At 34.5% G+C, this 71,463-nt stretch overlaps 6 protein-coding genes and 1 long non-coding RNA gene across 14 annotated transcripts; 4 read left to right on the top strand and 3 right to left on the bottom strand.

The window, feature by feature from the left end:
• Nucleotides 1-15,256: 15,256 nt before the first annotated feature.
• Nucleotides 15,257-18,017, top strand: LOC132069502 (NAC domain-containing protein 43-like). Its single transcript, XM_059462840.1, has 3 exons — nt 15,257-16,241; nt 16,332-16,615; nt 17,056-18,017. The coding sequence occupies exons 1-3, from the start codon at nt 16,058-16,060 to the stop codon at nt 17,821-17,823; spliced, it is 1,236 nt and encodes a 411-aa protein (XP_059318823.1). The 5' UTR covers nt 15,257-16,057; the 3' UTR covers nt 17,824-18,017.
• A 6,490-nt stretch (nt 18,018-24,507) lies between these two features.
• On the bottom strand, nt 24,508-27,264 carry LOC132030727 (uncharacterized protein At5g39865-like). Its single transcript, XM_059420462.1, has 2 exons — nt 26,151-27,264; nt 24,508-24,859 (listed from the first exon to the last, which is right to left on the bottom strand). Exon 1 carries the CDS (start codon nt 27,129-27,131, stop codon nt 26,187-26,189), a length of 945 nt encoding a protein of 314 aa, XP_059276445.1. The 5' UTR covers nt 27,132-27,264; the 3' UTR covers nt 24,508-24,859; nt 26,151-26,186.
• Nucleotides 27,265-28,743: 1,479 nt separating this feature from the next.
• LOC132030725 (uncharacterized) lies at nt 28,744-32,011 on the bottom strand. 4 transcript variants are annotated; one of them, XR_009408084.1, is made up of 4 exons: nt 31,853-32,011; nt 30,250-31,383; nt 29,265-30,140; nt 28,744-29,124 (listed from the first exon to the last, which is right to left on the bottom strand). It is a non-coding gene; the product is annotated as an uncharacterized LOC132030725 (long non-coding RNA). The 4 variants fall into 4 exon arrangements; XR_009408083.1 differs by having other exon boundaries at nt 28,744-29,574; nt 29,746-30,140; XR_009408085.1 differs by having other exon boundaries at nt 28,744-29,332; nt 29,746-30,140.
• A 5,993-nt stretch (nt 32,012-38,004) lies between these two features.
• Nucleotides 38,005-38,843, top strand: LOC132031899 (uncharacterized). Its single transcript, XM_059421770.1, has one exon. It carries the CDS (start codon nt 38,133-38,135, stop codon nt 38,841-38,843), a length of 711 nt encoding a protein of 236 aa, XP_059277753.1. The 5' UTR covers nt 38,005-38,132.
• Nucleotides 38,844-46,384: 7,541 nt separating this feature from the next.
• On the top strand, nt 46,385-53,363 carry LOC132030724 (uncharacterized). Of its 4 annotated transcripts, none has more exons than XR_009408081.1 (8): nt 46,385-46,762; nt 47,470-47,653; nt 47,736-47,986; nt 50,922-51,036; nt 51,515-51,607; nt 51,878-51,977; nt 52,486-52,653; nt 52,951-53,363. XR_009408081.1 is itself a non-coding variant. In XM_059420461.1 (7 exons), the coding sequence occupies exons 1-7, from the start codon at nt 46,416-46,418 to the stop codon at nt 52,527-52,529; spliced, it is 1,134 nt and encodes a 377-aa protein (XP_059276444.1). In that variant the 5' UTR covers nt 46,385-46,415; the 3' UTR covers nt 52,530-53,363. The 4 variants fall into 4 exon arrangements, 2 of the variants coding, with proteins under 2 accessions (XP_059276444.1, XP_059276443.1); XR_009408080.1 differs by having other exon boundaries at nt 51,878-52,021; XM_059420461.1 differs by having other exon boundaries at nt 52,486-53,363.
• LOC132030723 (probable inactive purple acid phosphatase 27) lies at nt 53,283-59,528 on the bottom strand. Of its 2 annotated transcripts, none has more exons than XM_059420458.1 (12): nt 59,352-59,528; nt 58,711-58,802; nt 58,462-58,531; nt 58,249-58,371; nt 57,805-57,897; nt 57,562-57,691; nt 57,111-57,192; nt 56,889-57,021; nt 55,820-56,025; nt 55,605-55,730; nt 54,549-54,858; nt 53,283-53,700 (listed from the first exon to the last, which is right to left on the bottom strand). In XM_059420458.1, exons 1-12 carry the CDS (start codon nt 59,511-59,513, stop codon nt 53,395-53,397), a joined length of 1,833 nt encoding a protein of 610 aa, XP_059276441.1. In that variant the 5' UTR covers nt 59,514-59,528; the 3' UTR covers nt 53,283-53,394. The 2 variants fall into 2 exon arrangements, with proteins under 2 accessions (XP_059276441.1, XP_059276442.1); XM_059420459.1 differs by having other exon boundaries at nt 58,462-58,547; nt 59,352-59,491.
• Nucleotides 59,529-67,148: 7,620 nt separating this feature from the next.
• LOC132030722 (protein IQ-DOMAIN 18-like) lies at nt 67,149-70,501 on the top strand. The gene is made up of 5 exons (XM_059420457.1): nt 67,149-67,530; nt 67,743-67,994; nt 68,662-68,907; nt 69,171-69,308; nt 69,412-70,501. The coding sequence occupies exons 1-5, from the start codon at nt 67,402-67,404 to the stop codon at nt 70,177-70,179; spliced, it is 1,533 nt and encodes a 510-aa protein (XP_059276440.1). The 5' UTR covers nt 67,149-67,401; the 3' UTR covers nt 70,180-70,501.
• The last annotated feature ends 962 nt before the right edge of the window (nt 70,502-71,463 follow it).

Raw genomic sequence — 71,463 nt, 5'->3', positions numbered from 1 at the left:
TTAGGGGCAATTAAGAAGAAAGCAATCTAATCAAACAGTAATAAAGATGTGGAAAGCTACGCAAAAGGAACAAAAACAATTTACATGAGATTACAAGTGACATGTAAAAAGCATGTTCTATTTACAATTAGTACAATTTTTAGAGCTGTCTTTTAAAAAGGCTTATAACCTGAAGTAATACGTTCTTTGTTGGACTGGGAAGGAAATTATTGTCTAGATGCGAGAAATTCAGGATACTTATCAATTTAACTACTAACTATTTTTTTCAAATCATTTTGGAGTAAATATCAGCACTGATGTAAGAAAAGAACATAAAGTAGGTCAATTTCATGTTTCATATCGAGGAATTGTGATTCTACACACACACACACACAAAACATGTTATCCAAGATAAAAGCCGACAAATATTCACTTCTTGATGGTTCCCCTTGCTTTATTTTAGATACCACATGTTTTGTGCATTTCTGTGTTGGGACTTTTGGAAGAATTTGAGTATTCAAGATCCTTTTAAACCATTTTGAAACTTTCTACATATGATTTGTATAAAAAATGATGTGGAATATGTGTCATGATTATATTTGTATAAAAAATTTTGTGGAATAATTGTCTCCTTATAATGATATGATTTTGGGTAATATTCACCTCATGACCTGTCTTTTAGAGTTGAATTAGGCTAAAGTTCATTTCTTATTACAAGCCATGCCACAAATTCCAAACTTTAATACGCGGTCGTTTGGTCCGTTAAATTATTGATGGGAATTTTCTCCAAAGAAAAAATAAAAGCTAATCAGCATTGTAAAGGAAAGAAAGAGGGATAAACTAACTCTAGAGAAAAAATAAGCAAAATATTTGATAAAGAGAAGAAGAAACCATTTAAATCTATAGCGTGAAATAGATATTGTGCGTCCGTCCAAAGTAAGTACTGTACGAGAAACATTTAAAATCAGGTATATTGGTGTTTGTCCGGTAGCAATTTCCTAACTCGTGTTTGGCTAAGAAAAATGAAAATAAGTTGCCAAATAGTGGGGAGTAGTTGTTCTCCAGAAGTTGGTTGGCAATTCTTGATATTAATATATTATGTTGCTTGTCATGCAAACCTCAAAAAAAAAAAAAAAAAAAAAAAAATTAATTTCCTCATGGGCGTCTTTTTTCTGTACCTGAAGGTGTTGTCATGACACGTAATGTGATAAAAACTTTAAATCCACGAATTAAGTACGTCATCAAGTTGTAAGTTAATCTTTTTAAAATACTAATCATCCAATTAGCTAGCATGGGTATGGGTGAATAGTAAAAACTAAATGCCGAAGTCTAACAACTAACCAACTACAACTATCACTACTGTTGGTCTAGTTATCAATTAACGGTGTTAGATTCTTTTTTAAAAAAAAAAAAAATTAAGAGGTAATGAGTAATAAAAGAAGGGAGGTGGTTGCGTCGTCAATTTGTTAAGGGGTCCAAATGAGAATGATTAAAGGAAGGAATAGAGAATAATGAGCATCATTAGAACTAAGACTGAGTACTTTCCTCCTAACGGAATTTTATGTTAGTGCTGTTATTATCTTCTGGTTAGACCATCGGTTGTGTTGCCTTACGAATGATCATGTTCAAGACAAATACTGTGCACTATAATCATCAATTCTATCTCCTACTTTAATATCTCATTCCCCTGCTTGTCCAAAAAAAAGTGTTTGGTGCCATTTTATATTGTACTTTCTTTAATGAAGATACATATATATGACACATTGAATTTTCTTCCTCAAATAGGAGTTATTAAGAGAATCAAAACGTGATGAGGGAGCGAGCTACTGTATTATTTCCATGCATACATTTAATTTGTGCGATTGATGAGCTTATGGGTGTGAGGGGAGGGTTAAACTGAATTTGGACATGGATTGAGTTAATAAATAAGCAAGTCATTAATCAGTTCAAAGATTACTTGGGCTAATATTCTGATAAGGTTCTCATGGGTCAATTAGGCTACATACCAGTCAAATTTTTGGATGAGCTAAACTGAGCAAGTTAAAATGAGCTAAGTTAATAAATGAGTGAATTATTAACTCGCCCAATTACACATGTCACGTTTTCATAGGCTAATTTTATCACCTCGCTCTTTGGAAGCTAATACTTGGTACTTGGATAAAAGGAACAAAACAAGGTGAAAAAGTGTGGGAGGAAATTAAAAGTTACGTAGTAGAAAAAATGGATTCTTGATGGGATATTATGTGTTATGACAAAAGTGAATTAGAAAGTCAAAACAGAAGAGAAAGATGAGGTAAAACATCAATTCAAATGACAACAACCTCAAACCAGCATTGCCCTGGAAAATTAACCTGTTTTAACGCCATGGTAGTTGTAATGAATATTACTGATCGCATAGTCCTTTTTTCTCCCTCCGTTTCAGTTACGTGTTTGACTTGGGATCTCATTTCTTCCTTCTATTTGGCAAAAATCTCATTTTTTCCTTCCGTTCTGTTTTAGTTTGTTTTGAAAAAAGTATTGCAACATTTCTACTACTGAATTTTCAATTTCAACATTCTCATGTACATTTAATGACACTCCTTATCAAAATGAAGTGACATGCATAAAATTAAAACGAGATAATAATAAAAAACACACTTGAAATATCACTTTTTTGCGAGTTTCCTACCTGAACTATCACCAACTATTTATCAAGACATACCTTGAAGCTGACTAGAACAAGTGTTTGAAAACAATCGCCAAAGCGCATGACAACTTAATTTGCCCATAAAATTTCGTACACATAGCAGCTGACTCATTAATTTCAAGGCATGTTTGATCAATATTTGTTGATATTTTAGGTAGGATACGCAAACATTTGATAGTTTAGGTAGGAAACTCGCAAGAAAAATGATACTTCAGGTGTTTTTTACCATTATCTTTTAATTTTTCAATTAATTCCTTTAATTATACACATGGAGTGCCATTTGACACCATTTTTAAACAGAAAAAGAGAGTGTACACCGTCACCATCAGATACTAATTGAGATGTATTTTGATAAATAGTTGGTGAAAGTTCAGGTAGGAAATGCAAACACTTGATACTTCAGGTAAGAAACTCGCCAAAAAGTGACACTTCAAGCGTGCTTTTAACCATTATCCCTTATTTTTAGTAAATTATCTTTGTATGTAAATATTCCATCTCTGCAGCATGACTATCGATCTTCTTCTTCTTCATCCCATATTGGCCGGTTAAATTTTTGTATACATTCCTGTACAACCTATTGTGACGGTAACTCATGCGTTTTTTATTAATTGTATTTACCAAAGTATTAGTTAATTGTGTACTGCATATGCTGGAGTTTTAGAGCATGCGAAATTCTTTCTTTAACGTGTTGTGATTGAAAACTGGAACTTCATCTGGGTAGAATGCGTATATAAAGGACAAAAAACTTTAGTATAACTTTCAGAGTCTTAAGATAATAATCAGTAAATCTGATTCATCTTGAGATATAAGATAACCTCTATACAAATGAGTTAGGTCTCTATTTATGTATAGGATTGTGATGCGTTTCGACGACCATAATTGGAAACTGACTTTAGCTATTTAAAAATTCACATTTGTTGTTAAGTTTTCAGTGAAAATAATTTAAAGAAAGGCATTGCGTCCACTTCATCGAATATGATATGTTTAGTTGAATGTGAGCTAATTAGGAGAAAGATAGACTTTTGCGCCTGTTATCTATCTTAACTGGTTTGGAGGGTCCATAGGCTTCTCGTGTTTCCTCATTATACTGACAGGACTTAAAGAGAATTTGCATGATGCCTAATTTATTCTAAACGACAATCATCATTTGGTACGATAATTTCGACTACATTTGCTTTTATGAATACATGTTTCCAGTTTATATTGGATTATTTAATTAGAAACCAAAACTCATGCATTTTGTTTTCTTTTACAAATCGATATTATTCGAATTTGGGCGCATGTGTAACAATCGCATCCTTGTCTGAGAGTACTCGTTTGCTCTTGCTTGATGGACATAATAACTCCAGAGTAATATTACAGCGCGAAGAGAACGAAGACGAATCAAATGATTACATCTTCATGAAAATGACAAATGAAAAATAATACATATGATTCTAGAATAATGAACTTGTTGCAATTCTGAGAATTGAAAAGACTAACAACCTTAAATCTTAATTTGTATGTAGCAATATATTAAAGAAAGCATTCCCTTTGCTTACGTCGCTAATAGAGTCTACGCTATTCGTACTGTCTGCCTCATCAAGTCAATGAGAAATTATCACTTCAATAAATAAATAGTTTGATTTATGGGAAAAGGGTCAAAAATACCCCTCTACTTTGGAAAAAGGGCTAAAAATATCCTCTAAACTTATTTTGGGTCAAAAATACCCCTCCCATCCTTAAAGTTTTCAAATATCACCCCCGTTGACGGAATTATCTCAAAATAACCTAAATATTTTGAAAGCCATCAAGTATTCGACCCAACTACATAATAACCCATAAAAATCCCCTTATTCCCCAATACGTAAGTTTGAAGTTTGAGGAATAGGATCTTATGGGTTATTATTTAGTTGGGTCGGGCTTAAATGATGGAACGGGATTTCGCTATTTTTGATAATGGCCAAGACAGTGATATTTGAAAACTTTAAAATTTTTGACCCAAAATAGGATATTTTTAACCCTTTTTCCAAAGTAGAGGGGTATTTTTGACCCTTTCCCTTGATTTATTATACGGGAATAGAAAAGAGCAAAAATATTGCCCCTTAACTACGAAAAATAAGAGAACTTCGCCCTTCATTTGAATTTGTTTTGAAATATGTTTTTATCATTGATCGGCTCAAATTTGCCCCTCAACTACGGAAAAGTAGAATAAATATGCCCCTCCGTTTAAATTTAGTCCAAATATGCCTTTATTAAGCGAGGATATTATATTGGGAAAAGGTCAAAATACACTCTCTTTTGGAAAAATGGTCTCCTCCGTCTTATTTTGGGTCAAAAATACCCCTCTCGTCGCTAAAGTTTTCAAATATAAATTGTATCTTGCCTTTGTTTAAATCCATTTTAAACGAACTGACTAAATAATAACACATAAGATCCCTTTATTCTCCCATTTCAAACTTCAAACCTACGTATTGGGAATAAGGGATTTTACGTTATTATTTAAAGGGCGGGTTTAAATGATGGAGTCGGGTTTCAAAAATGATTTCGATTTTATAATTTCCCACAAGACGTATATTTGAAAACTTTATGATTTTGAGGGATTTTTGACCCAAAATAAAAGCTTTTCGATGATATTTTAGCCCTTTTTCCAAAGTAGAGGGGTATTTTTGACCCTTTTCCCTATTATATTTTATACCTCTCGGAACGGAAGTGGACAAAAAGAATATAATTCCTGAATAAAAGGTACTACATATTTAGAAGCAACAGTGCAACACTACGTACAAGGACTACTAAACTAAGCATCATTCGTATGTATAATCGGATAAAATTAGCTCGCTTATTTTTTTTATTATACATGGGTGAAGGAGATTAATTATAAAATGGGAACCAAATCCTCTCACCAGCAAGATAAAAGTTCACATATTCCTAGCCTGCCTATTAAGATATATTATACTACTACTTTCTAAATCGGTTGGACACAAGGGATCATATTATATCACATCCCCTGCTTCTTGTCGTCCATATTCTGGAGGTTTCGCAAAATGAGCCTGGACAAGAATGACGCACATATTGAGTACAGTACTATATTCCTCTATGTAAAGAAATGAAATGATTTTTATGTAGCTTGCAGTTCATCCATTCAGGGGTCATTTGTACTTTTGTCCCTATTTTGTGTTGGCCTTTAATTTTTGGCCCTCATAAACAAACAATGTTTAGCGGGACATTAGTTTATATTTTAAGGGCAAACAATGCAATTTCTTCTCCATTCAGTGAGGCCAGTTAGAATGATTTCCGGGCATAACCCAACCCATCAAGGGTCCATTTTACTAGCCTCAGAACCCCGTCGGAACTTATGAAGTGGGCTAGATATGTTACGTATGCGAGCAAAATCCCACATGATAGCTAAAAAGAAAAAAAGATACATGTAAGGTGGCATAATAATATTCTTAAAAATAGTAGCTTTTTGGTAAAAACCATGTGAGCTGAGCTCAAAATGAACAATATTACACCATAATAAAAGTATTTTTGGGTTTTTTTAACCAAACAATATATATATATATGACCTATTGTATGGAGAATATATGGTCGTAGATGAAATGATTCAGTGTTTTTTTTTTTTTTGTGTGTGGTACGCCAATGATGGAAAATGCAAACAGTTAAAGAAAGTAAAAGAGTGTATGCATTATCCCTCTCTATAACTCTTGCATCATGGCTAATTTCTTCGACATGAAAGCGCAATGCCTCCGAACCCATCTATTATCCCCTCAACTCTCTCGCCGTCTTGTCGTTAGTGTTAGTTGCACGAGTAAAATGAGTGATGGAGAGTGAGATATTCTTGGGATAGTGGTTGTTTCGAGGGAGCTTTTCTTCAGATTTTAAGGTCGAAGGTCATTGTTTCTTGATGCAGGGACCCCACTCAGAGAATTTGGAAGCCCCCTTGCCCCATTCTAAACAACTAGGACCCTCAAATATAATTCTATTGGTGTTATAACATAATAAAACTAGAAGAAGAATATTGTAGAGAAAGAGAGAAGAGAGGAAAATTAGCATTATTTCTCCGAGGGGACAAAAATACGATGAAGAGAGAATCGCTCTATTTATAAGGGAAAAGTAGTCATTTGTCCCAGCCCACAAACCCTAACTTTTCTTCTAAAGATAGACATCCACAATAATAAATAAATAATATTTATATTACTTTTTAGATATATGTTTGATAGATAATGTGCCTACTGGGTCCTTACTTGTAAAAAACTGGCTTTAAAAAAGCTACGTGAAGGAAAAAAAGAATACACATTTCTAATAATACGCATTTTGACCGCCTCATTAAAAACCTTGTAAGGAAAACCCTGTGGGACACAACCTTTTCCTTGCCAAAGGAAAAAGAGTACAACGTGTATTATCTCCCCCCGATGAGAACATCAATCTAAAACTTGAATCTTCACAATCCAATCTTGCGGAGATCGTGTGTGAAGAAATCAACCATATTATCACTTGAACGAATTTGTTTTGACGTTGATATCATCATCCTTTTGGAGATCGTGTGTGAAGAACAACTTTGGTGAAATATGCTTTGTTCTATCTCCTTTTATGAATCCTCCCTTTAGTTGGGCTTATGTATCTTTGCATCTTGATCATGATAGAGTTGCGTCGGCGTATAATATTGTTGAAATCACTCCAAGTGCATTCCTGATTTGCTTTATAGACATATGTTATCTTTATATGATTTGACTATCATGTAGAACAACATCGTATGAATGTATCAATTGCATAAAGATATGGAACTTCAGGACCAAAGAGGCAAGTTTCTCATTTCAACTTCTTCTACAGAGCAATCCTCACTTTTGAAACTTCTTCAAGACTTAGATAATATTCAAGTAATCAATGTATCATCGACGTAATGATAATGGATCTCGTGTGTACCCTCAAGTCAAAAGAATACTCATTATGATAAACTCGCATTCACCTTGCTTGATTTAATCCATATAAGAATAAAGAACAAATTTTTAGAACTTGTATATGCTTCAGGCATTTAAAATTCTATAAAAAAAAATTCAGTATAATTTTTGTCAAGTGACAATATCCATTAAAATTTAAATGTGTGACATTTTATGTTGTCTAGACTGCAGGTTCAATAAGCTTTACGCTTACCAAGAAGTGTTATTTCACTTGGTATTTATCTATGTCAACACGTTTTAACATACGTAAAATTCAGATACTCATAATCTTTACAATATTGCGCGCTATATTGTATCAAAGATGTCATCGACGATATATCATTTGTATCAGTTCACAATGCGACATAACTTATTGAGATCTCATCACTTTCATTATTTTTGCGTACCTAAACCTCTCATGAGGTTTTGTGAAGTGTTATGTCGTAAGCTCTTTAAGAGCATAGTGCCTCCTTATTATGACCATTTTGATCATTTGCTTCTCTCCCTTTTCAAGGATTATTGTGTTTGGAACCGATTGGTCTACAACAACCAAGTATGTTGTACACTCTGTCCTTCAGGGACATTAATTTTAGTAGGAGCATTTTGCAGTTGAAATATGATATTAGTTTTGGGTCAGCAAATGTTTCTAGCATTTGACTTGAATTATCTTTAAATGAGGATCATACTAATGATAATTTACGAACATATTTCATAGTAGGTTATTCTCCCCCTTATGTTAGAAAAAATAACACATATCCCATCTTTTTTGGGGGAATCCATCTTGTGCATCATGGTAGATTAATTAATCATATACCACATAAAAATTGTTAGATGGAAATATCTGGTTCCTGACCCTGAACCAATTGTGAGGGGATAATTTATCATAATTTATTGGTCTGAAGTATATAAGTGTTGTTGTATGTAATATATCATATTTCAAATCAACACATGAAGCTTTGTTCTCATAAGCAATGGTTTAGCTATTTATCGGAGGCATTCAGCACCAAACCAGCTTGGATATAAACCAGCATTAACAAGATGAATAATCTCGATTGCATAATCTGAAAATTGTGCTCTCAACTCAATTATTTTGAGCAAGTAACTTTGCCTATGTCAACCTGTGGGTTGATAGTAAACACACATGTGATCATCTTGCTCCAGTACGTCTATTTAAGACATCACATAATTAAAGAGCTGACCCTATATTCATCTTTTATATTTTTTCAGAATTTAGGGAATTCAATCCCAATATTAGCCAGTATAATCAACTTATCATGAGAATAAGCAATAAAAATAAATTCTTGATGAATCTTCTAGTTTTTCAATATATGTCAAATACTCAATTTGCACATCATATTTGAATCGAGATGACCAAATCGTTCATGCTGACTAATAAAATTAATTCTACTAGTAAACTTCTGGTTTACTATGACATGAATTGTTTTTGTACCAATAAACTTTTAGTTTATTGTGACATGTGATTTCATCATGTTTATATTTGTGTAGTACAATTTGGAGAATAAAGAGGGTAACCATTCACATACATATTTCTTACCCACTATGATTTTGAAGATATTTAATCCTAAATCATTTATAGCTTGAAAGATGATAGCCATTTATTTTAGTAAACTCTAAAGTTTACTACACCCGTGTTTCGATCATATGAACTTCGTATATTACAATCTAGAATGAATTACATAATAGCATATAAGCCCTTTAGGCACTTTCTCATCTGTCACTTTCTCTCTCTCTCTCTCTCTCTAAGAAAACCCAATCATTCCCTCTTTCCATCCCCCACCCCCCCGTCCACCCCCACCTCCCCAACTCCGCCAAAGTAGCCCTCCCGTGGGCCTCTCTAGGTAAGTTCTCTCTCTTCTAGGGTTTGTGACAGCCCTACCCCCCAATCTTCTTATCCTATCTTCTCTCCTTTCTTTTTTCTTCTTTCTTGTGTTCCCTGCTCCTTTTCCCGCCTCTTGGGGCCCGCGATTCCAGTTCAGGAAGATTCGAGTTTACGCGTGAACAGTGATTCCGACGTGAACAGTGATTTCGAGGTGAACAGTCCGACAGATTTGAGTTTACGGCGCGAATAGTGATTCTGGCGTGAACAGTGACTCCGACGTGAACAGTGAAACGGTGTGAGCAGGTTCTGTCTAACTGGAGTTGGTACCTCCGATTGCATCTCTTAATTCTCTGTTTTTTTTATCCTTGTAGCTAATTTACATTCTTGCATTACTTATATCGTTCTTGTCGTAGTATTTAGACTTTCATCTAGAGTATTGCTAACTTGTGTTTTAGTATTGATTCTTGCCTATTTGAGTAGTTTTTATTTGCTTTACTGGCTTTGGTAGACGATGGTAGACTAGGATCATGTGCTCGGACGGGGGTGAGGGTTGGAGGGGATAGGTGGGTTAAGGGAGTTTCTAGTCTGCGAGCAGGGTCTTGGAATATTGGGACTTTATCGGGAAAGTCCATCGAACTAGTTAAGATTCTTAAGAAGAGCAAGATTAACATAGCTTGTGTCCAGGACACTAAATGGGTAGGATCTAGGACTAAAGATGTGGACGAGTATAAGCTATGGTTCTCAGATAGGTCGAGGGATAGGAATTGGGTAGGCATTTTAGTAGATAGTGCCTTAAGAGACCAGGTGGTAGGGGTTAAGAGGGTCAATGATAGGATGATGACGATTAAGCTAGTCGTTCGAGGATTTATTTTGCATATTATTAGTGCTTACGCGCCTTAAGGGGGCTTGGGAGAGGAGGAGAAAAGACGTTTTTGGGAGGATTTAGACGAGATGGTGGGAGGTATACCGCCCACTGAGAAGCTATTCATATGAGGAGATTTCAATGGACACATCGGGTCAATTTTGGGGGGATATGACGATATGCATGGAGGTTATGGTTTCGGGGACAGGAACGGAGGAGGAGTTGCACTGTTGGATTTCGCAAAAGCCTTTGGGCTGGTGGTAGCCAATTCGAGTTTCCCGAAGAAGGAGGAGCACTTGGTAACCTTTCGTAGTTCGGTGGCTAAGACGCAAATAGACTTTTTACTCCTTAGGAAGGGCGATAGAGGTCTCTGTAAAGACTGCAAGGTGATTCCGAGTGAGAGCCTAACGACCCAGCATAAACTCTTGGTGATGGACTTAGAGATCATGATGAGGAAGAGAAAGAAGGTCGTGGATGGCAGGCCTAGGATCAATTGGGGGAGTTTGACTATCACAGGTGCCCTGGAGATGGGGAAGAAGTTGAGGGCTATGGGAGCTTGGGAGAGCAGTGGAGAGGCGACCAACATGTGGGATAGGATGGCCAGTTGTATTAGGAAAGCAGCTAGAGAGGTGCTGGGGGTCTCGATGGGTAGCCGTTGCCTGCACCGAGGGGACTGGTGGTGGAATGGAGAAGTTCAAGAGAAGGTGGAAGAAAAGAAAGTAGCGTATGCGAAGTTGGTAGACAGCAAGAATGATGAGGAGAAGCGGACGAACAGGGAATTGTATAAGAGGGCGAGGAAGGAGGCAAAGTTGGCATTTACAGTGGCAAAAACAGCAGCTTTTGAACGTCTGTATGCAGAACTAGAGGACAAAGGCGGGGATAAGAAATTATATCGACTAGCCAAGGAGAGGGAGAGAAGGGCGCGTGACTTGGATCAGGTGAAGTGCATCAAGAACGAGGATGGCAGGGTATTGGTGGAGGACACTCACATTAGACAGAGATAGCAGTCATACTTCTATCAACTCTTGAACGACGAAGGGGACAGAGACATTGTGTTGGGAGATTTAGAGTACTCAGAGAGGTGTCGTGATTTTGGATATTGTAGGAGTATAAAAATTGAGGAAGTTAAGGGTGTTGCTCGTAGGATGAGTAAGGGAAGAGCGATAGGGCCTGACGAGATTCCTGGGGAATTTTGGAAGACTGCAGGCAAGACAGGTTTGGAGTGGTTGACTCGGTTATTTAATGTCATATTTAAGACGGCTAAGATGCTCGAAGAATGGTGATGCAGTACAATGATTCCATTGTACAAGAATAAGGGCGACATTCAAAGTTGCAACAACTATAGAGAGATCAAGCTGCTAAGCCACACTATGAAAGTATGGAAAAGGGTGGTGGAGATGAGGGTGCGGAGAGACGTGTCTATTTCGACGAGAACCGATCCGTATACTACCAAAAGCTATTCATCTTGTACGGGCGGTGGAGCGGTATAGGGAGAGGAAGAGGGACTTGCACATGGCGTTCATCGACTGTAGAAAAGGCATACGACAAAGGAAATCTTAGAGAGATTCTATGGAGATGCTTGGAGAGCTAGGTGTCCTGTGGTGTACGTTAAGGCGATTAAGGACATGTATGATGGGGCCAAGACCGAGCGTAAGAACTATGGGAGGAGACTCGGGCAACTTTCGAGTTATGATGGGGTTGCGCTGAGAGATCGACTCTTGCTTGAATTTTTATTTTCCTTGGTGTTGGATGGATTGTCGCGGCAAATTCGAGGTGAGGTGCCATGGTGTATATTTATTCGCGGATGACATAGTCTACGATTGACGAGACTCGCGGTGAGTTAACGTTAAGCTGGAGGTTTGGAGATAAACCCTAGATTCTAAAGGGTTCAAGTTAAGTAGGACCAAGACGGAGGAATTGGAGTGCAAGTTCAGTGATGTAGTGCATGAGGCTGACATGGAAGTGAAGCTTGGCACCCAGGTCATACAGAAGATAGATAGTTTCAAGTATCTTGGGTCTATTATATAAGAAAATGGGGAGATTGATGATGACGTCACACGTCGTATTGGTGCAGGGTGGATGAAATATGGAGGCTTGCCTCTAGAGTGTTGTGCGATAAGAAGGTGCCACCAAAACTTAAAGGCAAGTTCTACCAGGTGGTGGTTAGACCGACTATGTTATATGGGGCGAAGTGTTGGCCAGTCAAGAAGTCTCACGTTCAGAAGATGAAAGTGATGGAAATGAGAATGCTGCGATGGATATGTGGGAACACTAGGAACGATAGGATTAGGAATGAAGTTATCGGAGACAAAGTAGGAGTAGCCTCGATGGAGGACAAGATGCGAAAGCGAGGCTGAGATGGTTTGGGCATGTGATGCGGAGAGACGCCAAATGCCCCGGCGGAGGGGGTGCGAGAGGGCGGCTATGGACGGTTTGTGAAGAGGTAGAGATAGGGTCGACGAAGTATTGGGGAGAGGAGATTAGACGAGGACATGGGCGCGTCTCCTACCCAGCTCGAGGACATGACCTTAGATAGAAGGGCATGGAGGACTCGATCGGGGTAGAAGGCTAGTAGGGTAGTCGCGTTTATCCTTTCTTGCGAGTAGTTGCATTGATCTTTAGTTTCTTGTCCCTTGATTTATGCAAGTATCTATTTGCGCGAATGGTTTACCATGGCTTATTCACTTTCATTGTTTTCATTTTCATAATTTCTTTGAATTATTTACTGAGTATCTAACCTTTCCTATGCCTTTTCTTGGTAGAAGGTTCTTAGGAAGCTTATTTTGCTCCCTACCCAAGGTAGGGGTAAGGTCTGCGTACACTCTACCCTCCCAGACCCCACATTGTGGGATTCATTGGGTATGTTGTTGTTGTTGTTGTTGTTGTTATATAAGCTCTTTAGGAGCCTTTGATTTATTCTCCATAATCACATATTGTTTAGACACTACTAGTGTCATGATCTTCTAGATACATAGTTAGCTCTCCTGAAGCCCTTAATTGATTTTGTACTATCAAATATTACCCCGACATTGCTGGTGTCATGACAAAAAATATTACAACCAAATGAATATTATAAAGACATTATTAAATTCATAAATGACAAAAAGTAAACATTAAGTTATATAGATACTTCTATCATCAACTTGTATGGTAAATATCTCCTTCAGGAAGGATATCATTAACATCCGAATATTTTGTATCAAAGCGGCAACCACGTAATTGTTTCACCCACAAAAATGATATGTATATCTCCCGTTATCTCTCCACGAGATTGGTTGTGGTATTTCTTCATTCACTTCAAGGAATGAAATCTACTTATTTAAATGTGCTTAATATACGACGTTCATTAAAAGATTATGATTTTTCTCAAGCACAAAAAGACATAGCTTCCGAATATATCTCAGATACTTTATAGATTCTTTCTGCTTTAGGAGAAAATTTCAAAGGTTTACTACTTCGGGAATAAATGTTATAGTCTTACTACTTCAGGAGTAAATTTTAAAGTTTACTACTTCAGGGGTAAATTACAAAGTTTTACTACGGGAGTAAAACATAGAATACTTCTTCTCAATTGTTCTACCTCTTCTGGAGGTGAATCTTCATATCTCCATAACCAAGTACACGTCTGTATTTATAAGTTTTATTAGATATTCTCACATCCACTTTAGGAACGACGGATCTGTATTTATATTTATCAAAAGTTTTCATTCTTTAGGAGTGGAAGATAATCATCTGAACGTGTCTTAAGTATATCAAATTATAATAGCTTAGAATCCCTTTTAAGATATTGCTACTTCAGAAGCAAATTGAGACATATATATAATGTCAGAGAATTTCTATCATATTCTCCATTATAGTCATAATAAGTACGGTGTACGTATATTTAAACGATATAAATGGATTAATAGAGAATCCAATCAAATTGTCCAGAAGGGCTTAGTTAGCCTATTAGTTTGAGGCACCACTTACAAGCGCCTTCATATGTGACATACGAGTAAGAAGTTAACAATAAATTTTTCATGTGTTTATGTGTTAATGAAACAACTAAACACTTGTGTGAATTATTACCGCAAAATATAACATACAAAGCACATACCTCGTGAAGAGAGAAGAATTGTAAACATGCTTGATTACATTCACTGTGAATCGTTCACTGCAGCCACCATAAAAAACAAAATTGCTTCTACATAAATATATCACTATCAAAAGTGGGTAATACCTTTATTTTCAGTTAAGAGTGGGTGGCACCGTCAAGCTCTCAAACACAGTAATATTAATGTGTTGATTAAACTCCAATAAAAATTAGAGACGCGTGCTAATAATGTGTTAAAGAATAATAAAACTAGAAAAAGAATATTGTAGTGAAAGAGAGAAGAATTCTCTTATTTCTCTCGAGGGATGAAAATGTAATGAACAGAACCCCTCTATTTATAAGGGAAAAGCAATTTTGTCCCAAAGTCACAAACCCTAACTTTTCTCCTAAAGATAGACATCCATAATAATAAATAAATTATATTTATTACAAATAATTTTTTTAATTTAATTTTTCACTCGGTGTTCGATATTCATATTTGGGCCTGATTAAATCCGAATTCGCGTGAGGAAGTTCTACACTGGGTGGGGGGGGGGGTCGGGTGGGAAGGGGTGTAAAGCGCTCTCTAACAAATGTGACTCCATACCCAAAGTTTGAACCTGAAACGTCTGGTTAAAAATGAAGGAGTACTTACTACTCCACCACAACCTTTGTCGGTATAACTACCGGTTTAAGTTATATATATGCACAAACGATATAAAAAATAAGGCAGCTCAGTGCACAAAATATCTCGCGTTAGCAGAGTCCATACAATATAAAAAATAATTAAATATGAAACTTTATTTATAAATATTATACTTAGGTAACCTGGTTAAAAAGTATCACTCCTTTTGTACCAATCTATGTGGCACAGTTCGAATTTCGAGAGTTGATCGTGAATTCGGGCATGGAAACTACATAAAAGGTGCTATAAGTCATAATAATTGATAATTCAAAATATTTAAAAGATATATGAAAAAAAAAAAACTTATTCGAATCTCGAAATCTGAAAGGTGAATGCCATATAAATTGGGACGAAGAGAGTAATTAACTGTAATTGGTGTATATAACCTAAATCTTGATTCTACTGATCGTAAGTCAGTCTTCACTCTTCAGTCTCTCTAGTTTTTGTGACCTTCACCTTTTTTAATTCCTCCACCTTATTTTATGTGAAATTTTTATTATTTGGTAAGTCAAACAATTTATTTATTACGATTTTATACTTCTTTTGGTTTATTAACGATATTGATTTATGTTATGGTCTCTGTACTTCGAATCCCTTCACGTCAATTAGGACAGAAGAAAGTATTTATTTTCTCTATATTTCTGATAATAATGGAAGTGGTGGTTGATTTTTTTTATTTTTATTTTTTCACTCTCAGAAGCAGAAGACCCCACTGTAAAAGTACAATAACAGGCATGATACAAACCTTTTCATGCATCTACAGACCCATTTGTGTCCCTAACCACACATATAAATGATCATGTTTCCTCCCTTCCCTTTTTAACTCCCACACGCTACAATCCTCTCTTCTTCTTTTATTTCTCAATCTTTTTATCACCCTTTCCCTTCCTAGCTTCTCTTTTATAGGAAATCAAAGTAAGGTGACTCCACATCTTTCTTTTCCAGCTCTCTTCATTTACAAGTACGACTTTGCTATCTTACTTATTTTGATTCCACTACCATTAGACATAATTAACAATGTCGAAAGACATGAATCTGTCAGTAAATGGGCAATCTCAAGTGCCTCCCGGATTCCGTTTTCATCCAACTGAGGAAGAACTTCTTCACTATTACTTGAGGAAAAAGGTTGCCTATGAGAAAATTGATCTTGACGTTATTCGCGACGTTGATCTCAACAAGCTCGAACCCTGGGATATTCAAGGTACCAATTATGATAATGACATCTAATTAGATAGTGTATACCTTTGACATGTCATAAATAATTGAATTAAACCCTCATTTATACATGCAGAGAAGTGTAGAATAGGATCGGCCCCGCAAACCGATTGGTACTTTTTCAGTCACAAAGACAAGAAGTATCCGACAGGAACTAGAACAAATCGTGCAACTGCTGCCGGATTCTGGAAGGCTACAGGTCGTGATAAAGTCATACACAGCAATTGTAAGAGAATAGGGATGAGAAAGACCTTAGTCTTTTATAAAGGACGTGCTCCTCATGGACTGAAATCAGATTGGATCATGCATGAGTATCGCCTTGACGACAACATCAATCCCCAAGAAACTGTAAACATTAATGTAAGTACCACTAGTCTTAATTCCTTTTTATACAGTATAAGAGAACATAGTTTGATTTGAAAGGAGTTTATGGAAAAATTAGACTTATGAAACTATTAATTGTGGTCTTAAACATGCTACAATATTGATGTGCGATCGACTATGACACTTTTGAAAGTTGTAATCTTAAACATATTGTGCGACTGTAGAAGTTTTTCACTAAGAGTAAAATGAGAAATTTTAATTAGATGTTTACAAATAAAATTTATACCGAATATATCTAGACTCATGAAGGAGCTAGATGTTTAACTAAGAAAAAAAAGATATTTAAAAATTTAGAAATATGCTATATTCTTTTTTGTTTGTCAAAAACTTATGTAATGTATATAGTATAAAAGATAATACTGCTTATTAAATCTTGAAAATATTTAGCAAAATTTCTGATTATTCAATTAATCCAGGCAACCGAGTCAAGTAACCAGGAAGAAGGGTGGGTGGTGTGCCGTGTGTTTAAGAAGAAGAATTACCATAAGGCACTTGAGACTCCTCATCAGAGCTCATCATCAGCACTCTCCATGAACTCTAGAAGCAGTACACTTGTTCAAAAACCAAACAATGACGGCGTTCTTGATCAAATACTCATGTACATGGGAAGGTCATGCAAGCAACAAGACATGGAAAACAAACACAGCAACAACCTCGTCAACAACGTCAACAGTATTCACTTGAACGACCATATTGTGCAAATAAACAACAACTCCTTCATCAACAACAACAACAACAACAATAGATTCATCCACCTTCCAGCACTAGAGAATCATCATTCTCCAACCAATAACATGGATGACGTGTCATCTCTACAACTAATCCAACAAGATTGCTGTAGCTTTGATGAGATGCTAACAGAGACAGAACCAAAAAATAGCGCTGCTGCTGGGCCTGGGCCAGGCCCGAGTGATTGGGTTTCTCTAGATCGTCTGGTGGCTTCTCAACTTAATGGCCATGATCATGTGGAAATTACATCAAACGGTGAGAACAACAACATATATTTTCCTCTTCATCATGGGTTACAGCTAGGTCACTTGCGTACAAGCGGGGGAACAAATGATGATGAGGAAGCGTTCTCACAATCTCAAGCACATGACGACGACGTTGACGTTGAATTTTGGAGCTATGCTCGATCTTCATCATCATCACCCTCAGATCCATTATGCCACTTGTCTGTCTAATTCTCCGTATATCATAATCATATATTATGTAGAGCAATACGTATATATACATAGTTCAAGCAGAGACGTCACTATATATATGGTACGTTAATTAGTTTGATTGATACGATGATAGTACTACGTACTGCCTAATTTCCTTTTTTTTTTTCTTTTTCTTTTGCTAATAATACTATTACGAAAGTCTTTTGGAATAATGGAGTATATTGAAGGAAAACGTGATTGTCAACTGGGATATCTTTTCTTAATAATCAACGTTGTCTCATATTTCATCATTATGTTGTCTATGACCATGTGAAGATACTATACAATGCAACGTGCTCTTTTAATTTCCGATGATCGCGTAAGATAGATATATTGTAATTCCCATATAATTTATTTGCTTAGTGAGGACCGTAATGATTTCTGTAGTGAGATTTCATTACATCTTGCTATATCTTGAAAATATAATTTGTGATTATTACCTTGCACCTACAAAAAGTTCGAGCATTGACCGGGGATGAAGGCAAAAGTCAAGATATGGATTTGATTGAACCCAATGACTTTTGCTCAAGCCGTATATTTGTATTGATAAATTCATATTTATTAAATATGTATACATATCAAATTTCGAACCAATTATTAGTAGTTAAAGTCTTTATTCTAAAATTCAGAACTCATAAAATTAAAATTCTGACTCCGCCTCCTAACGTAATGTATATAAAAAACCATTTGTCTTGGAATAAGGAAAATAATAAGCAAGATGATATTCCAACAAGTGGAGTTTTATGTAGGGTTCTAAGGCAAAGCTTGAAAAAGTTTTGCACATGCTAAAACGATGGCAATAGATTAATTAAGTGGCACTAAGAATAGTTGTTGAATATATGAGATCACTTTTTTCCGCTTAGGGTCCTCTGCTTGAGATGTTATTTAGACTAGTTTCTGGACACGTAACGTTGCACTTGTATTTCATGTCAATATGTTCAAATTTTTTAAAATCGGAAAAATATTTTTTAAACTATGTGTGTGATGTATAATGTAAAGTTTGAAGGTAAAGAAAAAAATCTCAAAGATAAATAGTAAGCTTATTCGATTGATCATGACAATTTCAAGCTGATTAGATAATCTTAACTTGCAAAACACACTAATATTTTGGACACGTACGATGTACATGTATTTGGTGACAATTATTATAAAATGTATGTGTCAATTATTACAGACTTTAATTAGAAAATTGTAGCGCATACATATTTTAGAAATATTGCTATAAAAAAATTTCAAAAGCCAAAAAAATTGGAAAATCAAACCCCTAGTTAAAGCGGAGCATGCAAATTTAATGATAGAAACGCATTATTTGAGAATTTGGAGATTTTAAAATAAGCTGAACAAAAAGATGAAATAATGACCAGAATTATCTACCAGCAAATAGCTCACATACCTGAAAATTTTATCTACTCATGCTTCAAATCGGAACAGCTTTAAGGTGTCTGCCAATTAAAAAAAAACAAAAATAATAATAATAATTAAGGAAAAATGAAGAAGAAAGATTATTCTAAATGAAAACAGCAATTACCAGGGTTCAGGAGTTACAATTAAAAGGAAGAAACCCGTTTGTCACTGCTTATTAAAACACCCATACATATTATATTCACACATCTCCCGCACAAATCACAATTAACAAAGTTTGGAAGTCCAGAAATGATGAAGAGACGAGTTTATAAAATTTACTTTTTGGAAATGAGGGTCTTGAAAACTGATATCTTTTCATCTTTCATTTTCTTTAATGTCTTTGTCATTTAATTTGGGTCATTTAGTCAGGTAATGTATTTAAACATTATGACAATAATTAAAACAATGCAGCTCAAATTATTCATTTGAGAAATGTTTTGGGAAGTTACTGAAGGAGAGAATGAATGGCCTCAACCTTCATTAATTGGATTCATTGAATTAGTGTCTGAACTTCCAATTCACCTGGTACACATAAACACACGTTCCACAACATATATTTAATCTCATTTATTATGCAAAATATTTATATCTAATGTCATAGCATGAATTATTGGATATATAATTACATTTTGATTTAGTGTAAGGGTAAAATAGTAATCTAACTTTGAAGATATGAGTTTCTCACTTTTAATATAACATGATTAGTATTTTTTATTTTTTTTTATTTTGAATTTGCTTTTTGAGATTTTGCTGACGTTTACTTAATTCTGTTATGGATTTTGGTAGGTATCCACCAGATTGACGTATAGAAAAATTAAAAATAAATATGCCTAGGACAGATGCAACGTTATTAAAGGTTGAATAAACAATCAATTAACTATGCTTCAATCTCAATCAATTTGAGTAAGCGCTCAACTACATGCATTCCTAATTTTAGGGTCATCTACTTCTAATACTAAAGTTAATTATCTTTTATGGTAAATAATGACCTAGCTCGTTGAAAAGTAAATTAAAGTTGAGCAAGAAGTCGTAGTTGTTACAGGTTCTGCAGTTTGTTAGCTTGAAGAGAACTATATGTAATCCCTCACTACAGGAAAAATGCTTCTTAGCAGAGGTTGTTTCCTTCATTTCACGGCGGTTTGAACTGCCGCAGTATAGAAACAGCGACGGTTTGAAGCTGTCACCTAATGAGCTGTTGTAAAACCCTTTTGCAGCGATTTGATAGAATCAAGCGAATAACCGCTGCAAATTTCTATACAGCGGCGGTTTATATTAATTTCACGGCGATTTGGAACTGAATTAAAGTTTCATAAAGCCCGGCAGTTTAATTCAATTAGCAACGCTTTTACCTGCATCTATCAGCACTTGTTTAGCGGCGGTTTAGATCATTTACGGCGGTTTAACCCATAAAATTAAGAAATCACTGCGGCGGTTTGTCATTCAATTTTGCGATGGAAGATCAATATCTAGCGGTAGTTTGGAGAAACTGTCCCAAAAAAACCGCAACTAAGACCTTTTTTTTTTTTTTTTTTTTTTTTTTTTTTTTTTTTGGTAGTGCATATACTTGGATGGTTGTCTCATACGATGATGCAACACTGTATTTGGAACTAATTGGATTATTTCTAATCTATCATATCTCATTTTATTTTGGGTTTAATCTCTGTACCGACAATATACACAAATTTACCTTGTCATATAGTTTAATCTTAATGTAACATCATATTATTTTATGTTTGAGACTAGTCATAAACTGTAAATATAAGTTAAATGGAAGTGATATAACAATAAATTATATCTTTAGAAAGGCAATAGTATTATTTTTTAAAGTATCTCAAATAAGACAGGCTACCAATTTCTTAAAGTAATAACGTTGTCCCAGAACCTAAATTGTCCTGATTAACCAATATATTCCTTATCAAGAATCGTACACGTCTTCCTTGTAAAGAAAGTTTTTCCACGTTGTGAGTACACAAAAGATTTTACAACCTTGTTTTAGTTTTGTCAATATAAACAACTCAAGCTTTCACATCTTAGCTCATGAATAATCATATGTAGCTAACAATATAAGTTACTTGTAGTTTGAGGTCGAGTCAAAATTTAAAGCTTATGGGTTCTGAACAACTTACTTCCGGATCTATTACTCGTTTTAGTTATTGAGCTTGTAATTAAATGTTTATACATGTCTTATGAATTTTTAATACGAATACATGGTGTTAACAAAAGTTACTCAATTCGTTCGAACCGTACCGAAAATTGTACTCTGCCTCTCTGCTTGCAGTTATATTAATTCATAATTTCACATCGAAATATTCCTACCAATATCTAGATTATCTTAGGTCCTCTCTAAATAAGGTAGCACACAGAGTCTACTGAAGGGCTTCACCGATAGACCCCACAAGAGGATATGAAGTAATTTAGGTTAATTATAACATACAGAAACAACATCACCAGACTTAGTAAGTTTATTGTCACGAGTCATCATTTCCCTGCATCAGTTCAAACTATTGATGGATAGACTTGATGCTTGATGGTGTTGGTGGTGGTTGTTCTGCTAATTATAACATTAGATTAAGAGGCACTGAATCAAATGAATTTATGTTCGTTTCATCACCAACTTCCTTTTTCCTCCAATTAATCATAACACTGTCGACAAATGAGTCCCATTGTTTCACTAAAGTTATCTTCTGAAACGTTGATAGTGCACCTTTTATGTTTTGTTCTTTTTCTTTTTTAATTGTGTTTGTTTGCACGTTCTAATCTTATGACAGCATATGCCTAACTCAACTATTTTAAGATAACAAACTAAGAGCCAACAAACACTTTAATGCTTTGTACAACCGTACTCTCGCCGTCTCATATAAGACGTGTTTTATTCAACACAAGGTTTAAAGACATAATTTGAGTTACGTATTATCCTAGTAATAGTGGATGGAATAGAACAATATTAAATGATGCTTAAAAGGTATTCCGATAAACAAAATGTCACGTCAAAATTTAATTTGAATAGTTTTATTAACTGAATTCATAAAAGTAGTGAAAATGAAATAAAAATAATATCATTGGTGGGATTGTGCCAAAAAAAAAATTAAATCATTTCAACACGAAAAGTATTCATCAAGGAGGAAATAAATGAATAAATAGTTCTCGTCCCATGTAGGAGTACTCGATTTCATCTAAAATATGAAGCAAGTTGATAAGTTTGGCTTAGCGAATGATGAAATGAACGAGAATCATGAGGTTTTAAGTTCAAATTTTAACGGGAGCAAAAATGTTTGGTGATTTTTTCTCATCTGTTCGAGTGTTAGCGAATAACCTGACACCTGTATTGATGGGAGCAGGTAGCCCGTACTCATGGACAGTATGATTATGGTAAAAGAAAATTCTGATTCCTTATAACAGTCAATTTTGTTGAAAGGAGAGGTGACTTGTGGATAGATTTGAAATCACACTCATGCATAAGCATCGGGCTCTCGGAATCTTTGATTACCCTACTAGTGAACGCAGCCGTGGCCCATTATCGAATATTGTTTTGCTTTCCTAATCCAGGTAAAAACATAGTACTATTTCTAAACAAATCAGAAAATAATGCCAAGCAACAAAATATACAGTTCATATCCCTATGACCCGATGATTGGAAGGAACTCTTCCAGGACTAGTTAGGCTAATGAATTCGAAAGCCCATTTCTTGGCCGGGCCTAACCAACGTCTGGATCAGTTGCATACTTCCTACCGGGCCTTTAGTTCTCTTGCCGTGTTGGAAAAATAACCTAATAATACTACTTAAAGACACTATATTACAAAACATAAGAATACTTTTTCTTATTGACAAAATATAACGACTTAATTACAAAACATATCAAATCTGGAAAAATTAAAAGCCCACCCTTCCTTTCCCTTTTCCCAGCCGCACACCCTTCCCTTGCCCTTTTCTCAGCCGCCACCCTTCCCTTCCCTTTTTCCTAGTTTTATTTCATGTTTTTACAAAACAGTAGTTGTAGATCTGTGTTTATGGTGAGATTTTCATATTATATCTCTCCTTTTCAACACCTGGCGTCATTCATGGATCTGTGGAAAGCTTTTCCCAATTGGTTCCTTATGTTTTATATATAAGAATGGATATATGAGTTGTATTCTCCATTTGTTTTGATTGAGAAGTTTAGAATTTGAATGAAGCAGAGCTTTCTTGAAAAATCAAAACAATTGAAGATTGGATTTCCTCCTGATGACGGTGTACTGCAACGATGATGACAATGACAAAGTCTCTCCCTTTTGGCCTGATTTTAATTTTCTGTTTTACCCCATGGATAACAAAAGAAAATTTATTTTTTCTGCTTTTGTTAGAAAATGAAGAGATATGTATTAGTATTATATGAAAGTTGTATACAATGTTATTGTAGTTGTATTAAATTTCATTAGAATTTCAAAGCGAGATTCAAAATTGCATTAAATTTGTATGAATACTATATGAAAATTGTATACAATATTGTTGTAGTGATATTAAATTTTCAAAAACCTAACATGAACTTTTTACAAATTTTATACAGTTATATACAAATTTCATACCGTTTCTATACAATTTTTATACAGGAAAAATATGAGAATTCTAAGCCTTGAGTGAGATATATATATTTCATATAATTTTCATACACAAAATAGTGAGCGAAATTTGTAAGCCTTGAGCGAGATATACATATTTTATACAGTTTTCATACATAAATTTTTTAGTGAAATTTTTAAGCCTTGAGCGAGATATGCACATTTCATATAGTTTTCATATACAAAATTTTGAGAGAAAATTTTAAGCCTTGACCGAAAATTCATATATATTTTGTAAAAAATCTATGGTATGTTTTGTAGACTGAAAAGTATGGTCATATTTTGTAAATATACCCTATTCTTATGTGTATATATGTGTCATTCTTCTTTACAGGTTTTAATGTGGTAGAAAAAGCACCACACCAAATACTTTTTGATTCTGTTTTGAAAAATAGCCATTGTCTTAGAGTTTCAAATTCCACAAGTGAAACTGCTAGAGCTAATAGTGGCTATTTCTAAAAGTTCACTTGTAGAATTTGAAACTTCAAAGCTGAAAAGTGACTATTATTTTTGAATTCTACTCTTTAATGCGTATGATAATCTTATAGCCCAAGAGATCAACAACCGTGTTGATAGACTCGAACATCCATCCTACAAATAAGTACTAAGAAAGATGCTCTAACACTAAAGCATAGGTGAAAACAGGAAAATTTACCGCACAGAAGAACACAATCCATTCTGGAAATGTTAAATTTGAAATGTCATTAGATTCAAATATCATGTTACTTAGCATTGATATATTATTGAATGTTGTTGGTACGTTATAATTCACATTGCATCTCATGATACATGTAGATAACACCTATAGGCCAGTTGTTTCATTCAGAATCTAAGAAACTACCACTTAGTGCTGAATCTTCACTTGTTTCACCGAATGTGCCCAAACTTCAGCCTAATCTTTCAGAAGATGCCCTTGAGAGCTCGATGTAAAATATTGCAGCTTTATCTGTTAAGTATCCTCTTGCATTTTGGTGTGTACAAAATCGATTTACTGCGTTACAAATAGTAGTGGACCCTGACCAAAATTTAAGAGGCAAATTTTGCAGTCAATATATTGCTTGATGAGATTAATGATATCAGTTAATATATCTTAGTTAGCTTCTGTTGTCAATAATACAAATCTAGTAAAGGCTAGTTAATTTTTTATTTATTTTTTGTTTAGAAGGTAACAGTAGGCTAGTTAATATTTACTACATGTTCCTTGCCCTCCTCCAACCCAAAGAAATCTTGCTGTTGCATTCTTGTTTGATAATTTGTTCACTAATAAAGCAGATATGTATAGGCCAAAAGATGTATAAGCTGGACAAAAGAATCAATCCAGCAATTGTTTAAGCTGGTCTAGGAGAAGCAAGAACCTGTATGCGTCAGTAGGGAAATCAAGAATGCTTTAACAAAGGCAAGTGACTGCTGTGGTGCTGCCTATTAGCAATGGCTGAAACAGCCCTCAAGTTATTTCAGATACTCCCTCCCTTTCAATTTATTAAACTTGTTTGGTTAGACATTGAGTTTAACAAAGAAATAAAGACCTTTAGATCATTTGGTATCTAACATGCCATGAAATTTGTGGCTATAAAAGCATGTCACTAAGAGTATTTCAGAAGTTGAAAGCAAACTTGTTTCAAATATAGACACGCGTCATTCTTTTTGGAATAGATTAAAAAGTAAATAGTGTCACATAAAATGGAATAGAGGGAGTACCAGTACCACTTTTCTCCGTACAGAAATCAGTATAGGGGTTCTAACAGAGATGTCAATGTTTGGTTCCAATGGCCTATAAAGAAAGTTGGGTCGTTTAATAAAGACAGTAATTATTGCCTGTTTGCAATGGCTAAAGTGGCCCTCAAATTCTTTCCTCAGTTCAGATATCAGCATTATAATAGAAACATCCAGGTTTTATAGACTATAAACAGAGTTAATGTCACTTCTATCTGGTACAATCTAATATGTTCTTGACACTTCTTGGACCAATTAACTTTTCAATCAACCCCTGAGCCCGGAGCTGGCACTTCAATGTAATCACAAAAGTACCATAATATTTAAAAAATTTAACAGCCTAACACTGCTACTGGTAAAGCGGTACTAAATGTTATAGAATGCTTTTTCCTTATGGCTTATGACAGTTATTTTATGCAAGACTGCTCTAACCCAGTGACTAACTGAGTACTTCCAAATTTTGAACACCAAACACATCAATAGCCCAATAAACACATACAGTCTATCACAAGTCATTGGTCTACTCAATCTTTAATCAAATTAATTTTGAACAGCTATATATGCAAATAAAAGAGAATGCTTTAGAGACTAACCGAGCTAGGTCCTTACAGTCACAGCTCCTGCATCAATTAGCAACAAATGGGGCAAAGCACCAATCCATTTTCATTACACTCGGTACACCTTATCACCACAGTTTTGCCTTCATTCTGTTCCGCGTCTTCCTTCACCATCTTGCAGCTCCCATTACACGTAAAACAAGGCATGAACCTAACACCCCCACAACCCTCACAAACACAACCAGCTTTCACCTTAGGTAACCCTTGTAGCAAATCCCCAAAATTACCCTCCTCCACAATACTCATTACCTCTTCAGCCCCACCAATATACCTCCCTTTAAAAAACACCCTTGGAGGTATTAACTCACTACTCTCTTTACCCTTCACCAGCTCCTTCAATTCTTCCCTAAAACCCCTATCCATTGAGATATCCCTCTCAGAATACAAAACCCCAAGCCCCTCAATGGCTGATCTCACAGCATTACAAGCCTCAAAGGTCTTCCTCACACCCCTCAACGTCGTCGTATAGATCACTATTTTATCCTCACCGTTTGGCGGACAAAGCTTTTCAAACCCATCAAGCTCAGAACCACAAGACAACTTAAAAATGTCAGCTTTATCAACCCCATCAGCAACATTGGGGCTTGAATTCTCTTTGTTGAAGAATGATGATTTGCGTAAAGATGGAAACCGAAAGCTGTCAGTGATGGGGGTGGAATCAAGACCAGCCATAAGTTCCCAAGAATTGATAATGTCAGAAGTGTGTGACTTGAGGATTCTTGGTTCAGACAAGGGGCTTGGGAAAAGTGAACCAAGAGTGTGTCGAGGGGGTGGGGTAGGGGTAGGAGGCGTAGTGGTGGTGGTGGGGGGTGGGGGAGAGGAAGGTGGGTCGAGGGTTATGAGACCATAAGTGGTGGAAGTGAGAGAGACAATGTGATGGCTGAAGCCGGCAGCAGAGCCACCCATTTGGGTGAATTCATGGTCCTGGTTTAGCAGAGTGGATGAAACGCAACCCATGGGAAAAGAGAGTCAAAGTGAAGAATGTGGAGAGGACAAAGGGGATCAGAGAAGACGTGAGATTTGAGTAATACTGTAGTTTAATGGGGGAGTTCGAGGAGTGTTTGTAGTACATTCAATTTTTGAAAAATGGACGTGTGGGATTGTGGAAGCAAGGCAGGTGTCTTTTTACCGCTCAAATGTTTCATTTTCAAATGCAACCCCTAAAGTTACTGTTTGTGTCGCAAAGACTAAAAAGGGAGAGCCTCCCCATTCACTTTTGTCCCTTTTTTCTTATTTCTTTCTCTTTCTTTTCTGTTTTCTTGTTTTTTTGTTTTTTGGGGGTTGGGTTGGTCCGTGATAGTATGTAAAGAAAGATAAAGGAAAATTGGAATTTGGATATTTTGGAAGTAATATATTTTGAATTTTGAATATACTCATTTATTTTGAACTATAAAAAAAGTGTCTAAAATTCACTTATATTGAAATGGAGGGAGAATAAATTTATTACTGCCTATGTCTCAATATAGATGATATTTTTCGCTTCCCGATATTCAAACTGCATAAATTTTAACCAACATTTTAAGATGTATTTTTTCACCAAATTGATATGAAAAGTTGTAACTTATACTTCCTCCGTCCCATAATAAGTGTCATCTTAGCAAAAAAAACACGCATATTAAGAAATAAAGTAATAAATCTTTTGACATTGGGAATCCCAACAATACCAAGTTACTACGTGGCTTCTTCAATCATCATTTAGATGTTACTTTAACTTATCACTTTTTGTCTAAGGGTAGAATTGGAAAAAAACTAGTCAATTTGTGTCTTGATTTCCTAAGGTGACACTTATTATGAGACAATTTTTTTGGCTAAGGTGACACTTATGCAACGAAGGGAGTAGTACTTTCCACGTAGTTTTCAAATACATAAATTATAATCTTGAATTATTATGTTCAAATACATAAATTATAATCTTAAAATATCAAATTAATCTAATCCAATTTAGCTTTAATGTTTAGTCAATTGACTCTTGAAAAGCGAAAAGTATCACATAAATTGAGACAGAGAGAGTAGTGTCTTGAGCAAGAAGCCTTTCTTTGTTCCGAAAAAACATAGAGTAAGTATAAGGCATTGGTGAACGAATCTTAATCTCTAAGCTAGCGTTTGGCCATAGATTCCAATTATTTTTTGAAAAACTTGATTTGATCAATTAACCGAGGAACTAGCCATTACTATCACATACTTAACTACAATTGGAATTAAGAAACATTTGTTTGGTAAATTTGATCAGTATCTGCTGAATATAGAGAAAAGAAACTATTACACTGAAGATAGAGCTAGGCACAATCATTGCATGTCAAAAGGAAATTCACGTCCATCGTCTGGCTCAATTAGCAATAGCAGCTAGTCTTTTCAGAATGCAAGGTGTCTGGTACTTGTAAATATAATGAGCTACGAAAAACCAATGGCTTGTGTTCATCATATACAGATTAGCATAAAACATCTCTGTAGTGATTAGTTCGAAACCGCCCTTGCTCATTATTTAATTACAAGTTCCAATCAAAAAAATTATAATATTACTATAAAACCTGAATGTTATGTGTGCAAACGATGTGAGTCTGTTGATTCGTCAGAGGGCCTACAATTGCATTATGTAGAATTGAACAACCAACATGAGCATCAACTGCACTGAGGATATCATCAAGAAGGTAAATTTCGGCGTCATGATAGATACCTCTGCCAGATAGAGAGAGTTTTCAAAAGATAAGATAATTCAATACTCACATTACCTTTTGCGTTCTGAAAAGAGAAGAAGATCGTGTCACCTAGCAAGTGCAAGACGAGCTCTCTGTCCACCCGATAAGTTAAATCCTTTTTTTTCCAACAGAGGTTAGATCACCTCCCATCATTCTGGAAATATGCAAGTCCACAAGCTTGTAATACTTTTTAGAATTTGCTCCCCATCAAAATCCAAGAAGAGCTTCTGTTAAGTAGTGACTCCTTAATAAACCTTCAGAATATTAGCTTAATGAACATTGAAGTTAACTTTAGAATTGGGAATTTGGAAATGCAGAGAAACTGAAAACTGAATGCAACTGAAACTGTCCAAACAAGTTCGTATTGACTTGTCAAAAGGTGAAGGAAATACACCTCCATGGGTAATACTCGCTCCCGAACAAAATGTTATCACGTATGGTTCCTGAGAGAATCCAAGCAACCTAAAAAGACAGATAAAATACGAGATCAGAGTGCTGCATAATACATCAAATATTAACAGCAGTTTGTTCACCTGTGGTACATATGCTACAGAACCATCCCGATTCACAGATCCGTCGATTAGCCTCAGTTCCCCCAAAATCAAATTCAACAAGGATGATTTACCTGACCCAACCTACCCGGAGAAATGTTATATCATCAAGTTTGTATTGTTTACATCCACTTATGAAATGTCACCCCGAACCTAAAAGTTTTAAAATGGGAAAAAAGGGAACCTTAAATTTCAGAACATAAACCAAGCTTTAGATACTCTAAATTTTACGTTAAATGAGGCCTGGTCCAGCTTTTCTCACATTTCTAATAAGTTCAAAGCTACTAAATAAATAATTTATAAAAGTATAAAGCAGAGTTTCACCTCTCCAACCAATGCAACCAGTATACCTTTCGGATTAAGAAGATTAACACGATCCAAAACCAAATCTATTTCCTTATGGTCACTGCTAGACCACGTGGAAGATGCATTACGGATGACAACAGACACATCTGTCTTCTTATTAGAGCAAGAGAAATCCGAACAATGGATAGGTTGTTCCATGTCTATCTCTTGTTCAAAACAGGATAGATAATTGCATAACCTCCTAGAAGATATTGCTGCCGGCAAAACAAATTAATTAGTGAACAAATATTATAAAATAGGGGAGGATAAAATCGGAAACCAACAGAATTTTCACAACTTGCATCGATTAACCCATTGATGACCCAAGGGAGTGGAGAAATCAAGTTATTAAATAGTGCGACACAAGTGAAAACCTGCAATATTAACCAAACAATTAGGGAACATATGATTTTAAGAAATCCCCTCCCCCCTCCCCCCCCCCCCCCAAAAAAAAAGCACTTTAGAAGGAATCTGTGATTGTACCGTTGCTGCATCAGATTGATGGCCCATCAAAGTATAGAGAACAAACTTGAACAACGAGAAAATTGTTGGTGTTGTTGCCCAAAATAAAACGACACTGTGCCACAAATAGTATTTTAGAACCACCCCAAGGTATCTGAAAGAGAGTTGCCCAATAGGAAAGACCAAGATGCCAAGAATCTACAGGTAACCCGAGAAAATGTGGGTACAGTTTTTGAATATGCTTTCTGATTGCATACTCCACCCTAGCATTGTTATATCGTCTGTCACTACCAATGGCAACAGAAAGAAGAAATAATCAGTCAATTTCTCTTGCTCCATACATGCTCAAATAGTCAAATTTAGTCGTTTAAAAAAAGATATAGGAGCACAACAAACAAAAAATTCCCATCGTCAAAGAATACAACTATATCTTCCAACTAGACAAGATCAAATTTCTTCCAGATTATGAAAAGATACGACTACATACAACCAGACCAAAGAACCAAAGAAGCTTCAATTCAAAGTACATTTATTGAAATGAAATCTTGGACTCAAAGCATTGTGGGGAAACGTCGATATCTGTTGTCATGAATTTCATAGAACAACTATGAAATAGTGAAATAGGAATTAATATTCTGATAATTTTGGAATCCAGTACAAGATTAAGATAGTAGTACAAGATAATGATATACTTGCTGAAGAAAGACAGGAAATAAAGGGAAGATAAAGCCACAGACAGAGAAAGATAAATATCTTAACCAACTTTTCCGACTACTACCCTGCTTGCACTATTCTATTTAAACTAGTTCTAATACTGGTCTCCTTATTGCATATTGTTCCTCGCCGACGTCTTGAGACAACACCGCAGATATAATCAACCAGTTTCTGATTTGGAAGCCGCTCCCTTTTGCTTCTTCTTGGCAGATTACCGAGCCCACTTAATGGGTCATCCTGTAGCCCATTTTCACAGCTTGGCCCAACAACCTCATTAATTATGAGGTCCGGATTTGCGAAAAAATGGTTTCTCAACTCCTTTTGCTCCATACATGAAAAGTTTTGCATTTTGACTTGCTTTAAATTATACCTCCAACATTTGCAACTTAAAGATGTGCAACAAGGCTTCTCATCTTCATCTGATGCATCTTCATAAATAAACTGTAAAGCCCAGAAAATCAGCATGAACTGACTATGCACAACAAGAGCAAAGATAAAAAAAACTATCTTCATGAAGAATCAATGAGTGAAAAGGTTTTAAATGTACCGGTTTTACCTTTTGACCACTCGAAATTAATAATCTCTTTTTTAGTAGGAGCAACGTTTTGTTAAAGGGTTAAAGACTCTTGGTTTTATCCAATGGGCCACATTTTGTCTTAGTGTTGACAGACTTATAAGCGTGAATCAATAACAATTAACCAGTAAAGAAGTCATATCATATTATGGGGTGAAAAAATTTATATAAACAAATTTTAAGGGCTAAGAAGAATTTCACAACCTCAGTTATCCTTATACAGGCTTAAATTTACTACTAGTTAGCAGGTAATTGCAATTTTTGGTCACGAAACCAATTCCAACAGCATTGTGCTAAAGACGGAATAAAAAAACTTGTAAAAAAGAAAAAGTTTACCTTCAGGGTCTTTAATTCAGCTTGGTGAAAAGATAAGGTGTCCAGTTGAGGAGAAATCCAAAGCAAACTATCAACAATATCCACAACTGAATACTTCAATTCATTTTGAATGTTTACGTACAGACGATCAGTGCCATAAAGTGGAGGAACCAAGTTTCCTCTCATGTCATTTGGTATAATTATAACCTGTATCAGCAAAAAAAGAAACAACCTATGAGAAATCCTAGCAGCTAGCTTATGTAGCTAAAGACTTTGTGGGGCACACTACCTCATCATTTTCGCATGATAATTCAACAGCCCTGGAATGGTTGAAGTTAGCAAGAAAAATTAAGAGCTTAGAGTACCAATCACCGTCAGGGGTTTCTGAGTCGAAGGAGATTTTGGGTTCCAACGAAACTGAAGCTTTCAGCTTCAATGTTGGAAATGAATGACAACGATATGAGAGGTGTATTAAATTAGGAGTATCTAAATCAAGGGTAATGATATTACAGTCATATACTAACAGGCGATCGAGCCTGACACTTGAGATCTTGATGGTCTTTAGCGTCTTGCACTTAATTAAGTACAAATCTTCAACGTTGGGTAAACTGGAAACATCCTCTACCCATTTTTCGGTCACAACCATATCAGAGAGGTACAAAGGTATAAGGGCTTTGTAAGCAGTTATATTAAATACCTTTAGATGACTTGTAAGTTGGTAAATCTCAAGCTCTACAAGGTTGGGTGCTCTAATATCAATCGTGTGAAATTCAGGAGGGCAAGACATAAACCCCAATTCTACCGTGTTTAGCTTAGATAAGGTTTCACCAAATTGAATACTCGTAAGTCCTTGAAGCCAATGTAAAAACAACATCTCCAAATTGCAGCAGCTTGTGCATAGAGCTTGAAATAATTTATCATCCAAAAATACAGATTGGAGGTAAAGGATACGCAAAGATGAAAACTTTATACCATTAGAGGGAATTTCAGTCTTAAAACCTCTCAAAAGCAGAACACCAAGTGCTTTGGCGACAAAGGTGTTCGCAGGCAACCTGTGGTAATCTTTATTAATAGGTGTACTAATTTTTAAATACAAACGCCTGACATTACAAGCCACGAGGGCTTTAAACCAATTGGGGAGATAAGGTGTCCAACAATGCCAATAGGGCAAGAGTAGCTGAAACGATTCTACACAAATCTTTTGATTTTGTCGAATTGCTAGAAGTCGATTTATAAAGTTGATGAGCTTTGGCATGTCTTGTTGGTAGTGGAAAAATTCACACTAAAAGTTAAGGAGGAGAGTGAATTTCATGCACGGTGGCAAGTGTTAGAGAGGATAGCCATTAGTGCAGCATCTTTAACTTCAAGGAAAGACATGATGTGCTCCAATATTCCCTCCGGCAATTGCGAAATTCGGTCCGGTGCACACCGCCTCCTTTTCATTTTCGGTTGCAATCTGCAAACTAGTGAAAAATTTCTACTAGTACTATAGATCCCCTTTGCTACGCCCATATTTATAGATCCAAACTATTTCCCAAATATACTAGGACATGGAAAACAATTAATTAGTACACTATTACTCCTTCAGTCCTCCGTCTCAAATTATTTGTGGTTTTACGCTCCCTTGGGAAATAGAGTACTCCTTATGGATTAAAAAAAATGTCTATTTAGCCATTTCTGACATCCTTTAAGGAAAAATACTAGCGAAAATTGTTATCATTATAGTATTGGTTTGAGTTTTTTTTTTGAGATAGCTTGCAATAAAAAGGAATTCTGACGGGTTTAGTGAAAATCTTACGCCATAACTCTCATTCGAGGACGAATGATCCTGAGAGGGGATAATGTAACACTCTGTAAATCCGAAATTTGTGTCGGGACGGGTTAGGTGGATCCGGAATTTATGTTGGGATATACTTAGTTTAGGTTAATTTTAAAACTAACCAATTAAAACGTGCCACGTAATAAATAAAAAATATATTTTTTTTTTGGGAAAAGGGCCTAAAATGTCCCTGAACTATGGGATTTGGTACAATATTGCCTTTTGTCCATCTCTTGGGGCAAAAATGCCCCTGCCGTTAAAAATAAGGGCAATTTAGGCCCAATAGGTTGACGGCAGGAGCATTTTAGAGCGCAAAGGTAAACGGAGGGCATTTTTGTACCAAATCTATAGTTCAATGGCATTTTAGGCCCTTTCCCATATAACAATTAACCATCTTTTGTAGAAATTTTGACCATGTATTTAATTTGATACTTTAATATAACATATTTATGATAGAATATTACGTATTAATACATATTTGTAACTAAAAATATCATTGTTTTCGTCAATCCAAGCGTTATATCACCACTAACAAATTGGAATCTACGAAATAGACTACAATTACAAATTTCTTACATCAATCTTGAAAGAATTTAATTTTTAAATAGATTTAAAATGTATGTCTTAGAGCTTCAAACTTTATATATTCAGTTATGAATTTATTAAAATTGTATTAACTTTCTTTAATGTTTAGTTAGTGAAGTATGCACATATTTGAGATTTAAAATTTAAATAAATTTGTTATTTTATAACATTAAAAAATAATAAATTAGATTTTATGCATCTTTTTTTCGATAACAACCAACTATTATTTAAATGTCAAATGTTGTTATAGGTGTATAACAGTCATTCTCTATAACAGTAAAAAAACATTCGGACCCAACGATGTTGTTATAGATAGGTTTAACTGTATATAGAGAGAGAGGTCTACAGTTAAACCTCTCTATAATGGCTGCTATAGTGAGGAGCTGTTATATATGTACATATACTGCATGTGATGTTTAGATCTTATTTAGCTGTTATAATCAACAGAACACATAATATTATTTTTTTGTACTTTTTATGTTATAAACGTAAACAAAATACTTGTTAAACTTAAATTCTCAATTGGTTTTCATAATTCATTAATTAAAAATTGAAGACTAATAAATTACTTATAAATTCATAACTAGTTGTACTATACCGATAAAGAATTAAAATCTAAGGAACATGTGCATTTAAAATTAATTGAAAAATTAAATTTTCAAGTTTGACGTAAGAATTCTACAATTGTAGGTTATTTCGTAAATTTCAGTCTTTTAGTTTTAGTATAACATAGGGGTGTCAATGGCACGGTTTGGTCGGTTATTCTTAAAAATTATACCATCCCAATTTTTCGATTATTTTACAATATATAACCATACATATTTTAAAATCATCCCAATCATGTCGGGTTTTCTTCGGTATCGACACAGTTCGGTTAATTTTCGATTATTTTACATTTAAAGTGTCACCTCTCAAAATAGACCATTATTAAAATGTAACGACGCAAACTTCCATAAAGCAATTTGTTGTACCATTGGATAAAGCTTCTATTTATTTCTTTTAAAATATTTAACTTAAAAGCTATTAAAAAAACTACATAAAGTAACTAAATTGAACTATTAACTATCAAGTAGCAAGACAATAAATTGAAGTATCTAGTTTCAAACTTTTGATAGGAGTGCAATGGTGAATAGAAAAAATAAGGTTTGGCCGTCAACTAATTGCTTGGTTACTTTGTATATGAGTATGAGCCATCCTTTTCAAACTAAAGCTCAGCGGCCAAAATTTCTTTTGATATTTGAAACGTAATACATAAGATATATTTAACTTATTTATTAATATATAAAATATATTTCATACATTTAAGGCTATTCGATTCGGTTTGGAATTTTTTTTCCAGTTTTTTTATAAATCAAAAAGACCCTCCTAATTGTTCAGGACGGTTGTATGTTTTAATAAATTCCATGGTTTTATTGAAAAACCCCTATAAATCAGTTCGGTATGGTTAGGTTCGGTCGGTTTTTCATTTTTTTTTGACACCCCTAGTATAACACTTGAATTGATTTTAAATTTTTGCAAGACTAAATCAAATTACTCTGAAAAATATAATTTTATCCTTTTAGATATTCGTAATTGAAAATTTACTATGTGCATGACATTACTGATAATTACCATAAATATTTTAATATTTTATTTTTATACATAATATATTTCTTACAAAATATTAGAACACAATATTTGAGTATGACTGTTATAGAGGGGTAATTTTACAAAGAGTGTACCGCTATAATGAATGTCACTGCTGTTATAGAGACGTAAAATATAACATGAAAAATCGGTTTCGGAGAAAATCAGACCGTTATAGTGAAATGTTGTTATAACAAATGACAATTATAGAGAGGTTTAAATGTATATATAATAAAGCTAGGGATAGACACTCTATACCATTTATGTTTTTACTCCTTTTTCTTTTTTTTTCAATTTTTTCTTCATTTTAAAATTATCACCTCTTTATTCTCTTAATGACGCCTTATCTTTTAATCTGAAACTGTTTCAGAGGAAACCCATATACATCCGACTAAATGAGAACATATTGCTCCTGACAATGAGGAGTTGGTCCGTCCGTAGCTTGCTGCTGGGTTTCAGGGGATAATATTTGTACTTGTGATATCCCTTCCATTGCAGGGTCCATGATTTTGGAAAATTGTCGACCCACTTTTGATGCTACTGCTGAGGAAGTGTGATGCCATTATTATTGGGAAAATGAACATGGATGAGTTTAATTTGGCATGGGAAGTACCATTACAGGCTCCGGTTATCAGGTATATTATTCTTTCGCATTTGGTCCGTTAAGTTTTTCGAGTTTGGGAATTAACACTCACTGAAGATATGTGAGAAATTGATATTCACAAGATTCTTTTTTATGTCAAGCAGAATGACAAAATGACATTAACGGTCGTTATTCATGACTAGATATATACGATCATAATATAGGTAGGAATGTTGTAAATTGCTTTCATTTCCATTATTTTCCAACTATTTAAACATCAAAAGGTTTGGTCTTAATATTTGAAAGATAATATAAATATAATTATACTTTATTCTAGATAGAATTCATTAATTGAGTAAAAAGATTCAAACTTAATTATAAATCACATTTCAGGTACTAAGATTTAGTTTCAACGAAAAAAGTGATTTGTGTCCAAATAACTGGGTTTTTAGTTTGAATAATTTTTTTATTATGTGTTGAACTTGTATTTTACATGGGTGGTTTGACTATAGTTTATTATAAGAAAATTGACAAATTAAAAAAAAATTGAGTTGAATTATTACACCAATTTTGAATTATCCAAGTAGATTGGAATTTTAAAATTAAAATCATGCTAAGAATATGTTGAAATGCTTAAATTTCTTTTAAGATGAACAACTTCGTAATTATTTCTAAGGCATCTACTCTTTGTGAGTAATGTTAGGAAATTGATAAAGCGGGTGGCTGTTACAATTTACACTATAATGTCACTACAAGAAAAAATATATTTGGCAACAAATTTTTTTTGTTGTCATAAATTGATTATTGTTGCAAAAAGTACTTTTGACAACAAACAAAAAAATTGTTGCATAGACTTTTCCCAACTGTTGTTATTGCAACAACGTGCAACAACTTTTTTTGTTGTTGCCAAAAGTACTTTTTGCAACAATAATCAGTACTACGACAACAAAATTAAATTCTTTGGTGACAAAAAAGTTCATTTGCCAACAATAAAACTAACTTGTTGCCAAATATTAAATTTTTTATTGCCATTTCTATACTTTCTTGTAGTGTGTTCTTCAATATATCGACCCAATGTTGTTGTTAAGAGAATTTTTGTTGCTAATCAAGTAATCCTTTAATATAAAATTCTATCTTTTTAATGTACTACTACTTATAATATATTGTTATACTATTAATCTAGGCATTGAAAATGTGATGTGACACATCTATTAAGCTAAGAATGTGATTTATTTTTTCTCATTTTTTAAAATCTTTTCTTCTGATTTTTCCTATTAAATACATTTATAATTTCTTTTTTCCAAAAGCAGAAGTGTAACCGTCACAACAATCATAATGGTGCAATTACAAGATAGCGGAATAAACAATCTCTTTAAATTCTAGCTAACCTATACTATATGCTAAGGAGCTATTCATATCATTTTTGTTCATACCCGTTTCTCTCTTTTTGAGATTTGAAATGAACCGCCCTCTGTCCATACTTTAATTTGTGCACTTCAAATTAACAAAATTACTCACCATAAAAGGTAAAATAATTACATCTATCCATACGTTGTGCAATTCAATTCGACAAAAAATAATGACCATAAAAGGTAATATAATTACATCTATTCACCTTCCTTACCTAGAGTATATATAAAGTTGTAATTTGTTCTTCACATAATCACTTATTTTTTAGCCCGGGGGACATGATGCATGAAATTAAAAGGACGAAATTGCATAAACCTTGGGTCATCAACAAAGCCATCATCTTGAGTATTCTTGTATCTCATCTACTACCTAACGATGCTTGGAAAATGAAAATGACATACACCAGCTTCCCCTTAGCAAATTTCAGTTATGCTAGACCATCTATCTCTGATAATAAAATTGTAAAATATTCATTGAGTTCGTCAAAAGTGAACAATGTACGATACCAGAGCAGATTCGCTAAGCCCACCATCTCATCATGCGTAATAACCTTCACTTCACCGGAAAATGGAGATGACCTCCCTTTTCCGGCGAGTACGAAAGATATCATCAATTTCCACTCGCAAGACTGCGTCGACTTTTTCTCTTCCGTTTCACCCAAGACTCTTAACGACTATGACCTTAAAAAGTTCAACATCAGCGATGACTGCCCTGTTTTCGAGGGTCTTTTCAACTTTTGTAAAGCTTCTGCCGGTGGGTCCATTGGCGTCGCCATTAAGCTTAATCGGCAAGATGCTGACATAACCATCAATTGGGCCGCTGGATTGCACCATGCAAAGAAGAGCGAAGCCTCGGGATTTTGTTACTTCAATGATATCATTCTTGGGATTCTTGAACTTCTCAAGACGTACCCTTATTTTATTTGTCCCAATTTTTTGGGTATGGTGAACTTTTTATACGTTCTTGGGATTTCTTTTGGGTATCACTGATGTAATCTATTTAGTTTGCAACCCAAACCGCAAAAAAAGTTGGGCTTTGACTAGTACTGTATACTTATAACAGGAAAGCATTGGTGGGCAGGTTGTAAGGTTAGGTACCCAAATTTTATCGTAAAAACTATCTTTAAGGTTTACAAATAAAAAATACTGCTCTTGGATTTGTATGCTGACCTTCTAATTAATTTTACTTAAAGAGACAAAAGACATAAAAACTTGTGAATAAGATCATGAACGTTTTTCTCCCTTGTCTCTCTTTTCTTACTCCCTCCTCTCTCTTTCTTTCTCTTCTTCTCTAAACTTCTCATCATGACAAAAAGTTACTAAGATATGAAAAACACTTTTAGATGAAAATGTCCAACTCGATGTTGGAGATGAAACTAAATTTGAAGGATTTAGTGAAACACTGGAATGTTGCAGGGTGATTAACGGTTTTTCTTGCCCATTATGTGGGTGAAGTGTCAAAAGGGTCTTACATGGGAAACTCACAAAAGGTCCCATTATCAGGATGGTCTTACAAAAGATGAAAGGAGCTTTCCAAAAGTTAAAAAGTTAGAAGATCTAAATGATAAAAACCCATAGGAAAGGGTATTTTGATAAGGGGAAAATCAAAAGGGGACAGGATAAAACCCTTAAAGTAAAGGGTAATCAAGAAAAGGGTCAAGAAAGGGGAAAGTGCCCTATGAGAAAGTGCCATATGTGCTTGGATTTATTTCCTTCTTCCGAACTAGAAAAACACATGGAGAAATATGAATTTAACTAGTGAGAGATATGAAAAGACGAATCAAACTACGAAAATTAAATTATATTCAAAATCTAAAAGAAAACACAAGATGGGTAAAGTCCCCTTTCTGGATAGGAAATGATACATGTCCAGAAAATGTATAATTCGTACTTGGCCTATAGGTGTTTATACAAACAAGATGACCTACAAATGTTAATAGTTTGATAGGATTTTTTTGAACTTAAAGAATAAAAATAAATCATATACAAATACAAAATTTGTCTGATCTGAACGTCTATACTAGATAGTAGTGTTTTATTTCTCTGATGCTAGACTTTACTTAATAATATATTATTTATAATTTCTTTACTTAAAATATTCTATGTAACTTAAAAATGATATCTAAAATTTAATATTTTTATGGAATAGCAATAAGTAAGATGTGTAGTTTACAGTTTACACGAAAATAAATTAATGCATCCAATGAAGATGGTGCCTAGTGGAACACTGTAATTAAGTAGAATATTTCAAGTCTAGAAATACTTGTAGTATGTATTATAATCCCATGAAAGGGCAATTTTCGAATATTACATAGATTTTATCATTACAACAAGTTTGGTTATAGAAGAATCAAAATAAGGGAGGTGAGTGTAATAATTGAAACCACAAAGGAAAAGTGTTTATAAAGACTAAAACCCGGCGGAGGTCTTAAATTATCCCAAAAAAATAAACGACTCTTTTGTTCAAGATTTCAACTTCCTCATTAGTTTAGGAGTTACAAAACCAAATTGAAATTTGAAATCATCTTGTTACTAGTGCCAAAAAATAAACGACTCTTTTCTTCAAAATTTCAACCTCTGAATTAGTTTAGGAGTTACTAAACCAAATTGAAATCTAAATCATCTGTTACTAGTGCCAAAAAAATAAACGACTCTTTTGTTCAAGATTTCAACCTCTTCATTAGTTTAGGACTTTAGACATTTTTTTCCAGAAGTTTGGCTTGATAGTCCCATCCTTCAATTAAAATATTCAAAATTTTGCTTGGTAATTTCAAATTTTAGACATTTTTGTCTGGACTTTGGCTTGGCAATCCCAAATTTCATACTTATATGTCCCAACTTTCTTAATTTATCCCAACTTTCTTAATTTATTCATTTCATTTCACTCATAGTACATTATTCATTTCATCCAAAATTTAATTTATTCATTTTTAACCATTTGATCATCTATTTTATTTTACTCATGGTACCTCATCCATTTCATCGTTGGAAACTCAAGTTAATTTATTAATTTTCAATCGGTAATTGATGCATCCATCTTTTTTATTTCCTTCATGGTACCTGATTTTTATTTCATCCACTCCATCCATGATACTTCAATTTAGAGTCCGCGACTTTTGTAGTACAAAAAAAAAAAAAAGTTGAACTAAAATAGCACTAAAAAAAAAATTAAAAAAAGAAGAAGGTAGGTTTCACGCATGAATTTTGTGCTTGAAAGGACCAAACAAAGGAAGTTAAAACTTTGGTCCTTTCACGCACAAATTCTGTGCGTGAAAGAGGCTACCTTTTTTTTTCTTTTTCTTTTTTTAAGCTATCAAAATCACGTTTTTTTTTCATACTTTGGGCAAAGATTAGTCATGTTTCAACATCCTGAAATATCAATATTTTATATAGAACTTAATATCTTTTTTTGCGTACAATAACGTCGGCTCATTACATCAAGTATACCTAAACGTTTGGATTGTCGTTTTAGGGGTTGTAAAGTTCCCCGAAGTAAGTTTTGTTTGTTTGGAAACTTGTCATCTAAGTGTCATATTTTATAGGGCTTTGATTTAAGTGTTTTATTATTTAGTCAAGTTGAATGTACAAATAAAAATATTATATTAAAAAATAATTCATCCAATACGAAGGTTCAAAATAATTCAAAAATAATTCATTGCATTAAGTACTGTATCATTTTTTACAATAACAAAATATTCAAAATAAAACTTCAAGACGAGAGGCTCTTTTACTCCGAGATGTTTTGCCACCACGAGACGTACTTGCACGCACCACCACGGTCTTGTTGCCCACACGAGATGCCAAAAAATGAGAGGCCAAAAAACGTGTTGCCCATACATATGAGGTATATACATTGAAAATTATCCAAATAGAGGGAGACAAATTTGCATTTTTATTATTGCTAGTGGAAACAAAAGTTGAATTGTGTTTACAATGGGACGAAAAAAATTGATATATTCCCATGTTAAATGTTAAATTTGAGTAGCTCCAAACCCTTAACGTGGTGGCATGACCTTAATTAATTTATGTATCATAGAAGATTTGACGTAAATAAAAAATAAGGACAGGAGCATAGGTAGAAAACTAGTTGTAAATTGTTGAAACTTTAAATGGTCATAACTTTGCGCTCGGATGTCCGATTTACGCATTTTTTTTTTAACTCAGGGTATTTTTTCGAGATCTAGCCATGTAAACTGCCGCAAGGCGGTTTGGCCGAGCCGATTTTTCAAAAAACGCCCATTATCCCATTCAATATGAATTTTTCCCCAAATTAGTGCACAATTGTCATTCTTGCTTGGTGAAAATCTGAGCTAAAAAGTAGATTTCAAGATGGAAATTCCATGGTGATGATGTTTTGAATGTCAATTTCGAGGTTCGAAATTCAATTTATGAAAACGAGTTAGATAGCATTAGTGAACATTATAAAAAATAAAAATTGTCTACGTAGTTGCTTTCACCAATTTGGCTTGGTGGTTTAGCCTCTCTTTCTTACTTGCTTATTTTTTATGCCAACAACATGAGATCAAACCTTGGTGGGAGCATTGAATGAGATATATTATACCTTAGTTGAACCTTTCGTATTGGATGAACTATTTTTTAATATAATATTTTTATTTGTACATTCGACTTGACTAAATAATAAAACACTTAAATCAAAACCCTATAAAATATGACACTTAGATGACAAGTTTCCAAACAAACAAAACTTACTTCGAGGCACTTTACAACCCCTAAAACGACGATCCAAACGTTTAGATATACTTGATGTAATGAGCCGACGTTTGTACGCAAAAAATGATATTAAGTTCTATATAAAATATTGATATTTCGGGATTTTAAAACATGACTAATCTTTGCCCAAAGTATGGTAAAAAAGTGATTTTGATAGCTTAAAAAAAGAAAAAAGAAAAAAAAAAAAGGTAGCCTCTTTCACGCACAGAATTTGTGCGTGAAAGGACCAAAGTTTTAACTTCACAGTTTGGTCCTTTCACGCACAAAATTCGTGCACAAACCTATTTTTTTTTAGTGCTATTTTGGTTCAACTTTTTTTTTTTTGTACTACAAAACTCGCAGACTCCTTCAATTTACAATACAAATAATCAAAATATTAACAAATTAACAACATGGAACCTTTTTTAACCAACATCTACCTAAGTTTTTGAAAAAGGAGGAGGTGGATTTGAAGCGAAGGAGTGGTTCTCTCTGAAGTTTGCACACAAGCTTTATACTCCATTTATTATTTGTGCACAAAATTTAAAATAATGGCTACCGTTTAAATGACATCGCTCAAAACGCTGTAGTATGAAATTTTTACTCTCTTGACTTCAACCTGACTTTCCGGTTTAGGCCGGATGATACTGGTTAGAGGTGGCAGAAATCCGCGCATGAAAACATGAACCACCCAATTCGTTCATGTTTTTACTGGTTCGCCCGCCCAATTAATTGAGCTCATTTAAGCTCGAATTGACCCATGTGAAATATTGTCAAAATATTTTCAAAAGACTTTTTTTATTTGATATGTTATATATAACAATAATAAAGAAGGAAAATAATTTTAGGAAATATTAAAAATTTATAAAAGAACAAACAAAGAAAATTAAAATTAGTAAGAATTGGACGGGTTAGATTATGACCTGCCTTTTAGCCCATTTCAACTCAAGTAATTTTGAGAGAGGATTACGTTACTAAACAATGTTAAAGTGTGCATTGCAGATTTTTAGCACAAAAATGTTTATAACAATTATAGCAAATAATAATTAGTACCATATTAGCAAAACCCTACTAAAGCCTAATAAATGCTTCACGTACTAAAACAAAACTGATCCCGTATTCTGTGATGGTTCCAAATTCGTCTCCTAAAATCTAGCCTAATATTAACTACTGATTTATTCCGAATTTATACCTAAAATAATTTTTGTGGCTCATGATTTTTTTTAATGTTTGAAAATTTAAATTTTTAATAATAGTATATGTCAAATATATAGAACTGTAATTAATTTATACCATAAACATTCCCAAATACACCATACACATGTAAATATCTTTTGAGCTTTGCATAATTATGATATATTTCTAGTATAAATATTTTTAATGTCAACATACAAGAATTTGAATTCAATAACAAAGGTAATTTAATATTACGTATATTATTTTAAATTTTATAATCCAATTGTTGTATAACTTACTGAATAAATGGTGAAGATAATAATATTTATGATGTATTACTACATAAATAGTATAGTACTTGTGTATTACTACTATATACATCAAATATAACCAAGATACATAGTATATATATATATATACACACACACACACTGTTGTACTCTCTTTTGCGCTGATCTTTAATTTTTCCCCTCATAACCGATTAACTTGTTTTTGTGCAGGGAAAAATAATATTTTCACATTATAATATTTATAAGTTATGCCCCGCAAGAACTTAGTGTCCCGCCGGACATAAGTTGAACAATGATTAAAGAGCAGCCCAGTTGAAGGCAAAGAGCAGTCCATTTGTAGGTCAAAGTACTAGTAATTTAAAGGACATAGTATGGAGGAAAAAATAAATTTTACTCCCTCCTCTCTCTTTCTCTTCTTCTCTAAACTTCTCATCATGACAAAAAGTTACTAAGATATGAAAAACACTTTTAGATGAAAATGTCCAACTCGATGTTGGAGATGAAACTAAATTTGAAGGATTTAGTGAAACAATGGAATGTTGCAGGGTGATTAACGGTTTTTCTTGCCCACTATGTGGGTGAAGTGTCAAAAGGGTCTTACATGGGAAACGCACACAAAAGATGAAAGGAGCATTCCAAAAGTTGAAAGGTTAGAAGATCTAAATGATAAAAACCCATAGGAAAGGGTATTTTGATAAGGGGAAAATCAAAAGGGGATAGGATAAAACCCTTAAAGTAAAGAGTAATCAAGAAAAGGGTCAAGAAAGGGGAAAGTGCCCTATGTGCTTGGATTTATTTCCTTCTTCCGAACTAGAAAAACACATGGAGAAATATGAATTTAAGTAATGAGAGATATGAAAAGACGAATCAAACTACGAAAATTAAATTATATTCAAAATCTAAAAGAAAACACAAGATGGGTAAAGTCCCCTTTCTGGATAGGAAATGATACATGTCCAGAAAATGTATAATTCGTACTTGGCCTATAGGTGTTTATACAAGCAAGATGACCTACAAATGTTAATAGGTTGATAGGATTTTTTGAACTTAAAGAATAAAAAATAAATCATATACAAATACAAAATTTGTCTGATCTGAACGTCTATACTAGATGGTAGTGTTTTATTTCTCTGATGCTAGACTTTACCTAATAATATATTATTTATAATTTCTTTACTTAAAATATTCTATGTAACTTAAAAATGATATCTAAAATTTAATACTTTTAAGGAATAGCAATAAGTAAGATGTGTAGTTTACAGTTTACACGAAAATAAATTAATGCATCCAATGAAGATGGTGCCTAGTGGAACACTGTAATTAAGTAGAATATTTCAAGTCTAGAAATACTTGTAGTATGTATTATAATCCCATGAAAGGGCAATTTTCGAATATTACATAGATTTTATCATTAAAACAAGTTTGGTTATAGAAGAATCAAAATAAGGGAGGTGAGTGTAATAATTGAAACCACAAGGGAAGTAAGTGTTATAAGACTAAACCTGAGGGGAGGTCTCTTAAATTATCCCAAAAAATAAACGACTCTTTTGTTCAAGATTTCAACTTCCTCATTAGTTTAGGAGTTACAAAACCAAATTGAAATTTGAAATCATCTGTTACTAGTGCCAAAAAATAAACGACTCTTTTCTTCAAAATTTCAACCTCTGAATTAGTTTAGGAGTTACTAAACCAAATTGAAATCTAAATCATCTTTTACTAGTGCCAAAAAAATAAACGACTCTTTTGTTCAAGATTTCAACCTCTTCATTAGTTTAGGACTTCAGACATTTTTTTCCAAAAATTTGGCTTGATAGTCCCATCCTTCAATTAAAATATTCAAAATTTTGCTTGGTAATTTCAAATTTTAGACATTTTGTCTAAACTTTGGCTTGGCAATCCCAAATTTCATACTTATATGTCCCAACTTTCTTAATTTATTCATTTCATTTCACTCATAGTACATTATTCATTTCATCCAAAATTTAATTTATTCATTTTTAACCATTTGATCATCTATTTTATTTTACTTATGGTACCTCATCCATTTCATCATTGGTAACTCAAGTTAATTTACATATATATATATATATATATATATATAATACACACACTGTTGTACTCTCTTTTGCGCTGATCTTTAATTTTTCCCCTCATAACCGATTAACTTTTTTTGTGCATGGAAAAATAATATTTTCACATTATAATATTTATAAGTTATGAGCCGCAAGAACTTAGTGTCCCGCCGGACATAAGCTGGACAATAATTAAAGAGCAGCCCAGTTGAAGGCAAAGACGAGCCCATTTGTAGGTCAAAGTACTAGTAGTAATTTAAAGGACATAGTATGGAGGAAAAAATAAATTTGAAATTGAAGAGGGATAGGCGAGAATGAGCTCACACGATATACGTCGTCCATTCAAACGTCCGGCGATCTCCGACCAACAACGACGTCGTGAACTTTCATTGCTCCGACAATCCCAAAACCGGCGTGACGCTCAGTTACAAGCCCGTCGTTTAGCTTCCACAGTTCTCTCTCTTCAAGAAGAACAACACCAAGTTGACGCTGTCCCTGAAGCTTGTTTAGAAGAAACAGATGAGGATGATTATGGAAATCATCATAAGGATCTTCGTCAAGCTACTAAGCTAAGAGGACCTGAAGCGAGGTTATGGTTTGCGAAGCAACTTATGCTTCCCGAATGGATGATTGACGTTCCCCATAATCTCAATACTGATTGGTGACTTCTTATCTGCTCCTTTTTTTCCTGTTCAAATAATTCTCTATGTTCTGTTTTATTACAATTACATAGTCAAGTTTACTTCTACTTTCACTTAAATATCTTTAAATTTTGATGCTTGTTGAATCGTTTATGCTAAGCATTTACGGAAATTGAGCTCATAGGGAAGGTTCACCTTTTGTAGAGATTAGGTTAAAATTGGATGCTTTGAGCTTGAACTAGAAATACTCCCTTTTTTTTAAATAACCGTGGTCCTTGTGCCGAGGGTTTACCAAAAACAACCTCTATACCTCCCAAGTTACGGGTTAGGTTTGCGTATATTCTACCCTCCCTAGACCCCACTTTGTGGGATTTCACTCGGTATGTTGTTGTTTGGTGTCCGGACTAGCTTGCGCGCACCTTGACTAATTCCATGCATATCTGCCACCTCCCACCAGCAACAGGTTTCAGGTAACCCTGTCCACCAAAGCTAGGACACATGGGAAGAAACCACCCAGTGTTTTTGGTCTCTGCTGGAATTTGAAAGAAAATACGTCTTACTTTGTTTATTCTACTTTGATGCCTGCATCTTAGCCTACCACAAATCTTCACTTATTTGTGGGACTAGCCGTTGGAACTGTATATTTGTTGTGGATGTCTTGCTTGATTCAAACTAAAACAAATACAATTAACCACATTATTAATCTTAGGTTGAATATGATGTGCAGGTATGTATTTGCTAGGCCTGCTGGAAAACGGTGTTTTGTTGTTTCTTCGAATGGAACAACAATCAGTAGACTGCGCAATGGAATTCTCTTGCATCGTTTTCCTTCTGCCCTACCCAATGGTGCCAGGACTAATAACAGTAAATCTGCTCAATCATACTGTATTCTTGATTGCATATTTCACGAGGTAACAATTGAATCATGTAACATTGTTGCTCGTATTTTGTTCTGTATATCTAAAACATTCTGCACTGTCTTTGTTGTGGCAGTCTGATGAGACTTATTATGTCATTGACGGTGTTTGTTGGGCGGGAATTTCATTATATGAGTGCACTGCCGAATTCAGATTCTTTTGGTTAAACAGTAAGCTTGCTGAGACGGGGGCTTGTGATGCTCCCTCAACTTATCATAGATATAGATTTAGCACTCTTCCTGTACACAACTGTGACAAAGAAGGACTACAGACAGCTTATGCAGGACAAGTTCCATATGTCAAGGATGGAATACTGTTTTACAACAAGTAAGTCTTTTTTGCAGTTTGTCTCCCATTTGTTTAGTAGAAGGCAATTTATTACAAACCATGAACATGATTTGCTCCAGCAGTTGTTAACTTTTCTTCTTCATCTATTTCACTTGATAAAAGGGAGGGAAAAGAAAAAAAAGCAAGCATATAAGGACGTAAGGCTACTTACTGTGTGTCTTAACTCCTTATATATATAAGTAAGCCTTTCTTTTGACTTGTTCCTTTGACCATTAAAGCTTATCACATCACGAATAGCGTTTTCTACGATGTTTCAAGTGTTATACATGAGAAGGTAAGTTGACCTTTTCTGTTGGAATAGTTTCTTGAATGGTAGGGCTTTCTAAATCCTTTAAAACAAGTGGATTACAGTCGGACTATTCTCCTCCATTATTCCTCTTGTTACTCTAAGCATGTAAAACTAGGTTCGAAGAAGATTCGTGGAATCAAGATCCTCTACAAATTCTAAATCGCAATGCTTTATGTAGCATGAAAACCATGTATATGCTTGTGTATTGCTGTTCTATTTTGTGTTGAGCATGGACACTGTATGGCATCAGTTGGACACAAGTGCAACACCATTAAGTTGGTTGTTTAATTCTTTTCATTTTAATTTTGGGACTCCATGTCCATGAAGTTGGACTCTAGAGTCATTCATTGAAGCAAAAAGGAGAGTGTATATATATATTCCTATCTCTTTGCTTTGAGTTGTTTGGATTCTTTCTTTTCGGGTTATTGCAAGTATTTATGATTTACAACAACAACATACCCAATGAAATCCCACAATGTGGGGTCTGGGGAGGGTAAAGTGTACGCAGACCTTACCTCTACCTGGGAAGTTAGAGTTTCCGAAAGACCCTCGGCTCAAGAAAAAGTTTGACAAAAAAAGATTAGATACGGACAAGTAGATCAAAGCAGTATTAAATGAAAATAACGAGAGCGAAAAAGCCATGATAACGCAGCCTGAAAAAAGAGGCAATAGCTACCACAGATAAATAAGGTAAAAGGCAGTAACTACAGTCAATATACAAATGAATACACTAATCGCAGTACAAGAAATATATATATATACATATATATATATATTTTTTATTTTTTTTGGAACTGGTAACTGTATTCTATATCATTTGAGCAAAACAGTACACAGGTTGTACTGAAACCATATTTACAAAAATATTCCAAGACTTTACTGTTTTAAGGCTATATTGAATCTAAAACAACAATAATATTAACAGTATCATCTGAGTAGACCTGATTACACCAAAAACAAAGCAGTAAGATATAATTCAGCTTGACCTTCTGCACACCATTCTCTATGCTATCAAAACACCTAGAGTTTCTCTCCTTCCAGATTGTCCGCCATATGCTGGCAGGGACAATTCTCCATCTGATTCTGTTCTTGGCCTGCAATCCTACTTCCTCCCAACTCTTTAAAGCCTCCGAGACCTTTCCAGGCATGGTCCAAGATATACCTTTAAGATTTAAGAATACTCTCCAGGGCTGTTGTGTAAACTTACAGTGAAGGAATAGATGATTTACTGTTTCTGCTGTTTCTCCACATAGGAAGCATCTACAACACAAAGTTATCCCCCTTTTCATTAGATTATCCTGTGTCAAGACTGCTTCTTTGGCTAAGAGCCACACAAAACATGAAACTTTGTGTGGAATTTTAGTTCTCCAAATGTGCTTCCAAGGCCAATTAGTTATCTGTTGATTCGATTGATTCATCATCCTATATGCTGCACTAACTTTAAAAACTCCTTTGTTGTTCCCCAACCACCAAAACATCCTCCCCTACCTGAAGTCCATTGAATTGTTCCAGTGTATTGAAAAATCAGCCACTCTCTGTATTTCCCAATCATTGATGTGTCTTCTGAAGGTGAACTTCCAGCCTTGAGGTGTCCACAACTCTGCAACAGTCCTTTGATGATCTAGGACCATGCTGTAAATATCTGGAAATAGACTCTCCAAAGTACCAGCGTCATGCCATTTATCTTTCCAGAATCTGGCTTTGTTTCCATCAACTACTTTGATCTTGGAATTGTTCTTGACTTCATCCCATAAGGCTCTTATGGATCTCCAAAGACTGACCCCATATGGTGTGGTAACAATCGCAGTACAAGAAATGATAGCATGTAACAGAAGTCGAAGGGCAAGAAACTATACAAATAAAGGTATTTATGATTTATGAAATTAATTTCATATTTTTATAGGTATTTAGATATTTCCTGTGAAATATTTTAGGTTATACATAAATTTTGTGTCTTAGTACCAATAAAAAAAAATTATTGTGTCCTTCTGTTCTTTTAGATAAGGTGTGCTCCTCTCATGCTTCATATGAACATAACTATGAAGCATGGGACACCGATTCAGGTATGAAATGAAGTTTTATATCCTAGTGTGTGTGTCCTCCAATTTTCAAAACTTCGTTCATACCTGATACTTCAACTTCTTTGACCATCATGACGGAGAGAAGCTCATGAGAAATGATGTAGCTGTATTAAGAATATACCGAATTCCAGTTTAGGACATATATTATTCATAGCTACTAACGTCTTCCAGTTTAGAAAGTTGATGGAACTTACGAGTTGCTTGTGAACAGCTTGATCCTTTTCTGGATTCACCTGTAGGTTATCTTGCCTTTTTACTTCTATCTACTGTTCATTTTAATGGCAGTTGTGAAACTGTTACCATTCATGGAACTAGAATACAGCACTCACATGATTTGGTAAAGTTATATTTCATGCTTTGGACCATGGTGCTCTAGATGTTCAATGCAGTCCTAGTGTTAAATTGTCTAGCTCTTCTGTAGTTTCTCAACCATCATAAATTGTCAAAGCTTTATGTTTCTGTAACTCCACGTGTTTGTTTTCTTCTTTCATTTGATCATGATCTTCATTCTGTTTTACATTGTTGTTGTCCATCCCGCACCCAGACATGCACAATATCAAACTGGAAATACACCACTAGCATTGGTTTGGAAGGATGAGAACTGTAGCCAGTATGTCATTGATACGGATAATAAAGGACAAATTCCAAGTCAACAACAGGTACATTACTCTGGACACTTCCATTATGTACTTTTTGATTCTGAAAGTTGTTATAAGTCAGGTATGTCATCTATAAGGTCATGCAAGGGTTGTAAAACGAGTAAAGCCACAAAAAAAAACTAAAACTAACTTCCCAAAAAATAAACAAAAGTGTCTTTTGAGTTTTCATAGAAAACTTATGTCCCTGATTCATATCTTGGTGGGGTTTAGGGGTGTAAGATATTGTTGTAGTCAAATCTGGGCATAGAGCCGGGCAGGAGTACAGCCCAACTGAGCTTACTACAACACCTAGCCCAGCTTTGGTCCGTAGGGACGTGAATAACAAATATTCTTTAAATCTGGAAGAGGGAGAAGACTTTTCTACTATTTCTTCTTAATAACAAATACTCTATCAAAGAGTTTATTAGAGAGAGAACTGAGAAAATAAAAGTGAAATCTCGGTAACAGGGCTTCACATTATTTTTTCTTGTACAACCAGGTAGTTTTGGAGCTCCTGGATGATGGCAGACTGGCTACATCTGATGACCCTCCTGTCATATTTGGCTGCTTGCTTGGTGAATTCGTGCAAAAGGTTTGATCATATTATCATTTTGCACTTTATTTAATTGCAATTAAAAGGAGAAAGGATAGAGAAGAGGTGTTAAAAAAAACCCTCCTAGTCAGCTTTCTCAATCATTGGAAATGGTATGAGGAAGTAAATCACTTCCCTGTTGTGGTACCGATATAGTGTAATTCATTAAAACTCTTCTTTTCTTTCTCCTCTCTCTTCTTTCCCCTTTTTTTCTGTATGTCATATCTTGACTTGTTATCTATAACTGAAATGTGTTCTCATGGTCTTCAGACAGAACTTCACCGTGGAGATCTTCTAAAGTTTGCAATAGGTGAAGGGGGGTTAGTTATTGTTGACAGTAAACTGGAGAAGGTTGATCTGCAATACCTAGGCAAGTCCAATCGTGCTCGTGCTTTTGCTGATAGTTACTCGAAGGTTAGATGGTGGATTTTGAATTCCATACCCTTTGTAGGAGTTGCTGATTCAATAATCAGTTTAAAATATTTAATCACTCAAATCTGGTGTAGACAGTTCCAGTACTCTACATTTGTCTTGAACATCCTCCATGCAAATTATGCTTGAATGCAGTAAATTAGAAAAGGAAGATAAGACACAAAAATTAGATAAAATATCCTAACGATGGCAAGTGTAGGAATATACTTTTTTTTTTTTTTTGTCGTAATTAAGTGTCCTTTCTATATTTTATAGTACCATGGCATATAAGTATTTCTGTCCAATCTATATGCATATTTGTTAGATCATTGCGCGATTTGCTCCTTAATGAAGCATCTTGAGAGTTTCGGTGGAACTCAATAGCAAATTAAGTTCTTGATATTAGATGTGTCTTTGTTATCATCTAGATATTTCGTTTGACATAATAACTTGGTTTTGTTTGTCAGGTCTTGTTCCAGCATGCAGCGCGGTATTCTCCTCTCAGAATTGAGTATCTTTTTGCATCAATCAGTTCATGTGTTGAAGATGGAAATCCAACCCAAGATGCAGAGATGGCTGGTTAAAGGCGGCACATGCAGGAAACACATTTCAGCTAAGCCAAATAAAAATGCCCCGTAAGAAATTAACTTGAGTGGTAGGCATGATCATTCTCGTCCTGCATCATTTTTCTTGTTTGAACGTGTATATATGATCCAAGAAAATACATTTTTGCGTCACTTAAGATTAGAACAGTCATAGGTGAGAAAGTAAATCCCTTTTTGACTTCACTTATGAGGTTTCTTCCCCGGTCTGAAATTGACACTTTCCGGTCTCATCCATCTACTACTACTACTTAATTTGAGCAGTCTAAACTTTTACAAATGAAGATTAAGGGGAACGCCTCTGAAAATCCACAGCTTCTGATTGCGCAGCTGAACTTACCTCCGGTGTCCAACGGTTCATTGTTGACGTAATATTTTTCAGAACAGAATTAATAGTTTGGCGAAGACAGCGCTGATGGCAACATGTTTATACAAAAGAAGTGCACATGGGTCTCTCGGTTAATGCTTTGCATAATAGTCCACAACAGAACCTTTTGGAATTTTGTATTTTATTTATGAAAAGCTCCAATACTCTTCTCGATGTTTCCCCTTGGAATGAGATTAACAATCTAAGTGACACAGCTTTGTCTATTTGTGAGGGAGGGATTGATTTTTAGAGCACATCACATGAAAATTGTATTCAGCCAGTGGTGGAGTGAATATATTTGCTGAAACCAACGTTAGTGTACGTTATGACTTCTCGTTTTGTATTGGAACCAATTACAACAAATTTTGTAGCTGAATGCTTTCCCTAATATACGTTTACAATTCTGTTCAAGATGCAAGAGTGGTTGGCTCACAACCATCGTGAACACAAGCTAAGACATCTTTATAGTCCCTTGAGATGGTGAAAGAATCATAAACTTTCCCATCACTACTCTTTTTGTATTCAAAAAGTAGTGATGAATGATTAAATGCTGTAAGCTTGACGAACCCCCAATCGTAGTCCCTGTAAAGACTCCAAGTGGTATTAATTGGAGTGAATTCTGATAAGTGGCTCCCTCCGCCACCCACAACAACATGGATTGTTCCATTGACAATACCAGAATAGTGTGATCTTTCCGAGTTCACGCATTGGTTCTGCATCATAGACAAGTGAAGACAATGAGAACGGACATATGTCGTTTATATCCAAAACAATGGGTGATGGATCACATGCAACTAACTGTTCTTAAAAAAATATACTCTCTCCTGCTTTCTTTTCCTCAAGTTCGTTATCTAATCTCAACTTTTTTCCTCAAGATCTCTCTCGCGTTTCGTAACCGACGGATCATTGCGTCGGTTAAAATGTTTTTGTTAAAACAAAAATTTAAAAACCGATGGTTCATTTTAAAAAACCGACGGTTCATAAACTCATGAAGGTTTATGAGTTTGTACGCCGTTTTGTAAGGCCCAGGCATCAATCCAGGTAAGAAAATGTCCTTGTCCATTAAGTTAATTGATTAGTTTCTTTAGTTTTGAAGACAACGCATAATCAGATTATGAATGACTCCCGCCATATTTTCTTGTTATAGATGGTTTATTGGTGAAGGAAAAATGAAGGAAACAATAAGAGAAGCTAGAAAACGAAGATGTTTTGGATATAAACGAGACAAAGCGAAAGGTTTCATATAATCAAGCTCCTTTTCTTTCCTTCTAATTCTTTTTATGCAAAGGAGGTTCTATAATATACTTAATGAGTACCCTCTCTCTTCTTAAAACAAGAAAGACTAAAAAATGCCTGATGACATGTTAACGAAACTATCTTGAGAGCCATAACTCCCTATGTATTTGCCTTGATCCTTTTCAAGCTATCTCAGAATAATGTCTATAAACTATCCTAACCGGGGATGTTATTTCTAGTACTGAGTTCTATACAGTCAGAAGTATGCTTGGACTTCAGAAAGGAATTGTATGATTCAACGTTGAAAAGAAGTAGCAATGCTTACCTGGTAAATGGGACAAGTTCTTTCATAATTATGGACATGACCATAAAATGCAATATCCACTTTATACTTCTGCCAAAGCTTCTGCAAGCTTTCCCTTCCCATGGGCTCCTCAAATGAGCCTTCTAAGCCATACCATTTGTCTGAAGAGTAACCAAGAACCCGATGAGCAGCAAATATAAGCCAAGGCTGCTTTTGTCTGTCTACTGATGCCAGACAATGTTCAATAAATCTATATTGCTCAGATCTCTCTCTCCAATCATTCTCACTGTCTGCGATGCAAAAGTGAAACATGCCATAATCTGTTGAATACCTGCAATTAAAATACACAATTTATAGCAAAATGACCAAAGAGGGTGCCCCTATAATATTTAACTGATACACATTAATCCTAATATATGGGATTCAGTTGCATTCATCAGACTCAGTGCAATAAGCTTTCTTTCTGGAGTCAAACTTCAACATATTCGTCTATAACTTCAAGAATCAAACTTCAACATATTCGTCTATAACTTCTAAAGTATTTCAAACTTGTGAAAAGTGCAAAATGACAAAAAACAATCAATTCATTTCATTCACTATAGAGACTGGACAAATTAAAACCAAGCAAGACCTTCGGTTCACGAAATGACTAGAAAATGTGCACATGTACAGACGACTCTTCGGTACAAGCACTGGAAACCTTTTTTTTGAGAGGAAGGTAGTTGTATTATAGAAACAGCACTAAGGAAGTGCTGAAGTAATTACATGTTGAGCAAAAACCAAAAAAGGAATCCCTTTCTAATCTTATAGGGATTCTAAGAGGCTAAGAATTGATTCTGCATCATTAACAAACTGCTCCTTGCACCAAGAGAACAAAAGTATACAATCCTTAAAGTACCCTTTTTTGCTGAATTAAGAAAAGTTACAATGCCATTTTGTATTTGTCACAACTGAACGTGAGTTTTTTTTTTCCTTTTTTGGGTTTTGTTGGAAGAGGGAAAGGGATCAACGGACTCTAAACAAACATCTCCAGAACTTCATGTCACAAATCACGAAGGATACAGAATAGTTTATTACCAAAATTTAGCTCTATTATCAGCAGGAACATAAAACATGGTCTGAGCTAGCACTCCACATTCTCCACCAGAATCCATAACGTCATAGAAGCCACCAGTTCCAGGCCAATCACGCTCATGATTACCACTGCAAGAAGTTCATAGATCATATAACAATAAACAGAGAGAAGCCGAGATTGAAGCTTAATCACACACAGTATTGTTAGGGACGCGAACCTTGCAATCATATAGGGTACGGTTGATGCAATGGGTTCCACTTGTGCAGTAAATTGGTCCCATTGTGATATGTATCCATTGGCATACGTAATGTCTCCTATATGGAAAACTATGTCAATGTTTTTAAGGTCATTGATGAGTTGGTCCGTTGTATTCAGCGAGCCCGGCTGATAATTACTATACTCATTTGAACCATCACGCTCTGCCTGAAAATCACTATGCAGTTTAGTCTTATGATTTTGTGTATTGACAAAAAAACTGATTGGAGTAGGGGTAAAGGGGAACCATAAGAGATTCCCACAAAATTCAGCTAATGTTGAATGTGCAGTAAGCGCTCAACAAAGGAGAAAAAACAAGCTTATCCTTTGGCCATCAATATCAGATATAGCAGTTAATATCGATTCAATAGTAAATGATTGATGCCACATGAAGTGGCCTTACATTCTTATTGGATCAGTGGTAACACAAGCTTAGAATTGGTAGTTTATCAGATCATACACATTCTAAAGGAAATATGATTATAAATGAAGAAAGTGTTGCCCAAATATATATAATAGTAAATGAAATCTTGTTGGTTCGAAAAACCACTCACATACATCTTAAACTCGAATTAAACTGCAATTAGCGAAGTGCTCCAAAGAAATTTAGTATAAACCTAGTATAAGAGTTACTATTGAAACGATGCTTAAATATATGCCTAGAAAACATTCTTTCACATGAATCTGCGGAATCAAGCTGTTTAGGACCAAAATCGAACCTTTGCTAAAATCAGAATGTAATGAGGCGAAATTGTCATATTCAGAGTAGGAAAAATGATAAGTTGAATGGACATCAGACTCGTCCCTCCCAATATAATAGTTGAATGGACGTCAGACTCGTCTTCCCAATATAACAAAATAAACGACACTTCTAGGATATCGAAAATGAATTATCATTATTATAAGAAACTAATCGTATTTAACAAACTTCTGGAATTTCAAATTCATTTATAAATTCATTTTTACAAGAAATCATGCTTTTACTTTTGATACTATACCCAACAAGAGCAGTAATTGGTAATTGAAGTTACCTTTCCCATGTCTCCAAAAATTATAACCCGCTGCAATGAGTCTTGTCCTGGATATGGTGATGATCTAAAGGAATACATCTTACTCCACACGTAGGAACCATTTGACAACATGTGGCCCATCTTGTATGTGTACCTGATGTATTTATCATTTCATTGAACAGTGAATTGCTGCCAAGTCGAAGTTCTATCCCTAAGGAAATATAATTTGTACAACAAACTTACAAGGTGTTTGGCCACAGGTCCTTCATGAAGCTAGTGTGTATGAACCCTGGATCACGCCAACCAACTGTTCTGGCAGGTGAACCTGAAAACGTACATCAGAGAAGTATTACTTCATGCTGATAATTTGTAGGTATGATACTTATTGTTTTTCCCGCATTTTCTTACATTTGAAACAGAACATCAAACTAAAAAAGCTACTCAGGTCCAGTGAAGCCACTAGGGACTGTCACTCCCAAAAAAAGAGAAATGTTTGACACTTGATTATTACCATCTGTTGTTCTTCAGCAAATATCTCTTGATCATTACGTTTTCCACTTCTCAACAAGTTGTTTTACCCTCTTCGAAATACGCTTGGGATCTTAAAGTTTGTGATTGGTAAATAGATCCTTTTCACTTTCCAAAATTCATAAACTGCCTTAATGATATATGTTGTCAATAAATTGTAACATACCACACATTGTGTTTCTATCGAATGTCAATGTTCCTGCCGGTGAGCGACGTTGAGGATCACCCTTTCGACCCCATTCAATGAAAGGAACAGCTTCGTCTAAATTATAACCACTTGTCCAGGTCAACGTCATCTATGGAAAGAGAAGAGATGGAAAAGCTTCATGAGAAATTCATTGCACCTTGCAAGGATAAAGTGCCTTCCTTAACAGTAAAGAAATAAAACTGGTGATTAGCGCCAACTTACTTCATTCCATAATTTCCCCAAAGCAAGCCGTGGATAAAGCGGTGCTTTAGGATTTGCAAATGATATGTAATTTGAAACTCCTACCAGCTTTGGCTGCATCAAATATAATGTATTAAGGAAACATGAAGAAAAAACAGAAGACTAGCAAACATTTGGGGCAGTTAATGTGTTTGCAGGTATCATTTATGGTGCCAGTATGCAGCACTTGCTTGGATGATATGTATTGTGGAATTTGAGTGCTAAGTTGTATGAAGGTTTTATTTCTGTTAATATTTGCTTTACAACAAATACACCTTGAATTCAACTACTTACATGACAAGCACTTTACATGAGCAATAGAAACATCAAGTAGAAATTTGGGGCGGGGGCAAAAAAGAAAAAAAAAAAAAAAAAAAAAGAGGAGAGGGAATAAGATGAAGCATAGAGATCACTTATTTTACTAACATTTGACAACCCGCCTGTAAACAATGCAAAGGAGAAATCTGCCCGCTGATTGATTAATTGGAACTTGAGAGAAGTTTTTCCTGTTTTCACGTAATTGGAATTGGAGAAATTTGCAAAGTTGTACTGCAACAACCACATTATTTTGGTTAGATTTTAGAAAATGCAAACACATCTCCTAATTGTTTCTTAAAATTATGCTTGAACTATGCTCACCTTTATTGGAGCTGTACAAATATATGGAGCCTGTTCTTTGCGATCGTTTTCCAAGTAACATGTAGATCCACTGAGAAGCAAAAGGACTACATCAACTCAATATCAAGATATATTATTATCAAGCAACAAATTTAACAAACTTGTGTGCCAGGACTGGTTCAACGAGGAACTTCACTAACAATAAGGATGCTAAAGCTTAAAACTAGTAAAGGCATTTAGGCAGTAGAGATAATAGAAAGATGAACATACTTGAATTTAGCTGGAGAGAAAACTCCAACCCAGTCATCATGAGATGGCTTGGGGTTCTCAAGATCCACAGTTACCCATTCAGTGTCACCACCCTGTCATGTTAATGAATATAATCATTGCTTTATAAACAGTATCCAGGCGTATCCAAATGATACAAGGACAAATTATAAAGCAAGAAAAGTCCCTAAATGTGGTAAGTAAAAAAACAAAGAAGCCAGTGGTGAGTCAAGAATACAAGCAGGGGCGCAAGAAGGTTCCGAACCCCTTCGCTAAAAAAAATATACTGTATATGCAAGATCAATTTTTTTTTTTTTTTTTCAAGATCAATTTTTTACTGTATATATAGTAGATGTTGAATCTCACCTTGTCTTTTTCGCACATTGAATTCTTTATTTCGAATCCTCTTACTAAAAAACTCTGGCTTCGCCACCTAGTACAAGGATTATATTGATTTCTAGAGTCTTTGTAATAGCTAAGAGAATGCTTAGAGGTATCAACCAATTAATGAATTAGATAAATGTTTCCTTAAAAGCTTCATCTTCCCAAACGAAAAGAAAATAGAACATGCCTTTGAACTAAAAGAATGAAGATAAAGGATAACTAATAGTATGAATAGAGCAAAACAGATGGAAGAGAAGTACGTTGGCAGCAAGAATAGATGGACGAGCTTTAATGGTGACAGAGTGATGGAGTGCAAGAGTAGCTCTATGGATTGCTATGTTTGATAAAGGCTGCTCCCCACTATGAGCTGAAGCAACATACAACGTTAGAATCAAATTTGCAAAGCATACAATACTCTTCATTTTTTTCACTCAATCAATTGCTACACACACAGAGACGTCTCGCTAGCTCCAATTAGTTTAAAGAAAAAAGTCGCCGGCTTTTCCGTGAAAATCCCAAGAAATGTTATAATAGGATAGGCCTCTCATTTTCCCCAAACATGTGTCACGGTTAAATATCAATGTTTGAGATTTAATTAATCAAATTAAAATCTTAATCATTGTTAGAATAATAAATATATATATTTCCTTATCAATTTTTATAATTTTCGATAATTCCTCTTTTAACTATTTCAGAACTTCAAATAATTTTTATATGTCAATTTAATCTTTACTCAGTTATTTGTTGTGTTCCCCTTCTCTCTAATTTATTTGGTATTTCTTTTCTTTTTTGTTTTTAACAATTGACAAGTCAATTAATGGCCACTGAAATTTTAAAATTGTACAAATTACTTTTATTGTACAAATATTATTCTTTATTCTTTTTAATTTGTTGATATAATACATTGATTAATTGGCCATCTTAACAAAAAACTATCCCATCTGTTCAAAGAAAGAGAAAAGAACTATTCCAAAAACAAAAACAAAAACAAAAAACTCCTAACAAAGCTGGAAAAAGAGAGACCAATATTTAATATATATATATATGGATGAAAATCTGTAGCTAAAGTTATAGGATTTCCCAAAAAAAAAAAAATTGAAGCAAATATATGGTATATTTATTATCCTAATCATGATTAGGACTTTGATTTGATTAATTAAATCTCAACCATTAGTTTTTTACCATGACACATGTCTCCAATCCAATTAAGAATTTGAGAAAAATGAAGAGAAATGAAGAGGAGCCCCATCCGTTATAATAGCCTCTTTTTTTTTTGTAATTTTTTATTTTATTTGAAAAAATGTGAGGTGTTTGGCCATGGCGGATCTAGCCTATTAGGTGAGGGGTTCAATTGAACCCCACTTTTAACACGGAGTATAAATTTATGTGTAAAAAATTATTAAAATTATATATATAGTAGATATGAATTCATAACTTTTAAAATATAATGAGTTCAATACTAAAATTCTTAAGATTGAACCCACATAATCTAAATCCTGAATCCACCTCTGTGTTTGGCCAAATTTTTGGGAGAAAATAAGTAATTCTGAGAGTAGCAGAAGCAGTTTTCAGAAGCTAAAAAAATAGTTTTTGACCAAAAGCACTTTTTTTAGAAAAAACTTTTAAGAATTGGCCAAACATAAACTATTTTAAAAACTTAATCAAATACTAATTGCTGCTTAAAAGTATTTTTTAAATTAATTGATCAAACATAAACTGTTTTTCGTCAAAAGTGTTTTCTTAAAAAATACTTTTAAATGTTACTGATTTTAAAAGCCTGAACAAACAGGCTATAAATCGTGGAGTGACCCTCCTGGTCCACTCCAAAGATCTCTATTTTTTTTTAAATGTAAATCTTGACTATTGGATGTGTGTATTTTCTATAAGGTGAAGTAAAATTTGTTGAGATACCTAAAGGAAAAAATTAAGACAAAGACGATGGTACTGTCACCGACACAGTCATCGGCAGGTGTGTGATTGTAATTTGCTTGTGTGCAAGTTAAGCATGCAAGATTGAATGGTCCTAACGATGACATGAAGTAGTTGTGGTATCTGGTTGTGCACATATCGAGTGTCTCGGGGAAGTAAAAGTATTATGTGATCCTTTTTCTATTTTTTGAGTTGCGCGTTAACTAGTTGGAACATTATGATTATATATTTAAAAAAGGCTTAATATATAGATAGTTCCTTAAATTTATCAGGATATTTTATTTAAACATTTAAATTAAGTCATGTTGCAATTGAACATTTCAACTCCTCATAAAGTATTTCAATTAGATATTTTCGGTTCAAATTATTAAAAAAAAAGAAGAAAAAAATCGATGCATGTGTTTTTGTTCGTCTATTACGTAGTTAAGTTAGCTACGTAACATATATTATTTCCTTTAATTATACGCATCCGCCTCAATATACCGTAAAACTCGAGAAACTAAGAAGCATCAGGTTTTTGGCACTTTCGACGATAAAAAAAAGTGCCTTTATATACACATCTATACATTACAAACTATCACATTTATAATTCACGCTTGTTATAAAAATTAATAGGTATATTTATCATCTATTACAAACTATCAATCCATGATTATCACAATGGAGTATATATAATTGGTTTTGAAGTAATTTAAGAGTCAATTCCTCAAATGATCCTCAACTTAAGCAAATTACCTAATTCTTCATATGCTCATTGAAGTTTATATATTTGCCTTACAAAGTAACAAGGGCTTAAAGTCACTTTAAAAATAAAAGAACAACGATCAAAGTAGTCGCTTAAGTTTGAATTCTCAATTAAAATAGTCCTTATTCTTTTACATAAAACACTAATAATCTTTTAATGATACAAAATAGTACAATTTTAGTAAAACTCTAACTGTGGCATTTTTTTTTTTTTTGTAATTTTTTTTTTATTACATAGAGGGTAGGAGAAGGGAAATGGGGAAGGAGCGAACCACACACAAAATTGTGACTGATAACATTAGAAATGAAAAAAAAAATGTTTTCATTTTATCACTGCTAAAAAAATGAATATGAAATAGCCTATGTGTACTCTATAAGCTTGGAAACTTAGGAGTTCAACAATAAAATAATGCTTTCTATTTATTCTTTTTATGAGTGATCTCTATTTTGATAAAATAGTTTAAATTAGTTGTTAGTTTTTTCTACGGTAGAAATTATTGCCAGGAAATTCATAGTTGATACGGACTATGATGAATTCCTTCAACAAAAAAAAAAAAAAAAAAAAAAAAAACTAGGTCCTAATAGGAAAAAAAATTCATACGTAAAGATTAATCATAAAGGGTCTTTTAAAGGAAAAAAAAAACATAGATACATAGTGAAGGAAATCATCATGATAATATAAATCATTCACATAAAATGAGGAGATTCTATATCATCATTTTGTACTAATTTTTTTTAAAGTTTTTAAAAATTATTTTTGTTAATCGTGTAATATTATTTGGGTGAAAATTATTTCCTCTCTCCAACGCTGCTAAAAAAGTTAAATATCCCAGCTAATTTCAAACAATAGTTGTTCCTCCCTTTTATCTCATTTAAATTTTTTACTACTTATTTCACCCTCTACATTAACAGTCATTTTTTTTTTTATTTTTTTTTAAACATTATGATTTGTTTTTTTTTTTTTTTTTTTAATCTATATTATGAAGTTATCTATAGGACGAGCACAATCTCATTTACGAAGTAAGAAAGTGAAAAATAGTGGGAGGGCTATTATTATTCGGTGTTAAAAATAAGGGATATTTTAACTCAAAATCCACACTTAAGGGACTACTTTCGCCCTTTTTCTTTTCTTTTTAAAGTGACCTTTGGCCTTGTTACTTTTTAAGGCAAATGTATAAACTTGAATGATCATATGAGGAACAAAAAAAGATAAATGACTTTATTAGGTAATTTTCTTAAGTTGAGTGATCATACGAGGAATTGACTCATAATTTAATCATGTTAATTACCCTGAATATATAAGTCAAACTCTAGAATGTAATTATGGTGATAATCGTACATCAGAAGTACAGTACAGTAAATTGATATGGAATAAAGATTTGACTGTTTGTTGGTCCCTAAAATTTTGGCAGGAAATAAAAGCCTATTGCAGAGGAAAATGCAACTCATTATTAATTTTATTAAATATTTCTTTTAGATAATTTAAGAGGCATTACATTTTCCTTCTATAAGATTTCTCTTTTTCATTGAAATGACGTCGTTAGGCTAAAATAGCTTAAAGATGCTCGTAACATATTGTAATATTATTCGCTTTGGGCTAAACTCGTATAAACTTTACGCTGTTAATAGACTGTTTGGTCAAGCCTCTGGGAAGCCAAAAAATACTTATTTTAACAAGAAAATATTTTTGAGCAGTAGTAGAAACTATTTTTCAGAAGCTAAAAAACTAAAAATAATTCAAAAGCACCTTTAGTACATTGACTAATTGTTGCTCTAATAATGATAAAAGTATTTTTCAAATTGATTAGTCAAACACAAATAGTTATTCTGTACTTTTTCAAAAAATACTTTCGACAAAAAACACCTTTTTTAAATAAAACAAATTTTAGAATGTTTATACACCTTATATTTAGCTTCTTTTTCTTATCAGCTACTGGGCTATGTTTGCACACCCAACAATCTCTCCATCAAACAGAATTATGCATACCCATCACCAGGATTCATGGGCAAATTAGGAGTAACACTATATGTCCACATCATTCGAGTATTTATGGCCATCAAAGCTCAAAAACTTATTTTGTGTATGCGTCTTCAATCTACATGTAAAGATAGTCATAAACAAACACGTACATGGGCAAAGACAGTAAAGCGGACCCTAAACCATCTCTATACTCGTCTCGTCAAATCATTAACTCTAATACCAATTGTTGGGCCAAAACACCCCAAAAATACTATTAAAATAGTGTGATATTGCTAGTTTTGGACCAAACCTGCACGCTTTTCCCCCAAAAGCTTGACACAATTAAGAGTACATATCTATCTTATATGTAGCTTCTTTTTTCTTTTCTGTTATTAATATAAACTTTATTCGCAAACCCAACAAGAATTTGTTTCTTCTTTGGTCCTTTTCTGGGGTTGAGCCGGGGGGGGGGGGGTATACTATCATCCTCTCGCCCAAGCCTAGAGCAACTATCTCCAGGCAACTCACTAAGTGTTTTTTCGTTTGGGTTAATGACCCACCAAAAAAGATACATCAATTTAATAAGATAAATATAGTGTTTGAATTTGGAGTATAATATATCTGTTAATCTAAGAGGACAAAGATGTAGAGGATGTCTGAATTTCATATAGATGTGGAAGTCCAACAATCTTAATATAGTTCCCAATCTGTCGCTTGCCAGTAATACCAATCTACCTCCATTTATAATTATCAATTGAGATCTACATTTCTTAATGTCATCACTTGGTTCACAAACTTAATCTTCGATACATGAGCTTTTACATTATTGATGTTTGTATGTAATAAGACATGTCTTACTGACGAATGGATTACTACTTACATACATACACATTTAAATTAATACTTCAGGATGTCTTACTGACGAATGGATTTGTCACAACCAACGACATGCATGCAAGTAAACTTCTGATTTGAATTAATATTGCTTATGCGCGATAGGGTTCTTAACGCTTTTTTCTGTCATCTAGTAGTATTTTTATCGTGGGAGATGATTACTCAAGCGGAAGAGCACTCGAGTAACGGAGTAAGGATCGAAGAAGTTGGCTCGATTTAAGTTGCCAGGTATTTCATAAAACTAAGCATTAGTGTAATATCGTAAACAGTTTTTACGCGTTTAGACCAAAAAAACTCAAAAGCACAATTGTAAAGGGAATGATGAATACTTTCTTTTCCCACGCTTAATGATATAGACATAAACAAGTTATAAAGGTCTAGCTATAGAGTCACGCATGAACCTTAAAAGCTGAATTACAAGTACAAAAGGTATTTGAGTAATACAATGTCGCACGTTAAAGGTGTTGAAAGGGCTATATATTATTGGTTTCAAACTAGCCTAGCTAACTAGTGCAAAGTTTTGATGCAGAGATTCAAATCATTTCACATTCATACTACAAAGGAGCTAGAGGGGTTAATGTGTGAACAAAGAAAAACAAGGGACTAAAAAGAGAACTTTTCTTCAGAAGTAATTGATGACGCTTTAATTTCAATAGTGTAGAAAATGCATCCCCAATCATTGTCAATACGAATAGGATCTAGATAACCATGTTGCAATGTTTTAGCATATTGCATATGTAGCTGTCTCTCTCTGTGCCTGCATAAATAGTTTTTGGATAACAATGCTACAATAGTTATAGCATATGAATACTGTATGGATGCTGAAAAGATGGCAAGGGGTTCTAGTTGTTGATTTCTTTATTATTATAGTCCCAAGGAAAGCTTCTCCATTCTGCTAGATATCCCCAAATAGTTAACTGAATTGGGACGTTTATGAGCAACGTCTATTTATCCTATCTTCACGTGCCATTTCGCATCCCTCAAGAGGAGAGATAGAAGAAAATAAAAAGACACTTTAATAATGTAGTAAAAGATACACAGAACATGAAAAAGCTTTTATTATCCTACCAGAACCCTAAATATCTATTCTAGACTACTAAAAATATTGTTCTCGTGAAGTACTGGATATAGAGAATTTAATAAGTTTATGTGCCTAATTCCAGGTTTCGCTAGTACTGTTGCCACTGTAGCTCAAGTGGTAGCGGAAACATAGGCTTTAGTAGCAGCTCTAGATTCTTACTACTTGGCTCATTCTATTTACACACTTTTTTTAAAAAAAAAATCTTAACTCTCCATCCACTCGTGATGGAGTGATAAATATTCCTTCATCCTCACTCAAAAGTTTCGGGTTCGAGCCTTGAATATCAAGTTGCCTTTATCATAGAACACTTTTACATTTAATGTGAGATTTTTCGGGGTGAATTCAAATGTAGCCGGATGATCCTAATGTAGATACTAGAGAGGGGGTGGGAGACACAAAAACTATGCATCCACACAGATATCTTCCTATAAAATAAAACGGAGGGAGTGTTATTCAGGTTTTAATTATTATTATTCTAAAACATTTTAAAAATTGTAAGTGGGATGAAAATAAGGAAAGAACATGACGAGCATATAGTTTTATCAATTAAAAATGGGAGTAAAATTTCTTCTTTTTAAATTTTAAAGCAATGGAATCAAACAGGAGGAGAAAGCAGATCAGAGAATAGAACAAGTTTGACCGGTCAGGCACTATTATAAATCCCTTTTACCCAAAAAAATGGATTCCTTTTTGTTTGGCTTGGTGTTACATTGGCAGTCTTCGAGGGAAAAATAAACTCTCTTACACACTTACCATAACCACATGCAGATGCCTTTGTCAAATTGTACTTCCACTTTCTTTATCTAGACAAAATAGATAAAAACTTAACTGCACCCACTATATGTTTACATTATGTACCATGTATTTGCGCATTGATTTTTAGTATTTAAATATGGTTAATTAGCATAAATTTTCACTCCATGAAAATGTATTACATGTACATTATTTGGTGTAAACATAGAGTGAGGCACCCACCAGAAAACACTCAGAAGAAGTTAGAAAAAAAAACACTACTACTATATGTTTAATCAATCAGAACAACACAAACAAAGCTCTAGATAACTTGTACACAGTGCATCAATGATTGTAGATAAAAATTTTACTCTCAGATGCAGATAACACGTGAAGCCATGAGGGATGGTCAGTACTCAGTAGTAAATTTCAGAAAAAAAAATAGAGAAAGGCACATTCTATCACAAAGCCCTGACTAAATTAATATAAGAGACTTTGGATTCTTATGTTTTAGCAAATTACTTGGGAAAAAAAAAAACTTATTTTAAGGCAGCTTCACTCATTTTAATGTCTCTTCGTTAGTTGATTGGAGTAAAGCTCTGGCCTGGCACGCTGACACTTAACCCCACCATTAGTGTTTTTATTTATTTTGGCATGCCAATGCCAATACAAAACACCTACACTTACAAGAGTCGCATATTGATATTGGCGCTCCTACTACTCTGAATAGATGCTGCACGGATAAGCACTCTTCCATTATATACTATACTTAGACATCAGTCATTTCTGTTTTTTTTTTTCTTCTTTCATTTCTCTCTCTTTCCCTCCTTCTATTTATTGTTTCGGGAGCTAATAGGCTTAGCCAATTTAATAAACCACACCACTCTATTCTCCCCTTCTTCTTCTTCTTCTTCTTCTTCTTTACTCGTCTATCCATGTTGCTTTAAGCAAGTTACTTAATTACCTCTCAATGGGAAAGAAGAAGGGAGGTAGTTCATGGTTGAGTGCTGTTAAGAGGGCTTTCAGGTCACCAACTAAAGATAACAGCTGCGAGAAAAAGGCGAAAAGAGAGCATGAACTAGAGGAAGATGAAGAAAAGGTAATGCTTGCTGTATACTTCATGTAATAGTCCAATATAATGCATTACTTGTCCTAAAAACCACATTGTATTTACAAGGTCAAATTCTTTTCATCTATATATGGTAGATAATGAACCCTTCGGTGAAAATCCTGTCTCCGGCCACTGGTCGATGCTTTCTTTTGGGATTTCTACAAACTATATAGATTCTTTAATTGGTGTAACTTCTGCAGAAAAGGGAGAAGAGAAGGTGGTTATTCAGAAAGCAGTCGCAAAATGGTCAACAAAATGAAGGGAAGGTAATTACTGATCCAAAGCATGCAATTGCAGTGGCCGCAGCAACAGCAGCAGCAGCTGAAGCTGCTGTGGCCAGCGCTCAAGAAGCGGTCGAGATCATCAGGTTGACACGATCTTCTAATAATCCGCCTTCAAACAGGCAACACAATGCTGCTATACTCATCCAAACAGCATTCAGAGGATATCTGGTAAGCTAGCTATTCCAAAAGTTATGCCAATTACAGATAAATCATCTTGAACAAAGAAAAGGAAATGGCTTTTAACTATTTACTTCCTCCTGTCACCAGTTAGTTTTACTGACACGACTGTTAACATACAAGTTACATAAAAACATGAATGGCTTACTATTTTTTCAGAAACATGTGAAGACATATTTTGACTTGTGTTGAAGAAAATAAAATTAGAGACATGTGTTTTCAGCTATATATGATGTTCGGACTGTTCAAAAATGTTGATGCAACCGTGTTGAATTCTCAAAAAATGCACTACTTTTTGAAAGGAGCCTGCTGGCATTTTTGACCGGTCCAAGCAATATGGGTTTTCCGGGAAGTAAAGAGATCTTATAATTTTTTGTGACATTTAAATCTTAAAATGTGTTAAAAGGTTTCATTTCTATAAAATGGACTGTTTTGGGACAAGTAAGAGTACTAAGTAGTAGTAGCATTTTAGGAAGGAGAAAGTATAAAGTTAGCACTTGATTCAGGGATCACAAATAGTACTTGATTCAGGCTGACACAACTAGCTAGCGTTAGATTTGGGACCATTTTCGTTTCATCACAAGTCATGCATTGGAATGTTAAATATTTACAGATACCTGTCATGTGAAGCACACAGTCACGTTGATTTTTACTGCAGGCTAGGAGGGCACTAATAGCATTGAAGGGGATAGTAAAGCTTCAAGCATTGATAAGGGGTCAAAATGTCCGGAAGCAAGCAAAGATGACACTGAAATGTATGCAAGCTCTGCTTAGGGTGCAGGCTCGGGTTCGTGAACAACGTGCTCGCCTTTCACATGATGGAGGCCGCAGGTCAATATTTGCTGAAACAACCAATTTATGGGACTCTAAATATCTTCATGATATCCGAGACCGGAGTTCCAGAGTGAGTTCTACTTTCCGCACCTTTGTTACTGTCTGATAAACAACACTCAGTAGAAGCTCCTAACCTCTAATACAGTCAACTCTCTCTATAACAACATCCTTTGTTCCGATATTTTTTTCGTTGTTATTGCGAAATACTATCATAGAGAACATATAATATAACGTAACATAAAAGATCAGTTCCACAGAAAACATGAGTACTGTTATGATGAAATATTGTTATGGATAGGTCTGACTGTACTTGTAAAATATTTTGTACTGCAGTCTAGAGATGGAAGCTCCATTGCTGATGATTGGAGGGATTGTCCTAGATCACTTCTAGAGCTGGAATCAATGTTACAAGCCAGAAAAGAAGCATCCTTTAAACGGGAAAAATCCCTTGCTCATGCTTTTACTCAACAGGTTCAACTTTCTGTATCCCTTAATTAATTCTCGTGTTAAACTATTCACATCCTTTCAAGAAATAAGCCCTGAATTACTGTCTTTTACACATTCCAAAATCAAGGTATTGGATGAGATGGATGTTGGTAGTGAAGAAAGAAATGAGAGGGAACTAGAAGAGTCGGCGAATTGGCTAGATGAGTGGATGTCATCAAAACAATATAACTCCAGCAGCAGAGGTTCATTTGACAGAAGAGACTCTATAAAGACTGTTGAGATGGACACGGCTAAGCCGTACTCGAACATAGTTCCAAATGCTCGAAGATCACAACATTCGAGCCCACTTCATAGACAAGCTAGTAGTCCTCGGAGATCATCATACAATTACTCTGCAGTTCAACCACCAGCCACCCCACCCCCTTGTCAACCGAAACCTCTCCAAATTCGCCCAACAAGCCCACGTAAAAGCCAATCAACTGCAAACACTCCATGCCTTCGCTCCACTAGCCGTTCAAACAGTATAATGTCCCGTTATAGCACTTCAGGAAATGATGCAGCTGCTGCATCATTACTTCCTAATTATATGGCTGCTACTGAGTCTGCAAAAGCTCGGATTCGTTCACAAAGCACACCAAAACAAAGACCTTCCACACCAGAAAGAGAAAGAGTTGGGTCTGTTAAAAAACGTCTCTCTTATCCAATTCCGGAACCATACTCAGTAAATGGTACCTATGGCTATAGTCAGAACTTGAGAAGTCCTAGCTTCAAAAGTCTCCAAGCTGCCTATCTTGGGATGGAACAACAATCGAACTACTCGTGTTACACCGACAGCCTTGGTGGAGAAATTTATTCTCCTTGTTCAACCACTGATTTGAGGAGGTGGTTAAGATGAGAAATCCAGAGATAGTAATCAAGTGAATAAGGAGGACCGACCCCAAGCCAGCTCTTGTGTGTGCTATCTTTCTTTAATTTAGATGGGAAAATCAGGGTGTTAGGTGAATGCTAGTTGTAAAAGAAGCAAGAAAATGTCTTAGCCCTGATCTGTATTTCTTTGTTCATTTTCTAGCTTATAGTAGAGGTAAAATATTGAGTTTTCTTTTATGGTTCAGTTTCCTTCAGCTCATTATGCACAACGCAATTAACGCTTAGGAATTATGTAGTCCTATCGAACAAATTAATCAATACTCCAACTTACTCAGAGTCAACTATATAAATCCTCCGTATCATTTCTGCTATATTCAAGCTCATATTATCCTATACATTATTTATCAATTTATTGGTTTCCTAACATGAGAAAATCCAGAACTTTTATGATTGTCCTAAAGGAAAGGCAACTATCAACATTTTCTGAGATCAGAAAAAAATAACATAAGAGATCCGTTGAGATAATTACGTCTAGAGACGGAGGAATCTAGCTTTCAGCATTGCGTGCATAGCATCTTCCGCGCAAAACCATATATGCATCATACCTACTTGAAATTCACTGTTCCCCATCTATTGAGAAACCTATCAACAAAAGTGGTTAAAATTGTTCTTAGGCCTCAAGTTGTACTAGGTTTCCATAACTATGTAAAATCAATAACATTACTAGTAAGAGTTCACAGAACAAACCAAATAATAATGTCCTCTTTAACGAGATTATGGCAACCCTGAACTGAACAGTTAATGACTAGCGGGTTGAACGAACAGTTAAAATCTGTTGTTAAGATTCTCTCGTCTTACCCGACCCAATGACTACAAGCAAGGACAGCTAATGTTTTACATACCTCAGCAAAATTTAGTGTCAATTAAATGATGGACCCTTTTTCAACCTGCACTAATCGTACGAAAAGTTTAAATCAGAGGGACTCTGTAGGAAACATGTGCCCCTACTGCCAGAGGAATCCTGTCATCATTTATTTACCCAAATCACTTCAGTTTTACTCATGCCGAAATTTACCCTCGTTGGAAAGTTGCTATGGGTGGGGTCCACCCATAAGGGGTGCTAACTAGCCTGTTAACCTGATAGCTAGTCCTCCTCCTAAATAAAGGAGATTCATCCGTTTTGTGAAAATTCCCAACATTGGCGACACGAGTAGTATTTTACTGTAGAAGTCACACAAATACAAGATTTAAAAAAGGAATTTTCAAAAGTTACAAACTACTTTAAAAAATTTACATTAATATAATTTATTCT

Source organism: Lycium ferocissimum, chromosome 9 (assembly GCF_029784015.1).
Source record: "Lycium ferocissimum isolate CSIRO_LF1 chromosome 9, AGI_CSIRO_Lferr_CH_V1, whole genome shotgun sequence".
In the NCBI taxonomy this organism is placed as follows: Eukaryota; Viridiplantae; Streptophyta; class Magnoliopsida; order Solanales; family Solanaceae; genus Lycium; species Lycium ferocissimum.
This window is presented reverse-complemented; position numbering and strand designations above follow the sequence as displayed.

What these genes read in the sequence shown, in the direction of transcription:
- LOC132069502 (XM_059462840.1), top strand. Translation starts at nt 16,058, where the DNA reads ATGTCGAAAGACATGAATCTGTCAGTAAATGGGCAATCTCAAGTGCCT. An exon ending in CGAACCCTGGGATATTCAAG is followed by an intron (nt 16,242 to 16,331) that starts GTACCAATTATG and finishes TTATACATGCAG; the next exon opens with AGAAGTGTAGAATAGGATCG. An exon ending in AAGAAACTGTAAACATTAAT is followed by an intron (nt 16,616 to 17,055) that starts GTAAGTACCACT and finishes CAATTAATCCAG; the next exon opens with GCAACCGAGTCAAGTAACCA.
- LOC132030723 (XM_059420458.1), bottom strand. Translation starts at nt 59,513, where the DNA reads ATGAAGAGTATTGTATGCTTTGCAAATTTGATTCTAACGTTGTATGTT. An exon ending in TTCTCTCCAGCTAAATTCAA is followed by an intron (nt 58,532 to 58,710) that starts GTATGTTCATCT and finishes TTTGCTTCTCAG; the next exon opens with TGGATCTACATGTTACTTGG. An exon ending in TTTTTGGAGACATGGGAAAG is followed by an intron (nt 56,026 to 56,888) that starts GTAACTTCAATT and finishes AGTGATTTTCAG; the next exon opens with GCAGAGCGTGATGGTTCAAA.
- LOC132030727 (XM_059420462.1), bottom strand. Translation starts at nt 27,131, where the DNA reads ATGGGTTGCGTTTCATCCACTCTGCTAAACCAGGACCATGAATTCACC.
- LOC132030724 (XM_059420460.1), top strand. Translation starts at nt 46,416, where the DNA reads ATGAGCTCACACGATATACGTCGTCCATTCAAACGTCCGGCGATCTCC. An exon ending in GGAATACTGTTTTACAACAA is followed by an intron (nt 47,987 to 50,921) that starts GTAAGTCTTTTT and finishes TCCCGCACCCAG; the next exon opens with ACATGCACAATATCAAACTG. An exon ending in AAATTCCAAGTCAACAACAG is followed by an intron (nt 51,037 to 51,514) that starts GTACATTACTCT and finishes TTGTACAACCAG; the next exon opens with GTAGTTTTGGAGCTCCTGGA.
- LOC132031899 (XM_059421770.1), top strand. Translation starts at nt 38,133, where the DNA reads ATGATGCATGAAATTAAAAGGACGAAATTGCATAAACCTTGGGTCATC.
- LOC132030722 (XM_059420457.1), top strand. Translation starts at nt 67,402, where the DNA reads ATGGGAAAGAAGAAGGGAGGTAGTTCATGGTTGAGTGCTGTTAAGAGG. An exon ending in CAGCATTCAGAGGATATCTG is followed by an intron (nt 67,995 to 68,661) that starts GTAAGCTAGCTA and finishes TTTTTACTGCAG; the next exon opens with GCTAGGAGGGCACTAATAGC. An exon ending in CTCATGCTTTTACTCAACAG is followed by an intron (nt 69,309 to 69,411) that starts GTTCAACTTTCT and finishes TCCAAAATCAAG; the next exon opens with GTATTGGATGAGATGGATGT.